This window comes from Nymphalis io, chromosome 11, assembly GCF_905147045.1.
Source record: "Nymphalis io chromosome 11, ilAglIoxx1.1, whole genome shotgun sequence".
NCBI lineage: Eukaryota > Metazoa > Arthropoda > Insecta > Lepidoptera > Nymphalidae > Nymphalis > Nymphalis io.
In genome coordinates, this window is record NC_065898.1 from 12,738,577 (window position 1) to 12,810,665 (window position 72,089).

A 72,089-nucleotide genomic window follows, 5' to 3' on the forward strand; every position below is an offset into this window, starting at 1 on the left:
GTTTCCAGCGGTAATCAGACGATGTCCATAAAGCAGGACATCAGAAGATCCAAGAAATTGAACTGAACAATAAGCTGCAAGAGTTAAAACGATGAGCGTGATGAGTTTTCTGTCATGAAAACATAATCAGATAAGTACTAGATAGTTCTGATAGTGATCGTAAGTGGTCACCACCGCCACATACATATTACGTAAAAATAATATAAACCCTTTCATCACTAAGATGCTATATCCCTTGTGTCTGTAATTACACTGGCTCAATCTTCAAACTGGAACACAGTACTTCAGAATATCACTTATAATAGGCATATATAAATCTCGTAAAACAATAAAGGATGGTTATTTTATATTTATTTCATCAACCAGGGGAAGCCATAAACAATACCGATTTTATTGAAAAAAAGTAAAACTCGACAAAGTAGTCGAGTCAATAAATTCAGAGAGCATTTGTTGTTTCGTCCATTATTCTCTGCGTACATTAAATACAGCAGCAATTATCAGAATGGTTGCTGCAATGATTACTCGAATAACGCGATGAATGCGTTCGTCAGATCGTAGGCTTGTTTAAGCGGATAAGGTACGATTTCGACGTTATTTTATAATGCGTTTGAATATTATTTTATAAGATAAACATATTTTATACATAAAAATATGCTTTTATGTAAAAAAAAATCTTTTCGAATATTTTCATATCTGTTATGACTAAAATAACCAAATTTCATTGTAAAATCAATGACAGAAGTAGTCAATTTTTGCCAATGTTCGCCGAGTTTCCTTCGTCAGAAACGATTCAGACAAAGATTATGACTTTGAACTTATGTAAATTTTGAGTGCTAATTGTATTATCATTATTATTAGGCTTTAGTCTTTATTTATACAGCTACATATATATAATATTCTCGTATTAATTGTCACTAAGTTAACTGACATAGACCTTGCTCACGCGGAGACTTGAGGCGGACTGTCAATTCTTGCGGAATCTTATGAAAGATATCCCGGTGAGATTATAGACAACTTTTAGCACTTTTTATAGTTTTGACATATTTCTAAGACTAATAGTCAAAGATACGTTGTTACAAATATTAACCCTCATCTGTTATTTGATGTTGACAAAGCTTATACCTTAGATAGTATGTACATTGATAAATCGCAAATGGGTTGCCTAGCTAAATCACGGGCCAACACTGTTAACATTAAGTTTAATTAACTTTTGTTGATCAACTTCCCCGATTTGTTATTGATGAAAATCGAACATTAGTCGAGAGAATTTCACACAAGAAATTTGAATAATATATGTTGTCTACTTTCGCTTTAGCACAACTATGAAAATGTAGTCAGTTATTTGTTTTTTCTTTATGAAATGAAAGGTTATTTTATTCCCTATTCAATAGTATTAGGTTGCCTTGTCAAAAGTGTCTTACATCCTACCATTATGGATGTCATGATTTAAAATTTTTAAAATGTTTAAGCTCGAGCAGGGAGAGTGACTGAGCGTGAATACACAATTTATTACAATTTTCAGTTTCACATCTAAAATAGGTTACTACACTTTGCGTAATATATATTAGATATTATACAAATGATTAATATTGAAATGATTTTATTAATGAATTAATACCGCGTCGGTAACGCGTCGGCACCGTGTCGTGACGCTTAAAAAAGCAGCTTAATAGTTTTTAAGAGCAACAGCGAGACTAAGCGCTTCAACGCTGCGGGTTCCGTTTTTAAATACTTTTATTTTTATTGCAAATCTCGTAATTCTAAAGCATTGATGTAGCCATTCGTTTGTTGATGAATAGACACGGAGTTTTAAAAAATGTTGTTATATGGTATTACATAATTTGAAATATGTTCTAAATTATATAATCTAATATATCTAAGGCTAAAATCGTGCTTCAAAAAGATTAAAAATCATATTTTGTTTAAATAGATGATAAAACTATTTTAGATAGTATTCGTTAATGTCCATTTGTGATATATATATATATATATATATATATATATATATATATATATATATATAAACATATATAAACATATATATATATATATATATATATATATATATATATATATATGTTTAATTAAACGTAGTTGATTAATATTAATATATTAAATGAGCAATTGTTGAATATATATTTATTTCTTGTGGTTCGGAAGGATCTTTCCTGAAAAGAATTATATTTTATTTAACAAAACGAGTAACTACTGAGTTCCTTCCAGATACTTGATATTATCTGCGTTCCGAAATTTCAAATTCAGTTAAATCCGTTAAAATAATTTGAAAACAGCAGGATTCTATAAATGTATGTTATTTATTTATCAAAATTAATGACAAGCTTAATCTATCGATAACTGATTAACTGATGTCCTCCCAGCCGATTTCGATCACAGCGGCCATAATGGAAATCAGACCGCCCAATCGGTTACGGAAGATTTTACAGGCTTTCCGAGGCACGGGAGTTTAAGCACTGTTAATTACTACTGCAAGAAGGTCAAGCAGATAGGAGTTTACCTAAAGGAATATGAACCTGCATGCAATAAATTAACATCTGCTACGGCTTGCAGGTTCGTTGCCGGCCTAAGGCCTAAGGAATGGACTGTTTTCTTGAAGGTTTCCAAGTCCTATCGGATCGGAAAATCGCTGACTAAAGCTGGTTCACTAGAATGATTGAGCGAGGCAAAAAATGCCTTAAAATCGCACTGATGCTGGAAATCCTTCCAGACATTGAGATGATGAAATTTAATATACATATGTAAGTGTACTTAGTAATAATGAATAATTAAGTCTTCCAGGCTTTATGATTTAGGTTATTGAAAATTTCTCGACAGAAATACCTGATAACTTTTTCTTTTGGCTCGAGGGTTAACTACATCCCCGGGTTCTGCAGGCTTATTTTTTAGGCAATGCCTGTTTTTAAGGAGTTACTAATATTCATTTTTACCCCTCTAATTAAGCTTGTGTTAGGAGTGGGGACGAAAATACTCCGAGGAGTCAAAATCGAATCTGCGACTTTTATATAATTAGGCTCGTAAGCTTTGCGCTATTTATTATTGCGCTTTTGACGCTTGGAATTTGTTTACAAGCAAGTTCTTATTCAGCGGTAGCTTTGAACTAATTACAAAATTTGTTATTTCGGATTGCATCGTCACCAGCTCCAGGTGTGCAAAATGCAGGTGCAAATGTGTTGCATATCAATTGGATGAAACTGGCTTAAAACTCACGTGCAAGATTTGACCCAAACATAGAAACATAGGTGAAGTTATAGAAAACCTTTTAAATACCAATTACATGACCGGACTGGACGAAGAGATACGTGGACCGCACACAGCGATCATTCTAATTTTGTAATAATTATAAATTTTGTTATAAATAATTCTACCAGAGTAATGTTGTAAATGAAACAACAGATTTACAGACAAGAAAAGAGAAAGACAGAATATATTACTTGTGTTAATATAAAAGTATCAAAATTCACGAAGTTACGTAATTATTAGTAAGTCTTATCAATATAATATGTAATCTTCGAAAGCTAATATTGATAATACTATATCTACAAAATCACGTCACTCTAATTTATGAGCTGATTTCATACATATTAAAAGATATATAATTAAATTATACTTTGTTTAATTTTCAACGACCGACTTCTTATGAGGCACAGGTCACATAGTGGTAAGTGGTCACCAACATAGCGAACTGGACATTACTTATTGTGCCTGTAGTTATACTAGTTCATTCCCCGTTCCGTAACACAAAAAATTTTAATTTCTTGAAAAATATGCTCGCATTCTCTGCCTTTCGAATGAAGAGGAGGGTTGCACTATCCCGGCATTAGTAGTATAACGAATATTAAATTATGTGTATCAGTGGATTACAATAGGCAACTAGGGTTTCTAGAATGCAACTAGAGTAGCGAAGTCTCGTATAAAGATAATCTTTACTTTGTAACACAATATTACCGTGTTAAATATTCCTAAACATATAATAAATAACTACATATATACTTAATGTTATAAATGTGAATGTAACTCTGTCTATCTGTTACACTTTCACGCTTTCACGCTTAAACCATTAAACAGATTTTGACGAAATTCGGTAAGAAGCGAGCTTGAACCCCAAGGAAGGACAAGGTTTACTTTTTTATACCTAACACCTGCACCCCCCTCATCCTCCCACGCGGACAGTACACACAAATCAATAAATATAGATAAATTTTATTTTATGTGTTCGTAATAATTTACACGTGTCTGTTTGTTTCCGGTTCTTACTGTAATAGTCCTTTTTGAAGAATCGCAAGCAGTTGCGAACATATAAATTGCCAACAATGGAAACGTACCATACTTGTATAAATATCTACTTTATTGTTTATATGCGAGTTAAAACTGTTTTCATAATACTTACCAAGCTTGATCTAGGCAATGGAAACAGACAAAATGCACAGGCCGGTTCCGGATTAGCCGCGTGTAACGGAGGTCGTCTTACGGCGGGAGCTGGCCCCGCATTGTGCGGTATTAAAAATAATATATACATTGAAAATAAGTTACTGGACGAGGCATATCAAAACAAAGAAAAATATTTTCAATAATCATTTCTTATATTAAAAACCGCCGAAATGGCCTAGTGGTTAGAACGCGTGAATCTTAATCGATGATCGTGGGGTTCCAACCCGGGCAAGCACCACTGAATTTTCATGTGCTTAATTTGTGTTTATAATTTATCTCGTGCTTGACGGTGAAGGAAAACATCGTGAGGAAACCTGCATGTGTCTAATTTCATTGAAATTATGCCACATGTGTATTCCACCAACCCGCATTGGAGCGGCGTGGTGGAATAAGCTCCAAACCTTCTCCTCAAAAAGGGAGCGGTGGCCTAAGCCCAGCAGTGAGACGTTAACAGGCTACTGTTACTGTACTGTATTATAAAACAACACACTTATGAGTTATATCGATGTCATAAATTTTCGCTCGGATTCCAAAACTGTATACACAATGATATAACGATTTAATCATTGTCGACATACATACAGACTTATCGTTGTGATAGTTGCATGTAGGAACAAGAAAGACTCTTAAATGACATACGAATAAAATGATTTTGTAAAAGTTAGTTAAATATTATACATCTAAATTATACATTTTTAAGTATATTTGATAGTACTTTTTCTTGGAATTCACATTACAATTTTTAAAATAATATGATATATCTAATTATAAACTTAAGAAGTATTCTTTAAAAAATTATATTTGATTTGAGTAACTTAATTATATTTTTTATTCATTTCTTTAATTATCAACTAGTTTATAAAATACTTTATATATTATCAAGGGCCTTAATGATAATAAAATCGTATAGTGATAAATGAACAGGACGCCATTTTGGTTCTAGAACATTAATTTATTTCCTGTCACTAAATTACTTATCATAAAGATGATACTGTTGACACAGATTATAAATTATCGTGGTTATCATTACTGTATCTTATATTCGTTACTGTGATATTCAAAATTTAATTTATAAGCAATATCTTCTAACTAATTTCATTAATTCGAATATCTGTTTTCAAATATTAGGTCCTTACATATGAAATTGGCGTTTTTTACGGGAGGAATATAAAGTCAATTTTTTTTTGTAAAATATATGTAATTAATCAAAGTATGCACCGTTGTCATCTATGCACTTTTGCCATCTCATAGGTAGTTCATTGATGCTTTTAATAAAAAAACCATTGGGGTGAGAATCAATAAGCTCTTTGATGGCGGTTTAGACTGCCACATCGGAGTTGAATTTTTTTCCGTGTAAGAAGTTGTCCACATTCCGGAAAAAATGGTAATCTGTTGGAGCAAGGTCCGGGGAGTACGGTGGATGTCACAGACATTCCAATTGTAGCTCATCTAATTTAGTGGTTGTTTATTGCGCAGTATGTGGTCTTGCGTTGTTGTGAAGCAGCAGTGGCCTAAAGCCATTAACCAATCTCGGTTGCTTAGCAGCTAGTTCTTCCTTCATGGTTTGCAGTTGCTGACAATAGATATCTGCCGTAATCGTTTGACCAAATTTTAGAAAGCTGTAGTGAACGACACAGGCGCTAGACCACCAAACACTCACAAGTAACTTCTTCTGAGTCAATTTTCGTTGCTGGATTTCCACGGTTCAGCCATTGCGACGAGCGCTTCCGATTATCGTACAGTATCCACTTTTCATCACAAGTAATGATTTGATTTAAAATCCCTTCATTATTGTGTCGGTTGAAGTAACACAGCAGTCGACGCGTGTTTGCAAGTTCGATGCACTCAATTCATGAGGTACCTATCGTTCAAGTTTGTTTACTTTCCCGATTTGCTTCAAGTGGATTAATACAGTTTTATCACTTACCCCGATACCTGCAGCTATCTCTGAAGTGCTTTGTGATAGATCCGCTTCTAAAATAGCCTTTAATTCTTCATTTTCCACTTTGGTCTCCGGCCGTCTACGGGGTTGGTTCTGAAGGTCGAAATTTCCAGAACGAAAACGTTGAAACCAAAACCGTACCGTTCTTTCTTTTGCGACACCAGCGCCGTATACATCATTAATCCTTCGAGCTGTTTCTGCAGCACTGGTGCCACTGTCTTCAGTGGCACCAGGCGTTTTGGCGTCGCTTATTACCGAACAATGGAAAACATGAAATATCGGTATATTTACGATTACGAGTTAGAACTCGTAATAGAAAAAATAATGAGGAAAAAACAAATGAATTACTGTTTTCAAAACTCAAATGTACCAGCTAAATGAATTTATAAATTTAAATTTGGAATTCTTAACCGAAGACGAGATATTTCAGATCAAAGTGGTCAGTACGACAAAACGCTAATTTCATATGCAAGGACCTAATATTACATTTTAACTCAATAATAAACTGTGTGGCTGACACAAGGGATTGGCATAAATACGTAGAAAATAAATCGAAGGTCATATTCTTGTGGTAGCGCAGTGTGCTCGAAGAGACTTAAAGATTGAGAGTAACGGAATTGTATGATGAATAGAAAGATAGTAAACCGAATATATACGTTACCATCATGAGAACGTATGCGAGCAAATACAATTATTAATTTCGACAGACAATGGCAATGTAAGAAGTATTTTAGGCCTTCTAAAATGCCATTTCTCTTGTCTGTGATAATACTACTCGTTCATTCTTTAATCCGTAACATAACAGTACGATATTAATGTTGAATAAACCGATAAGAGGGTGTTATCCACACACTAGAGTCTTCATGAAGGACATTCGGTAAAACCTTCAGTGTGTATAAGAAACCTTACGCAAATAAATCTTAGATTTATCCAATTATTAAATATTATATATTTGTTACGTTTGCTGGTAGACCTTAACGTATTAGACGTTTTTATATACGGTTTAAAACACGTCTTATTGCCTCAGGTGATTAATATTGCGTTCAGAGAAACGGAATTGCGATCCAACGTGTGAATGCAGCTAGCGTTCTTGCACTCACACGGTCATGATTTCTACAGCGGTTGTTTTCAATATTGATTCCTATTTAAGCCCTCAATGTCAATGAATAATTGTTATAAGGAAATGTTGTAGATCGCATTTCATGTCGCATCTAGTTTTTAACACATCTGTATCAAGAAATATCAAATGCAAGTTCATTCTGAGGTTTTGTTATATTTACAATATCGAGGTACGATTGTCTCCACTTGTATGGATTTACATGAGTACGATGTGAGGTTTCGTTTAGTTTTTACATTTGGTGCTCGACTCCGCTTTGCAGTTTTGCTATCTCGCCGAGCTCATCTTTGTATTGTATTCGTAACTTCTTCATTTGTAAAGGGGAAGGTATTTTTTATACAAGCTATATTTTATCATTTATATTATATTGTTTAAGGTTATAATCTATCTCACGATGACAGGTTGCGGCCACGACGAGCATTCCAACGGTGAATAGTCAATAGCGCTGAAGATATTATAGCTGATTTATATAGGACAAGCATAGGTGCAGTCTCTATTCCCTCACTCTCACGATCCGGGACGACAATCCGACACGACCGGAAAGAGTTCAGGCGAAGGATCAAAGGCTTTATTTGCATTCTGCACGGGAGTGTTAACATTGTCAACTTCAAAACATCGGGCTGCTAGAGGTCGGGTTTCACTTGACAGTAGAAACAAGGAACCTACACGAGAAAGGTTGACTGATAACCTCCAAGATGGACGTCAAAAAATAAATTTAAACAGCATCATATAAAATCTGAGTATTTTTATTCCCTACACGGTTTTCAAAAATTTGTGTAATATGTAAAGGCGTAATTGTTTTTTGTCCACGTGTAGATAAGACTGATTCATGGCTCGAATTTACGAGATATTATACCATCCTATCATGTGTTCGGGAAATAATTGCAACAAACACGGTGAAGGAATGTTTAAAAAATATTTACTCTTTCAAATATTGTTAGAAAAGGAAAAATTTATTATAGTAAGCAACCTTTTAATGTATATTTATGAAATTCGCTGTTTGTAAGTCAATAAAACTCGGACGGATGCTAATGGTATTTTAGACATAGTTGATTATGCTGTGGAATAGAATTCAATTTTTATTTATTATTAATTACTTTTCACAACTTAGCCCTCGTGTCGGAGAAAGTAGTCTATATCTTGCGTTGAGGTTCGAGCTTATTTCATACAAAATTTCATCAAAATCGGCTCAGTGGCTTAGCCATGAAAGCGCAACAGACAGAACGATAGATAGACAGTTTGCATTTATAATATAATAATAATAATATCCTGGGACATTATTCACATACGGCCATCTGATCCCAAACTAAGCAGAGCTTGTACTAAGGAAACCAGACAACTGGTATACTACATATACTACTTTTCTTTTGTAAATACACTCTTATATATATTAGTATTGACAGAGATAAAAGCGGTAAACACTTAGTTACTACAATCTAACGTAGTTTTATGAATAAGTCTTTATTAAAAGGTTAAATTACAAGAAATGTAAAAGCCATGGTGCCTAATGACGTAATAACATCACGTCATAAGCCACATGTAACGATCACCGGCTTATGGCGAATTTAATGGTGCGTTTTAGTTTAATATACGTAGCGGATGATTTTCCTTATTAATATTTTTATTCCTTGTGGTATTTATTCTTTATATGAAACATCTACGTGAATGTTATTAGAGCTTATGTTTAAGGGAGATATATTTGAAATTATAAAGAAACGAAACCTCATTAGTTATTTTAGTACTCTAGTCTTCAAAGCACTGGTGCTAGGGCTTTGTGCTACTCGCCTGGGTAAGTACCACCCAATCATCAGATACTCTACCGCAAAACAGCAGTACTTGGTACTGTTGTGTTCCGGTCTGAAGGGTAAATGAGCCAGTGTAATTATAGGAACAAGGGTCATAACATCTTAGTTCCCAAGGTTGGTGGCGCATGGCGATGTAAGCGATGGTTAACATTTGTTAGAATGCCAATAAAATATTTGAACAATATTTACATATTAAAGGTCTCCAAGGATGAGTAGTGGATCACGGATTGTGTTTTTTTTCCTAACCCGATTTGATTAGATAAATTTGTTGCAGTAATTTTTTTTAAACTTATTAATGATACTTGTTACCTTCAATTTAATTATTTATTTAAAAGGATTTATTGAACTGCAAAAGGTGGACTTAATGCCGGAAGACATGCTCTACGATTCAACCTTTATACCAATTAGAAATACATAAAAAATATATCGATTGTCTATTTGGTTTCGTTATATATTTTTTGTTATTATCGTTTATTTTCATAAAACTTAATGTTTTTTTATATTTCTGAGAAATATTTACACTTCTAATTAAAGAATCCACGCGAGTTTACTCTTAGCTGTTAAACTTCGATAGCAAGTGTAACTTAATCACAGCCCTAAGTTCGTTTATACTTAACAAAATCAAGCACCAGGGCAACAAAACTAACTATAAGGTTGAGTATCTATAAATATATTTTATTCCTAGATATTTTCGTGATAAGCTTTTAAATAACTTATTTTTTTTATTAAAGTAAAAATTATATTTTTTATAAACGCGCTTTTATCTGCGAAGGTTGATACGTAGTTGCAAGATTACTTGTGATTAAATGTAAGATATTTTTATTTATCTAATTTAAATAATAACTTTTATTATCATAGGGATACTTAAAATAATATACTCAATTGATATTCTCATTATTTTTTCCATTATATTTCGTAGACAAAGATTACAATTGATATTTATTACTTTTTAATGTTCAATATAATGTTATAATACAAAGGGTGGCCACTTTTATTTTGCTTTCAAATCTTAATATATTTTTGAAGTTTTTGTTGTGCTAATAAATGAAATATATATCCTAGGTTATATATTTTATTTATTAGTATCAGTAGTCAAAACAGACACGGACACAGACACGGTATCAGTAGTCAAAATTCGGTTATCGAAGTAATGAGACAGAAGTTTTCTTAATAAAAAAAATATAATAAGCTATTTTGGTAAAGTGTAATTCCAAATATTGAATAGCAAATAAAAATAATATCGAAAATATACATTAAATGTATTAGAATCTTACTTCAAAGACGTCCGAACCCACGCCTTAGTAATACATCAACGCACAGACAGACGAAGGGAAGGAAACAAAAACCGCCTTAGAAGCCCTAAGGCGAGGAATTACGGCGCAGGATACACATGTATTTTTAATTTAAGCTCTTTCTTTTTACACAATGCGTATGTTTGTGGGAACAATTAATCATATGAATACGCAAGTTAGTAGTGTGTTGGTGTTCAGCCTTGTCTGCTGTGTATGCATTATACAGATTACAACGTCCCAAAGCTGGGCAGTTCTTCCTTGTTAAGGAAAAGGACTGCTCAAATGCGGTTTGGTGGTTAAACATTTGACAGAATGTTAGCCGACACTTGCCTGTTATCTTACGTAATGTCATCCTTTACGAGATGAATTATAAACACAAATTAGGTAAATAATTCAGTAGCGCTTGTTCGGATTTAAGTCCGTGGTTTTTGTTTCAGATTGTCATGATATATCACGTTTAGAAATATTTTATAGTCCATAAATTGTAAAAAAATAAAAAAAAATAAGTTTGATTAGTTTTGAAGAAAATAAAACAAAAACTGTGAATAACAGTTGAGATGGTGTAGCGAAAAAAATCACGAAAATCTTAACAAAATATTGCAGGATTAATTACAGTCAAGCGCAACTGATTAAGTCATGTACTTAATTTGTGTTAATAACTCATATCATGGCGATGAAAGATATTGTAATGGAACCTGCACTTGATATGAAATTCTACCACATATTTGTGTATATATATCATTACTCCCTGGAGAAAATTGATGGAATTATCTCCAAAACTATCGTCTTATCTAACCTAACTAGCTTCCACCCGCGTCCCTCCCACACACGCGGGTGGAAGCTAAACTAAACAATTTTAAGAGATTAAAATACTGTAATATGATTTTATTCTACCATTTCAACAAAAAGCAGATGACCTCATTAGTGTGATCAATTAGACGTAATGTTATCTTAATGATAACTGTCTCTAGATAAGTTTGTTTTAACTTTGTTTAGTGTAAAGTTTTGAGGTTAGGTTAAAAAACAGTTTTTATTTTTAAAAAAGGAATGCGAAGAAATTTGTTAATAGTATTAATAAAATATAAATAATAATGAAGTAATATGAAATCTTCCTGAGAGAATTACGATCACGTTAACCATTCCTTACATCGCCAATGCGCCACCAACCTTGGGTATGAAATGTTATGTCTCGCGTGCCTGTAGTTACACTGACTCACTCATTATTCAAACCGGAACGCAACTATACTTAGTATTGCTGTCAAGCGGTAGAGTATCCGATGAGTGGGTGGTACCTATCCAAACGGGCTTATACAAAACCCTAACATCTAGAAGTAAGAGTGTCTGCAAACACATCCCATTCTCTTATAAAGTCTGAAGAGATATTAGACACATGATAAAGGCAATTAAAGGCTAATTAAGAGTTATTTTAGTCATTAATATTAATTACACGGTAAATAAGATGTCAAAATTTTTCGTCAACGCATACGATATTGTGTTAAAATCAATTGTCAAAATTTTAACTTCAAAATATTTTGTCAATCGCCTTTATTGCCAACTCGGAAGTTGCAATTTTATATTTGATCTATATTTAAATTTCATGACAGAGGTTACAATTAATGATAGTTCTCTACACAAAATAAAAGTTGAGCATTCGTGAAAATGGTTGAATAAATTCAAATGTTCTTTGTCTCTATGAGCACAGTTAATGCCATTTTATAACAATAATATGATCTCAAATATTGAACAATACAGACTAAATTAAAACAGAGATAACCGGTGAATTGTTAAATTTAAAATGAAACCGATTATTATGTAAATACCTCACTATTTTAATCGAATTTCGAATCGTGTTTCAATTTCCCTTTTTAATGTTTTTCTAAATGGTAATTATTTAAAATATTTCTTTAAAATTTGTGTATTTGTTCTATTATTCAATTACTCTGTGACTTAATTAATGAGAAAACAAACGCTGCAATGCAGACAGATAGGGAAATGATAAAAGTGATGAACGTCATCTCAGTCCCTCGCAGGCTTATAACTGATAAGAATTATCTCCAACTGCAGTGAGTGTTGCTATAAAAGAGAGTGCGAACTCATCTCATACACGGTGTAAACAATCATATCTCATCCGCTACAAAGATGGTGTCCGACTTCAGAAAGAAGAAGCTTCTTCATGTCTTCAACTCATTCTTTGACAGGAACGCGAGCGGATCCATTGACAAGAAGGACTTCGACTTAGCAATTGAAAATATCACCAAGCTGCGAGGATGGCCCGCTGGTGACGCCAAGTACAAGGAAGTCCAGACTGCCCTATTGAAAATTTGGGAAGGACTTCAGGGTCGTGCTGATGCGGATAACGATGGCCAAGTGTCCACCGACGAATGGATATCAATGTGGGACGAATACGCCAAAAACCCTGCGGCTCCTCTCGAGTGGCAGAATCTTTACTGCAAATTCATCTTCCAACTTGAAGATGCTAGTGGCGATGGAGCTATTGATGGTGAAGAGTTTTCTTCTGTCTACGCCTCTTTTGGATTGAACAAAGATGACGCCCTCGCTGCCTTCAGGAGCATGGCTAAGGGAAAAGCCAATGTTTCTTGGACTGAATTCCAGGATCTGTGGAAGGAATACTTCACCACGGAAGACCCTAATGCTCCAGGAAACTTCATTTTCGGAAAATCGAGCTTCTAGTTAAATTACTGATGTTGCTTGTAGATTGCTATTCTCGATTTTTCTACGATTGGGTGTGATGTGGACGATATGGAAGTGAAATTAAGGCTGTGTGGCTGGCTGTTTTAATTTATAATTCATTCGGCATTAGATCTAAGAAATTAGAAAAATTACATCAATCCAATGAAGTGCATATATTTTCTTGTGTTCCGTTACATTTATTGCAATAAAATGTTAGCATTAACATAAACTTTCGGCTTGTTATTTATTTATTTCGTCAAAATATTTTTATGCATGCTTCTCTTCTATTACATAAATTTCATTTCTTATTATAAAAAGTACTATGTTTGCTTAAACTAAACGAATAATTCTTAGTAGAAACTATTACAGTTAATATATTAGCCCTTAATATATTAATAAATAAATAAAATAGCCCTTTATTTTTATCAATTTAATATTATATATCTGACCGTACCGTAACAGCCTGTGAATGTCCCACTGCTGGGCTAAAGGCCTCCTCTCCTCTTTTTGAGGAGAAGGTTTGGAGCTTATTCCACCACGCTGCTCCAATGCGGGTTGGTAGAATTCACATGTGGCACAATTTCAGTGAAATTAGACACATGCGGGTTTCTTCACGATGTTTTCCTTCACCGTAAAGCACGAGATGAATTATAATCACAAATTAAGCACATGAAAATTCAGTGGTGCTTGCCCGGGTTTGAACCCACGATCATCGGTTAAGATTCACGCGTTCTTACCACAGGGCCATCTCGGCTTTTATCTTTTTATATATTTATTTATTTATATTTATATAAAATTATAAGTAAAATTAATTATATCTGATATAATTAATTTTACTTATAATTTTTTTTTGTTAAAAATCATCTATAGTTTTGGTAAATCTAAGTATCTTTTATATTTAATTATCATTATTATGCTTACAGATACCAGACGAAACACCACAACCACTAAAATCAGAACAATATTATCTTGGGTTTAAGAGCTCTATTGCAACCATTAAATGCAGGCAGGCTTCATGATTTTATAGAGTGGTCGCAAAATGCATTAGGGCCAATGCACAGAGCGATAAAAAATTCTATAATCCCAGACAATTTGGCAAATGAGTGGCGTGCCGTCTCCCCTCTATAGCCATTAGAACACTCTTTTATCGCATTAGTCTTGTGTATAGATGTGAGAAACTTATCCTATTACGAATTTATGCACTGTGTCTAAGATTGATATATATATTGACATACTTGTTTTATTTATATCTTGTTATATACGTTTATATTATTTCGAATCTTATCTATAGCATTATGGCTTACCTAGCAATTAGGTTTATAATATGAAAATTAAAACACAACCTTTTTAAAGACACAATGTTCATAATATTACATATTTATGAATTGTCAAGTTCTTTCTAATTTATCAACATGGTTTTTCTTATATCTATGAATGGAATACTTTTATTATATACCATATCCAAATCAGTTCTTTGCAGTTCAGTGGCGTCGTGGGCGTGGAAGCGACCATGACGGATGCGCTCTATCTGTCAGGATGCTCGGTAGAGACACCGCGTATGGGTGCTTACCGCTTATGGATTCTATTACGCGATACCGATTTAACGCTTTTCAGAAGCCCCTGTATAAAATATTTGTATGAAACTCACCATTTGATGCTTTAGTTGTACTTAATGTAGAATTTGAAAATACGATTTTCGTATCTTAATAGTTTGGCTCTGTGAAATATTGGAAACTGTTTAGCAGCTTTATTATATTTACAAAAATGGTAGCTATATCTTATCTTTATTTCTTACTAGCAGTATATGATTTAATAAATAAATCATAATACAGAAGAGTTTTTTTATGACAACACTTTGGCAATAAAGGAGATAGGCCAACATGAAAATGGAGGTGTAGGTACAGTAACGTAACATGACAATATTATTTTTATTATTTTGTATGTATACTTCTGGTTATTTATAATTGACACACAATTGCATTAAACAACAAATTTATATAATTATTATTTTGCACTGAATATATTTCGTTCGATAAAGTCCATAATATCGTAATGCGCTTGAGTTGATTACAATTATCTTTGATCGCAGGTGTTTAAACGCTATAAATACCACTTTGGAGCAGTGGACTCGTCAGTATAGCCTGCTCGAAAACAAAGAAAATAATCAAAATGGTGTCCGATTTCAGAAAGAAGAAACTTTTGTACCTGTTTAAGATCTTCTTCGATGCTGATGGCAGCGGCTCAGTTACGAAGAAGGACTTTGACCTAACTATCGAGAGGATTGCCAAGGCGAAAGGATGGGCTGCAGGCGATGAGAAATACAAGCAAGCCGAAAAAGCCATGCTTGAAATTTGGCAGGGCATGCAATTGAAGGCTGACACGAACAGAGATGGTGAAATCTCCGCTGACGAGTGGGTGAAACTCTGGGAAGACTACTCCAACGACCCCTCCTCCCCAGTCGATTGGCAGACCTATTACTGCAAAGCGATCTTCCACATCCAGGACTCAACAGGTGACGGTGAAATTGACCGTGACGAATTCGTCTCAGTTCACAGCTCTTTCGGATTACCGAAGGAAGATACAAACGCAGCCTTCGACAAGCTCGCTAATGGTAAGACCAGTCTCACATGGGACGATTTCCAAGAGCGCTGGAAGGAGTTCTTTACCTCCGAGGATCCCAATGCCCCTGGAAACTTTATATTTGGTAATCTTAGTTTCTAATTATCGTTTTATTGTATATATGAGGTTATGAACTGTGTTTATTTATTGTCTTTAAAAGATTTTTATAAATAAATATATTTTTTAAGTATAAGTTGTATTATTTCTTAACCAATAACTAATTTTTGTTATCCGCTTTATCGACAAGCATATCAGTGTGATAATATTTACAGAATGATTATATTGACTTAGACTTATTTTTATTTTTATCAACATACCTAAATAATGATATCATTCCGTTTAGAGAAAGTATAATAAAACTACAACCACTAACAATTTGTGAACGAGAACAGCGGTAAGCTGTGATGCAGTCAGTTAGGATAGCCAGTCCAGCAGTAGATTACGACTGGCTTAAACATAAGCGTGTCAGTATACGGACACATCATATAGAGTATCTCATATAAAAATACTATTTAAATATGATAGAGGTAAACTGATATATAACTAGATGAAGTAAATAAAAAACGTAAAAATTTTTAGCACGCGTCCGTATAATTTATTTCGGCCTTTATAATTACCCTTATTTTACAAATTTCGCAACCATGGAAGGCCGTGACCCAAGACAGATCCCTGTTAAGATTAAAACGGTTGGTTATAAATAAAGAATAATTTTGTGGAAAGCGGTATAAAAGTGGACATTTTTGTTGAATACGACGAGTGCTAATTATGAAGTGAATTATCGTTTTGTATCCGCTACACGAAAACTGTGATCGAGTTAAAGCGACAAGCGATTATAGAGTTAGATTACAATAATATAATTTACTTAGGATTATAAAGGACTAAAGTTTCTTACTTAATTTGTTAGAGATTACACGACACGGTACTTTTTTTTGCTAGATAAACGTGTAAAGTGAGGGATTCGCCGGTGTCCAAGGCGCTGAGTGCGCCCCGTTTATCGGAATACCCACTAAAAACCAGCGGTACCCTTTCCGTCATTTTGAGGAGCTGCACGGGATCGCTTGCGTATTGTACCGGGACGTTTTGACAGTCGGCCCGCCTAAGCTGGCCTCCATTTTTTTTAAGGGTTCCCGGGGTACATAGCCTCCCTTAGCTTGACGCTTATGGCGGCGAGAGAAGGTCCTCCCCGGTCTAACTAGCTTAACTAGCTTATGAAACATGTATCGTGAAAACATGTGCTTAGAACTTAAAGAAACACGTAAAAATAATAATAATTTTCCTTATATAACCTGGGTAAATAGGCGTAAATAGGCATCATGCGGGCCGGTAAGGTGGGGACGCCTAGTGCAGATCGTTCTTTTCGGCTATACTGGCTATCGCCGGGCTTGGAATCTACCACCACTTACCATCAGGTGGAGTCATTTGCCTTCCCGGCGATAAATATTTAAAAAATAAATATATAAAAAAAAATATTTAAAAAAATAATAAATATTTTCCTGAAAAAAAATACATGCTATGATAATTAATATTTTTTAGTTATTATTATTATTATTATTATTATTATTATTATTGACACTTTATTGCACCCAAACTTAAAACTAAAAATAACAATTTTTAAACAAAAAAAAAAGTTGCATGAGGTGCAACAGGCGGCCTTATCGCTAAGCAGCGATCTCTTCCAGGCAACCTTTGGGCAGAGGATCATAATATTTATAAATGGGAAGGGTACAAGCCAGTTTACCTATATACTACAAATAAAATTAAAATATTCATACTTATTAGTTATATTTTTAATAGAAATTACGTAACGCGTTGCTTATGAATAAAATAAGTTCATGGAAATTATATCATTATTTAATGATGCAATATAATAGAGTTCGCAGTAATGACTCGTTTGTCACGTTTGATAACAGTATTATCAACATCCTTAAATATACTGATAAAAACAATTGATCATATAATTATCTTTATCTGTACATCGAATGTATTTTCGATATGAAACATTTGGAACTATGAGTAAATATGGCGGATCGCAATGAGAATGAGTATTCGGTTGATATTATTGTTCTGTTCATATTGTTTCTATTTCACTGAGATTAATTAAACTGAGTCGAGTATATTGATAAAACACCTCTTAGCTGTAATGACTTAAAAAAATATTTACTATACAAGAATGTAGTTTCATATTCGAGAGGTAATAATTTAGTTTTTCAAAGTGAGAAGAGACTTAATAAAAATTAAATACCTGTAATCCCTGTTAAGGTTTTAAGGTTTCCTCACGGCGTTTTCCTTCATTTATTAAACACAAATTAAGCATATAATTGCTTACAAGAGTTGGAGTACTTTGTAGCAATAAACATTTGAACGATAAATAAAGTAAATAAATGAAATTGGCACTTATCGCTTTTAGCTTGTCTCCTGTATCTGCCCCCTGCCCCGTAGGTTCAGGGGCTACCTGGAGTGGCTTCTCGAAATTTATAACCGTGTTATTACGCGTAATCGTTGTTAAATCTCCCTCTTTCATTATGTGATCTTTGGGACAATTTATTTCTAAGGATCCGCGTTAATAAACTCCGTTTATAAGTGGACTGGAATTATTGTAATTAATTCATCTAAATATCATATTTGATATTCGTTCATTTAAATGATTTTTGCATCAATTCGTTGTTTATTAAAAAATATTAGTTTTATGTGCGTGATGAGTTTGTCTAGATAACTACATTATTTGGTGTGCTAAAGAAATGATACTTTGAATGGGTCGTTTGGTTGGACTTGAAGATTAAGAGCCTTGTTTCCATAGACCCTTAAACATCAATATTTTACAAAACTATTTTTTAATGCACTGAAAGAAAGTTCTACTGTATTCATTTTATGAAACATAATTGTTTGACTGTTTGTTGACATACATACTGTGAGGTTTTACCTTTTAAAGAATTATTCTTAGACTTACCCTTCACGAATTCGCACGGGGAAATAGAGATTTTATTTTAAGTAATGTACTTTTTATACTACATTTGTGGTGGTGTATCATAGATTTTATAAATCGCATTTTATAAGTTCTTTCTGTGTCGTGAAAAGTAGTGTTTTAAGCAGTTTGATTACCCTACAAATTATTGCTAAGACTAAAATATAAGTCACTATTTTCTAACTTTTTATATTATTATCTTATGATATATGGTGGCAGTCCTGGCGGGTTGGGCAAAACTAGTCCTAGTGATACTGGGAATCTAAAATAAAAATAGCTACTGAATTTTGCGTTTTCCGCCATCTTGAATTTAAGGGTAAACTTTTTATACAATATCTTTTTTTAATTTTTTTTCTCGTTTTGTTCGAGGACTTATTGTTTTTATTATCGTATTTATTGTATATTGTATGTATGTATATTATATACTTGTAATTTTAGTATGTATTGACAATATAATTTATTGATATGTGTATTTTATATTTATATTGACATTTATTTATTAGTTTGTTTTTGTTATAGTCATATCCCATGAGTTATTACTTACATGTTGGTTTTTTGATTTGGTCAAAGTCGAATTCATCTCGTGACGTACCTACGTCATTACACGTATTTACGACTTACCGAGGAGACCAGGACCTCCATTGATAAGTCAAGATGGCCCAGTGGTAAGAACGCCCGAATATTAACCGATGAACGTGGGTTCAAACCCGGGCAAGCACCTCTGAATTTTCATGCGCTTAATTTCTGTTTATAATTCATCTCGTGCTTTTCGGTGAAAGAAAACATCGTGAGGAAACCTGCATGTGTCTAATTTCATCGAAATTCTGCCTCATATGTATTCCACCAACCCGCATTGGAGCAGCGTGGTGGAATAAGCTCCAAACCTTCTCCTCAAATAGGGAGAGAAGGCCTTAGCCCAGCAGTGGGACATTCACAGGCTGTTACAGTTACAGTTACAGTTTGGTTTTTTGATTGGCCTGGAAGTGATCGCTATGTAGTGATAAGGTCGCTAAACACATATGCCTCTTATGTAGGCTGTATCCATGTTTTGTAATTTTATTTTTCTTTGTTGTTTACGTGAAAGTATAAATAAATAAATAAATATCTCGAGACTTTACAATTTTTCAAAAAAACGGTAAGGACTCAAGTTGTTGTAAGTTAGATTCTATAATTAAAATATCTATTTTAATTTTACACTACCAATGACACTAAATGTTTGAGCAAATCCGATGATTCTCGAATTGATATGCCAAGTACAGAAGTAGCAGAACTACTTATAAATAATTAATATGTGATGCCCTCCTGTTCCTCCAATTTCGGTCACGGCGAGCAATTTCAAGAGAGATTAGCCAACTGTGCAGGACATATATTGCACAAGTGTGTGCGTTAACACAGATGCATTTACTATTCCCTCACCCTTACAAACCGCTGTGACGGCAATCTGACACGACCGAAAAGAGTTCAGGCGCTGGAACGGGCTTACTTGTTTGCGAGTACTTTCCGAGGCACAGGACTGTACACACTTCCAACTTCCAGAGAATTTTAGAAAGAAAAACTCAATAATTTTTAATGAGATTGACCCAGATTTTGTACGCAGGGCTTCGGGATCTGATCTAGTCACTAGACCAAAGAGGTAGTTAAATATATATACAGATATATGTAGTAGATAAGTACAAGATCATATTTATTGTAGTAACTTTAAAAATGGTAAAAAACCGAATCTCTTTTCGATGGTTTGACATATTGTTTAGGTCGTCGCCCACCGGCTCTGTCCCGGCTGTCACACGAGCGATAAATCTTAGCGATATCTGACTCATGTGTCAACGGATGAAGCATAGTGGCGTTACGTTTTTTGAATTTTAGAGATCCCTTAAACGATCCTTCTGCCCATTCTAATATATGTATTTTTGTTCTATACGTTGAAACTTTTACATTTAATTTAAATCAATTTGATGTTTTAAAATATGACATTTTTGAAAGTTAAATTTGAAGATCAAAACAGCGTTCATTATTTCTGTAAGTAACGTTTAGAAGTGTGACGTTTCTAACAGATTATAAGTGTCACTTTTGTATGTCATGAGTGTCATAATACATCGGTCGAGTTTTTGACATTTTCGACTTTATTATTTCATTATTCATATAAAACACATTAAGCTGATATGATTGTTATATAATTATATAATCATTTATTATTTTGAGTGTACATTAAAACAAATATTAAAATGAGATTATCGCAATAGACTAAAAGTTATTCTTTAAAAAGAATCTCTGTCCAATATATATATGTTACATATCTAGTATATATATTAATGATAGAGCTGTTGTTTTTTATGTACATAATAATTGATTAAACTTTTGTTTCCAACGCGCAACTGGGTTGTTGTATATTTATGGCATCAGGGGTTTAAATATTGGAACCAACGTCGAATCAACGTGGACTACGATTCCAGGAAAGATAGAATTTTGTATAAAAAATTGTGTTTTAAATCGAAAATTGTAAATAATCAATAATCAAAGTTACCATCTCTGATTCAGATTCAACCAGATCAGGACTTTTGGTATGAAACGACCTTACGGTGTTTAAATAAGCGTGTAATAAAAAAATTTAGAAAAAAAAAATACTCTTAATACTTTGGAGTTGTTATCGCCGCCTGAGGCGTTTCATTCCAAACCGACAGTAGAATTTCAACATTTATTTATTTCGAAGTTTAATGTATTCAGTGAAAATATGACTTCACTAACTATATATATATATCTTTCCGGATATAGTATCCGGAAATCAATCTTTATATAAATAATCAAGTCATTTCGTTGATCAGTTGGTTGGATTTTTAATATTTTTCTCAACAAAACTCGTTATACCTACATAACTATATTATGTATATTGGTGTAATATATATATGTGGATTTGTCGGCATTCGTGCGATTTGAGACAAAGTGTGAGGTTTTCGTTAACACGAGTTGCATTAAAGTACGGAACCCTCGTCACGGCGCACGCCGCACTCGATTACACCTAACCACTGCATCGTTGCGCGCACCCAGGTGTGAATGGATGTGGCATTTTTTATTTTACTTAAAGTAGGTCTAAGGCGTAGCTTGAGTAAGCCATAATGAGTGATACGTAGGGGGGAAGGTGTTTTAGGTACCTAGTGTTCTTTTACCAGTACTCCTGAAAATGTGTATGCAAAATTTCTTGATGATGACAAACAAATGAAGAATACTCATTTTCACATTTAAAATATGAGGATATTAAGCATAAGCTCCTCTCTCCACAATTTCACTATATTATTTCCTGCGCACTTGACCAATCTACGTTTGTCGCGTATTGTATAGTATATAGTACTATCTGTTGATATACCTCCCGTCTGTCAGATGATTAGAGCTCAACAATATTGTTACACAAGAACGCAAATATTTTATTTATTCCCCGCCTGCGTACGAAGCGCTTTGAATCTGCATTCATCATTCGCACTGTAATGCAATGAAAGATGTGACACTGGTTTATTTATATAAACATTTCGTTGAATAATAATGTTTTGTTGATGTTTGAGTTAATTTTTTGTTAGTTTTTTTTCGCTGGCATTCTGTTCATATTTTTTTTCTTATAAGTTCATTGAGGCCAGTATTCATTAGCAAGAAATTTACAATATTAGCGAGGTTTGATATAATATATTCAGCTTCATATTAATAAGCCTTAGAAAACTTTGTTGGCAAGTTTTAGGCTTTCTTGAAGAATATGTTCGAAGGTTAAGCCACCACATGGCTATACATGTAGTAGGGCTTTAATCGACACATTGGTACATTTTCCCATGGTTGTTTTTCCACTTTACCACGAATTACGAAGTGATTTGAACCTACGATGAAAACTGTGGAATGCTTTGCCAGAGTCTGTATTTCCTGAATGGTACAAGGTTGGTGTCTTCGAATCCAGAGTGAACAGGTTTTTTCTAGGCAAGCGTGTTACATACTAGAACGTGTCGATGCTTAATATAGGACAAGTCAACGGTCAAACGCTGGTCTAATTAAGATAAAAAAAAATATTGATGTAAATTATTTCGCGAACATAGAAGATTATTTATCGAATCATTCGTGATTCTTGATCGTTTCTGATCATATATTCAAACGACAACTAAAATAAGTAATAATTTATTACCTCGTCCGTGTAGTGGCACTCTTCCCTCCTTGACAATGCAGGCAATCTGGTGCTGTCACACGGGCTCGAATGGTTAGAGGTTATACGGTCAAAAAGTATCACAAGATAGATGAACAAAACATAGCGAGTCGGACGCGAGAAGAATTGAAATTTTAAAAGTATAGTGGTCACTCGCTTTGTGTGACGGAAAATATGTGAATGTTATTGTAACAAAGATTTTTTTATGTTGTGCATAAATATAATAATCATATTGCAGTTGTAAATATATTGATACGTGAGATAACTCATAATATTATAACCATGAGGAGAAACCGAGATTGTCCAGTGTTAAGAACACGTAAATCACTAATTTTACCGCTAAACAGCAATATTTACGTATAGTTGTGTTCTGGTTTGAAGAGACAAGGGACATAACATCTTAGTTCCCAAGGTTAGAAAGGTATGTTGAAAATTTCTTAAGGGTCAGTGTCTATGGGCCGTGGTGACTGCTTACCATTAGGTGGTCCATTTACCAGTGCGCCTATATTATAAAAAAACGGGTAGGTAGCCCACTAACTACAATATATAAGATACGTACATATAATACTTTCCAATAAAATCGTGTTAAAACAAAAGTTATAAAGTTAATATGTTCAATCAGATTATATTGTCTTTGTAAGTTTTATTTGTTACAATTCGAACTACTTTCGAAACACCTGAACACACGAGTAAAAGTTTCTAAGCTCTACACTGTTCAATTGTTGCTTTGTATTGGTTTTTAAAAAAAAGCTACTAAGTCTTTATCATTAAGCTTCAATATCTCAATTAATTCAATTTAATTTTACTCCTGATAAACTTATTAAGTATTTGTTGTCCCGGCTCGGGACTTGAATCTAGAACCTCAGGATCTTGAACCAACGAGGCGGCGCAGGCAGAATATAATATCGTATTTATGTACTAAAACAAATCACTATCTTATTATTTCTTTTCTGAATAGAAATATTGTTGTTTATAGCCTTAAATAGCTAATATTTAAATGTTTGTAGCTCTGCTTACTTATTTTGGGGGTTTGTAAGCTGCTAATTTTTTTTTAATAAATTTGTCGGGAAGGCAAATAACTATTCCAATTGATGGTAAGTGGTAGTAGAGTTCAAATGCGACGACGGCCAGTACAGTCGGAAAGAATGTTCTGCACTAGCCACCCCCGCCTTGCCGGCCCGCAAGATGCCTCTTCACGCCTCGTTTGAAGGAACCCGGAACCTCGTTTCAAATAACCTGTGAAGGACAGTGAGTTCCAGTCACCTAATAAAATAAAAGCAAAACCAAAATTATAAGGTAATGCTGCTTATATTGCTATATCTTAGTACATAAGCTTACGAGTTTGCAATTCATGTATCAACTTATGTTTATGTTGGTGTCTAAATAAATAAAATAAACAAAACACTTAATAAAAAATGATTAAAATTTCAATATTAATACAATAACAATGAAACAATATTATAAAACTTTAAGCTATGATTATCCAACCAACGGGGCGAGAGTCCCCAGAGAGGTAGGGGAGTATATAGCACTTGGAACTACTAAAGAAAAATCTAATCTAATTAATAATACCGCAACGACAATGGAAGCCGAGATGGCCCTGTGGTAAGAACGCGTGAATCTTAACCGATGATCGTGGGTTCAAACCCGGGCAAGCACCACTGAATTTTCATGTGCTTAATTTGTGATTATAATTCATCTCGTGCTTTACGGTGAAGGAAAACATCGTGAGGAAACCTGCATGTGTCTAATTTCACTGAAATTCTGCCACATGTGAATTCTACCAACCCGCATTGGAGCAGCGTGGTGGAATAAGCTCCAAACCTTCTCCTCAAAAAGAGGAGAGGAGGCCTTTAGCCCAGCAGTGGGACATTCACAGGCTGTTACGGCAACGACAATCGAAAAATTTAAACATGTTTTGATTTACGCACTTCGAAACAACAATAGTTTTGTTATCATTGTAATATGAGAAAATATTTTTACACTCCGGAGAAGCTTAGAAATCCTTGCTTTAAACTCTAAAATTCAGATAAAGGAATGTATTTTGTTTTGTTTCTCACGAATGTTACAGGCTATGTAATACCCTCGTGGGTAAGAAACGGGCGAGAAGCGAATAAAACTAATAAAAACATTGATATCAACTGGTTGGAAAGGATCTGTGTAATCCAGATTAAGAATATTTTTCCAGGGTTATTATCTTAACTAAATTCTTCGAATTTAAGTGCGTATTAACACTTCTATTGCTTTATTTATTATCTTTTTAAGAAATTATTTTTCAATGGTGGAGTTGTTCAATTGTAGATCTATAACAATAAATAAAATTGAAGTGTCTGTCTGTGATTTCAAAATAACTTTCTCTTTCTTATGTTATTATGGCTATTTGCGAGTTACCAAAATAATAATTTTCTTTATTTTTGTCTGTGTTTTCGTGGAAATTTTTAAATGGCTAAAATATACATGCAATGACAAATAAATGAAAAAAATATTATAAGAAGTATTCCGAGGTACCGTTTAGTCTTTCTTTCATAAATATCAAAAGTCAAAGTAAAAATCAAAGTCTTTTTAAGCTAAGTGCATAACAAATGATAAAATGAATTAAATTAATTAAATACAATTTCTTCAAGTACTTCGAAAATTTGCTCAATCAAATCGGTTGATGGACAAAAAAGGAACCGTAAACGTAATTACCCGATTGTACATAAAAATATAAACATATATTCCATTGTTAAGTACTGGCGTGCCGTACATCGCGACAACAATGAGAAATAGTTTAATTGTGTAGTGTGTCTAACTTAGTTTTAAGGATAAAGTGTTACTAACAATAATATAGTAATAAATTTGTAATTTTTAGCTGTATCTCATTTGTATGGACTTTTGTTCTCTGAGAATAAATTATTATTATATCCTAAATAAACGAAGTGAGGACTTCTTTTTCATGTCGGTTAATAAACACAGAAAATATTTTATTTATCCATATCATGCCCACCGTAAAATCTTATATTTTTTATTGATACAAAGATAGACGAGGAAACAGACCGAGATTACATGGCCAATAGAATCAATCGCTGTCAATCATCAGGTTTATGTTGTCATGACCCCATTGCCCCCGAGTGCAGACTCATCCTTCATGTTGAAGCAGTGGTATTGTTGCTTGGGGAATAGCAGGCTACTCAGTGTCAACGTCTTAGTGGACGCTTATGTTTATACTTCTTGTGGTGACAGTGTCTACGGGTAAAGGTAGATCACTTATAATCAGGTGACCTATTTCCGCGCCTGTCTTTCTACAATCAATAAATGAACAACTTGAGTTTGAAGCTACTGAAAGTAACGGACCCTTGTGTATGCCATTGTTTATTAATGACATCACATTACTGTAAATAATATGTGACTGATTTCCTGTTATTTTATAAGTTTCACTCATGTTTGGTTTTTTTCTCGTTAGTAGTGTATCCATATAATTTCTTAGATATCTTTGATATTGTATTGTATACTATTTCTCCGTTTTCCGCGGTCCCCCAAAATTTATATTGCATATGAATATTATAAGGAGCGAAGTTTCACCGAGATCGCTTCCGCTGTCATGTCAAGTCAATCTCATTAATATACAAACGATGTCTGTCTGTCTATTTGAGTTATAATAATTTGATTTTACTATTTAAATTATGGATTACGGTTAAAACTATTGGCTCCAAAGATTATGGCTTCAAAAAGACTGAATTTAATTCAATCTAAATATAATTATTCGCTCATATAATATATAAATTATATCTAAATTGATTTTTTTTGCAATCTAATGATGAACAAAATTATCTAAATATTATTTGAATACAAACAGGTATTCTAGGATTACCCCTGTTACTCGGCTACACAGTGTCATTAACTCTTTTGTGTGACAATACTGTTTTACAACATAAAGCATATTAAGCAAAGCTGTTGCAAAATTTAAAAAAAATTGTAAAGGAGTGTAAAATACAATTATCGAGTTTATGCATGATAGCACATCTTGGGAATGAAACGATCGCCTTCTGGCTATTTCTTTGTTATACTAATTCGTAAACAAGACATGACAAAAATAAATCCCGTTTTCTTTCACCGGTTCTTCTCAGGTCAGGGTTTTTCTTTTCCGTACCGGCAGTAGATTCTATTTTGAGAATGAATAAGTAATGTTTCTATATTGAATAAAGTATTTTGATTTGATGTGATAATTATCCAAACGCTCTAGAAGTAGATTAAGCAGAGTTTGTACTTTCGTGAAGCCAGACCTTATGTCAATTGTTTGTAATTTATCTTTAAATTTGATCGGATAAATGTATATAGAAAAAAATATAGAGCGGAACGCATACCAGGCTTTAGCTTGTATTTGATATACATCATGTTTCTGGTAACAACGAGGTGTAATAATACATACATATTTCTACAATACCAGAATTTAACATTCGACTAAGAGGATAGTTTACGTTCGTGTGTGACGGACGGATCGACCGGCGGACAAAGATTTATGATCACGCTGCCACTGACAACATTGACCATTACTTTTATGACTACCATTTCATATTCATATGGTGAATTTATGAGACCTATACATCCAATAAAAGGGTCTGGAATACTAAAAAAAAAAGAAATTTCCAATAAAAATATTTTCACGACCTTAAAGCCTTTATTTACCTGTCTGTGTATTTATTTTTTATTTAGCAATATAACACTGGTTCACTCTAAATTCAAACAACAATAATTATTATGGTGGTGGTAGTAGCGGTTCATATTGAGTACATAGCCAGACGAATTTACGAAGTCCCATCAAGTATAAGCTAGCTTTCATATTAATTATTATTAATTATTTTTTTACAGTCCTCTACAAAATAATCAAAATAGATTTTTCTAGGTTTAAAAAACTTTTGTAGAACAAAAGTGTTTGATATCGGTGCAAAACCAAAAAGTGAATTATTATGTTACAATAAGCTATATCTAACATCAAACAACATCAGCGGAATTACCAGGTATGTAAACAAAATAATTTTTACAGTAGTAGTTTTAAAAGAAAAATTATTATTCAAAGATCTTCTTAAGTCAATTATTTCTATTTTCTTTTGAATGCATGAAGTGGTGCTAATCACTTGGGCCCAATCAAAAGTTATATTACCAAGTGAAAATAAGGATACAGAAAAAGTATGCTATTAAAAATATATCTTTATATTTTTTCGCAATTTATGTAAGAATTAAAAGTGAATTTGTTTTAGCTTACCATCTAAATAGTATGTAGAAGAGGAAGCTAGCACATTTTAATTTTATTACTTAAAAGCCTTGGGCAGTCCTCTAGCTCAATCCTTTACGGCTAGGTTTATGTTTGAGAAATAAACATTTCTTTTAAATTATTTTTTTTATGAGCCGTAATAATCCAGTGGGTAGTACTCGTGGATCTTTATCGAATATCGGGGTTTAAATCTGGACAAGATCAAATTTGTGTTTGTAAATCACTTTATCAACGCTGTCGGAAACATCGCAAGAAAACAAATATGTATATCGCATATCAGTATTGAGCTCAAATAAGTTTCAAGCCTTCTCCCTAGCAGATGAGGTTGCCCAGCTATGGGGCTTACGATTTATTTATACGATCTACAAGAAACATGTTGGTCGTACGTCCCATGGAATAATCCAGCTTCAAGGGTTGTAGCTCGCTACATTCAGACTGTAAGTAAGCTCGAATTATAACTGACACAAAGAACGTAACGATACAGAAGAAGGCTGATAATAAGTTTTAGCAATATTAGATCTTCTTAATATAATTTACAAATAATTACCTAATTGCTCATTAGTGAGGGTGAACATAATTGATGTTCGTTTTTTTCTTGTATACCAGTGTATATATATATATATATATATGTATATAAAACATAAAGTATTTTTATTTATAGTCTATTGTCTACGGGAAAGTTGTATTAATTGTAAAGAAGTTGTTGCGTTTTTTAATTTAAATGGTCCTATCAATACATAAAGCGAGTTGAAGTTCGACAGGATGAAAGAAATTCCGTCACATATGTATTTATTCACTCACTCGCATTAGAGCAGCGTGGTGGAATAAGCTTCTTAAAATAAGAGGAGATCTTAGCCCAACAGTGGGACATTTATAGGATGTTATTTTAAATTCAAATCTTATCTTTAATTGCTTAAAATGATAAGTTCAATATAATTTTACTTATTGTCATGAAATGTAAAAAGGAAAGATACTCTTAATATATAAAAAAATATGTAATCTTAGATATTATATTGGCATGCCGATACTAAAAGCTGGTGCACTGAGTTGGTTTAATTTCCTAATTGCCTCACTTTTAGTTCGTTCTCGAAACGTCCCGCACGAGTGAATCAGGCGTATTTATAGTCTAGTCTTAGTCCCAACGATATTACTTTTGATTACCTGAAAGGTATATACCTTTTTTATTATTTTACTAGATATTTCGACGATGTTCCATGTGTAGTATACTTATTAACTAGTGAATACTAGTTAACTTTGCGCAAAGTGCGCTAACCATGAATCAAACAATTAACCAGACGATTAAGTTAAAATATTCCTCGGAAGGGTTTGCTTGATATAGTGCTTTAGTGCTTATTTAAAAAATGGTTCGGCCCTTCCATTACGCTGCTGTAATACAACCTGCACTGGAGTTTGAAACAGTTCTGCTAGAATTTCGTTCGATATTTGCCGATTCCCCCACGATGCTTTCCTTCTCCCTCCAAGCATGACATATATTTTTCTTCCCTTACAATTCATGCGTTATGGCCACTGTGTCATCTCAGCTCTCACACAAAAATAGTAAAAAACCTTTAAATTAAATTTGGCAGTCTATAAATAAGTCGCAAAGAGTGGTACCTCTACGTAGGTGCAGTGTTTACAATACGGATCGCGAATGAAAAAAGCACTTTGCCGAATGGAGTTTAAATGCTCATACTGATAACGGTTCTGTGGATGAAATTTTAATGGAAATTTTCGGGGAATACTCTCAAAAGGAGAATTCATTTTCACGAAGAGAAAATGCATTAAAGGCTTGATTTACTAAATCTTTTAAACTCAAATATAATTATGATTTTATTTTTAACCAAACCTTACATTTGGGAGACTTTAAGCATCGTTCTACAAAACACGGTTGTATATATATATATATACGTATATATATATACATATATATATATATATATATATATATATATATATATATATATATATATATATATATATATATATATATATATATATATATATATATGTTTATATATTATAAGTGTAGTGCTATACTTTATGACATTTATGTCAAATATTTTAAGAACTTTTATATTAAGACAATTAATATATTAGTTATTTATACTAAGTCATGTTGTAATGTTGTGCTATTTATTAAAAAGCACATGTAAAACAGTTAAAGGTAAAAGACTATAAGAGTAGGTATGAAAATATTAGATTCAGAGATATTTTTTTGCAGATATAATAAAAATCGTCATTTTAGTATCTGTGATAGTTTCTATAAAGGTAACTTTAATTAATAAAAAATATCCGAACACAATAGGAAATAGTCCGCATTCCTGTATTCTCGTTGGAGGCAAAATCTCGCCCTAAGCACACGTTTGTAATTGGCGAGTGATTCCTTTGATCGCAACGTAGCGAGATCAAAGTCGGCTGATTACGCGCCGAATAACTATCTGGGTTTGGTGGACTCACATACGAGGGGCTAATGAGGATAAGAATGTGCCTATTAGAGCAGCGACAGTTTTGTACTGATATATTACATATGTACTCTATACTAGAACTCTTCCCGGATTCATAGGATTTTCCATCCTATCCGATTATCCGAAAGAAACAAAAGTGCATTTGTGTCTGTGCACACACTTCTGACACATGTCCCGCCCAGTTGGCTGGTCTCACTTGAAAATGGCCAACGCAGCTGAAATCGGTCAAAAATCAAGCCTTCTTTTCCAGTTTATGTGAGATACACATGATGCAAATTGCTTGCGTCTACTTAGTTGAAGCGCGATGCTAATGTTAGTTAAAGCGTCATAGCTATCGCTCGACGTTCCAATCTTACCATTAATGTCTGTCAAGCAAGTCTGCGTTCGATTTGATTAGGTGTGAACTTTACCAACTTGAAGAACTATGCTTAGTTCGAGTTTCTTAAAGTAGAAGTTTGGTTGATAAGACTTATAATGGTCTTCTTATAGTTTTATATATTTCCTTACTTGCAATTCATGTTCTGTTTAACTCGATTTCTTATTATTGAAACAATTGAATAGGTTGATGTTGGTTCAATGTGCTCTCGGTACAGCCAGTAGCCAACAGTAATCAAAATTGCTTTTATATATTTATATATAAAAGTTATATATTATATGTTCGGTTTGAAGGGTGAGTGAGCCAGTGTAACGAGAGGCACAACGACATAAGAGTTCCTATGTTTTATGGCGTATTGGCGTTGTACGCAACGGTTAATATTTCTTACATTGTTAACGTTTATTACGGGCGATGGTTACCACTTGCCATCACGGCCGCCTACCAATTTTACATAATAAAAATATCTGAATAAAAGGTATTTATAATAAAGTGGGGCACGTAGTAAGCTATACTTATTTATAAGGGCGGATAGATCGCTTGGACCGATATTGCTTATATCATATTATTTGTTTACAAAAATTTAATTATTTAATACACAACATTTCCATACAAAAAAGCGATTCAAGAAAGTAATTAGCTTATTGTACAAGAAGATGAAATTGTCCAAAGACTCGTTCCAATATGAGATAAATATAAACGGTGCAACCCTAATTTTTCTCGTTCGATCCGATAACTGTAGCTAGTATGTATATGAGATAAACTTTTTTTTATTATTTTTTCAAAACTTACATTTTCATATTTTCGTGTCATATATTTTTTTGATATATAACTTAAATTTACTCTTTTTAATATTTATCTATGTTTAATGTCTCACATATCCTTTTCAAAATGGTACGTTGATAAGAGTAGCCATTTCGTTAAAACGTCACAGCTGAGGAAATGGTGCTTGTTTTATGGAGAGCAATTCCTTCGACGATGTTTTGAAGTTTGTCTTTTTATTGTTCTATGTGACACTCACGTGTTTAAGTCTCATACAATTGAGTTTATGTATTTTTTATATCAGTGATATATTTAACAGTAATTAAATATTAAATATATCTATGTATCTAAACACTCTTTGCATATATATCTATTTTAAATAAACAAAAAAAAATCACAATTGCTTTGATAATTCTGAACTTCACAAAAATATACACAGATGAAAAGTTAAATCAAATGCTTTCACTATCAATCATTGCCAACTGATCATAATGTCAACTGTAGTCTCTTCAGAAAATTGCTTTTTTATTGTATTACGTGGACAAACTGACAAGTAGACAATCTGGTGGTAAATGGTCACTACCGTCCACAGATTTTGACATTGAGCATGGGAAATAAGAAAATAATAAATAAGGAAATAAAAATGTCCCTTGTGCTTGCAGTTGCACTGGCTCACTCATCCTTCAAACCGACACACTGAGAATTTCTCTTTGGTAGAAAATATGATAAGTGGGAGGTTATCTGCTCAGGCGGACTTGCAGAAACACGACACTACGACCAAGTAATGATGGTTTTCTTATTTCAAAAGTCAGATAAGCTAATCGGCTCCAAATGGTAGGTTGTCATCTTAACCTATAACACTGCAAGAAGTATATATCATAAATAAGCCGCCAACCTTATGATCTGCTTATATTTAAAATTGGCTCATTCAACCCTTTAAAATTGAATATAAACCGACAAGTAAATAAAAATAGGAAAACATCAATTTATAAAACAAAACTAATAAAATTTAAAAAAACACAAAGGAGACCAGCACCGAGCGTATTATTAAAACAAGCATTATCGGTATAATCTTATGAAAGAGCAGCGTGTTCGGGAGGATATAAAAATAATCGGGTAGACGTCATTTGCACACGGCAGGAGCGTAGTTAGACCCGCCAACGGATATTGAATACGATGGACTTGTTGGATTTTTGTAGGATGATGTCCAAGAGCATAAGAAAATGCGTTTGGATATATAGTAAGGGAACCGGAATGACCTGGTTTAATCCTAGTAGGTTAAATCCTAATATCAACTGAGTTTTCATATGCTTCTTCTTCTTCTTCGAGTGCCACTCCGACTAGCGAAGGTTGGCAGTCAGCTTTAAATACTCCTTCTTGTTCTTCGCGTGGCGAAAGAGTTCGGCAGCACTCGCGATTCCCGTCCATTCACGAATGTTGCCAACAGCCAAGACTTTTTTCTGCGCCCAACAGCTCTTCTTCCGGCAACTTTTCCCATCATAATCAGTTGCAAAAGTTCATATCTTTCATGCCTAAGCACGTGTCCGAGATATGTAACTTTTCTCTTCTTGAAAGTCTCCAAAAGTTGCCGTTTTTGGTTGACGCGTCGCAGAACCTCCACGTTCGAGACCTTTTGAGTCCAACTAATGGCCAACATACGTCTATAAGCCCACATCTCGGTGACTGTCACTTGAGGTCTTCTTTAATTGTCCACGCCTCGCATCCGTGAAGAAGTATAGGCCAGATGTAACAATGTAGGAGTCGTATGTGCACAGGGATCTTAAGTCTGCGATTGTAGAGTACTTTTTTCAACGTGCAGAAGGCACTTCCTTTCCCTTTACCTCCTGTTCGCAGCTCCAGGTGTCATTAAGCCATGTCCCCAGATATACTTGCGCACCCTCTCAATTTTTTGGCCTGCTACAATGATAGCAATGTCATCGAAGCTATGTTTAGATAACACCATGATCTTCGTTTTTGATAGGTTCATCCTCAGACCAGCGTTTTCACTGCACTCATTAACACGGCTCATAATTAATTGCAGCTCTCAGCTTCATATGCTTAATTAGTGTTTATCATTATTCTTCCTGTGATCAGTTATGAAAGAAAAACATCGAGAGGAGATTTCTTTTTTAGCTTATACGATGTGATTTTTCTGGGCATTCTAATAACATGTTGTTGGAAGCTGGACGCACCAAGTTCAAACCGGCTTAAATTTTTTTTTGTGAGATTAAAACATTGCCAATATTTTGAACTTGGACCGCACGATTTCAACTGCCGATTATTTATTGAATTTGCCCAACACCGACGTGGTGAACATTCGCTTTGATGCCACGAAAAAGGATTATCTTATTTTTTCCTTTCGCCTTTCGACCGAGCTTCGGAAATGTTTAATTTTATAAATGTCATGAATACGGTGTCGGAAAAACAATTTTATGATTGGTTTATGTCGGGATACTACCCTTTTTATAAATATTTAAGAGTATATTTTAATAAATATTTAACACATTATGTACTAAATTTGGGAGAGATAGCCGTTTTAACAAAAAAAATTTGCCTTTTTTATATTTAATGTTGCGGTGTTATGATAATTAAAATGTACCAAACGATACAAATTTATGTTGTAATCTTATTGATTCATAATAATCGGTATTTCAGTATTAAAGTTTGAATTTATCTTCAATACTAGTATTAAAAAAACACGGACAAATTATGCTAAAAAGAATATCTATGGAGGAGCACAACTATATAACAATCTACCATAATCCATCCGTAACAGCCTGTGAATGTCCCACTGCTGGGCTAAAAAAAAAAGAGGAGAGGAGCTCTTTTTTTTTGAGGAGAAGGAAGGAAGCTCCAAACCTTCTCCTACCATAATATTTTTTTTTTAAAAAAAATTGAACTCATACAACCTTTTTCAAATCCAGACTCAAAATATATTATTAGTTAGTTTATATTAAACTATATATATTCTCATGTAAGTGACTGTTTTAATGAGAAATAAAGTTCTTTAAACATTAATTACTTAACCATAAAACTGAGGTGACAAAAGCAGTGACAGCAATAACCTACTTTGTGGCTGCTACCTTCCATTGATTGATGGTTCTGAACCTCTTGGAATATACCACAAAACCATAAATACTTTAGACAACATTATTAAATGCGGCTCGGGCCTGTCAGAGTTATGAAATTCTCTTTTCTATATCGCGATTTGCTCTTTATTAAGATAACTAACATATTATAAAAATACGAAGTTTTGAACGTCGTATTTTTATAATATTGATGTTTGACAAAGAGGAGATATATGTGAGGAGGTATGTGTTCATTTACCTATATAAATATATATTTTTTTATTTGGATTATCTAAATTTTATTATAGAAATGAATTTTATTATATATATGAACCTTGGGTTCTAAAATGTTTTCTATATTTTTAGTTGTTATAATAAAATTGCACTGAGACACAAAAGTAATTTTTTTTAATTTATTAAATCGTTTGAAAAACTATAGAAAAACAAATGATTTGGGGTTTTTTTATAAAAAGTAAAAGACGACATATCCATACTTTACGTCCTTATAACACTTATATAAGAATCTTTTGAAACCAATCCATTGAGTTACGTCGAACAAAAATTACAAGGGAGTTTTGTATCGGCGTACTTGTTAAGCCTTATTAATTTCGCTCAATGCGATATACACATGCCACCGTTTCATGATCGTAGCTCTTATGTTAAGCGACATACAGTACAAATTCCTGCGATTTTATTGACTTATAGTTTTCAGTCGGCGCTGGACCGCGAACAAATGAAACCGACCACTAATTGAATAGTGACAATTAAGAGCCCTGATTGTGGACTTATTTGCGGTGTTAGTTATCAATGGAAGTTCGACTTTAAATCATATTAAAACAAAGTTGTTTATTCATTCGTATCGTCATGTATCATGTTTACTTCCGAATGAAATATTGGAATTAGTTTCTATTTGTGATTTAAAGTTTTGACGCTTATGCATTGGCTATAGCTCGTGATATAATTACTGATGTGAATAATGCTTCTATTGTACCATATGTTTAATACATCTGCGTCGCAATGTCACTATTATATTTAATGAAAGCTGAAATTAATCTACATTATTTTCGTCAGAAACGTTTAACTATGAAACGTTACATATTAAGACGTGGGACTAAGGTTCAATGTTTAAACTTTTCTCTCTTTTCCCCCGACGAAGTTTCACTTAGTATTACGTACATTTTACGTCATAACGTTATAAACAAAAACGTTGCATCTAGATTTGACCTTCAAATCTTACTATCATCGATATCTATAACATAGAACAAACGAATAAACCTTAAATAATATTAAATAAGATTTGTGTTAATGTTTTTTTTACCGTTTGATTTAAACTTAACTATTGGCAAAGCTTGGACTATCTGCGGAATTTTGTAATAGAAACGAATACCTTGGTCCATAAAGGATATATTAACTTTGCAGAGTTGGAAACTTTGTTTTATAAGTTTATCTGCACTTCTCGTTTTTATTGAGTGCTTGCCGTTGCTCTATAAACATTTCTATCTAATATAGTATATCATTGTAAATATTTATAATATTGTTGTAATTATTTTGTGATGTGTTAGTATTTTGACTTTGTTAAAAATTCTTTAAGCTCAAATATCTATAGACAGAATGGCTCTCTTTAATGTCACTAAAGTTTAAGACTCCAACACATTGTAATACAAATTATTATTAAATATTATTGAAGACTATCTGACATTTCTTAACTACCTAACAATCTATATTTTTAATCTGTCAATCGATCCTCTTTTAATTTATTTTACGGGCATTGCGTTGTAAAATATATTACAACGATAATTTATGATTGCGAATAATATTTAATCCTTTTATGAAAACCTTGTTATGTTTTTGATTTGAGATCGATTTCTAGTAAACGCAAGCAAATGTCGCTCACTATCCTGTCTATTCTGAAGAATACTTGTATCATTGCGCATAAATAAATATTGTTTTATTTATTCACTACTGTTTTCTATCAATTTTTATTAGTTTAAGCCAACGATCCCCAAAGTAAAGTATTGTATTTCAGTATCAAATGTCACTGTCAACTCAATCTTGCACACATTCAATTAAATATGCCCCTGTAGACGTCGGTGTGCCGCGCGTGACGAATTATGACTGACGTGTGATGCGTCAAGTGTCGGTGCATAAGGGGTAAAAACATCGGGTACTATCACATTATGGACATTTTTTTTGTTTTTAATTTAAATGTTTATTTGAGGGTTTGGTACAACTGTTTGTGTCTACCGTCTGCGTACCGTCATACCAGATAACATGCACTCATCACATATTCTGCCGCCAAGCAGCAATATTTATGATTGTTGTATTTTGTTTTGAAGGGTTAGTAAGCCAGCTTAACTACAAGCACATGGAACAGCATCTACGTTCGCAGATAGTGACGTATTGGCGCTAATAGGATGGATAATATTTCCTACACTGCCAACGTCTATTGGCGGTGATGACCACTTACCATCGGTTGGCCCAGTCTGGATACGTTCCACACCGTCATCACTTTAATTCCGTATACCAGTCTCAACGATGAGAGAGCCATTATAATTACAACACAAAAATTTTAAGTTCTGTGGCTGCGCTTTGACAATGAGGATTGGTTAATACTGCTCACAGTTCTAGTTTCTACGGTCGAAGAATTATTTACCGTAAGATAGTCCATTTGCTTCGCAGCCCTAAAAACATTGAAATTTTCAAATGTTTTTAATGTTATCTCATAATACTTCCCACTATAACTATTTTACTATATACAAACATAAATTAGCCTTCTCTATTTTCTGGTTTCTACCGGTTTATTTCGGTTTTACACTACGCCTATATCATGTATCACGCCAGATGGTCGTCAATTTAAACCAGACTCGCTTTCCCGCGTTAATATTAAAGGATCAAAAGTGTCACACCGCTAAATGGATACACGCACTACACCGCACTTATAAACGGATTAATAGAACATAATCGATTTACCGCTATTCGATTTTAGTCCTAATCGATTTTAGCTTCGATTATGAATTTATGGGCAAGTAATACCTGTGCTTTAGGTCCAAATTTCCAGACAGCGTTTATTCCTACATGATTAAGGTGTATTACGTATTATGAACGAATATCGGCCACGTAAATCTCAAAGACTAGTTCACTATATAGGATACATGAAATTGTACAAGTGTGTAAACAAACAGGTGCACTGTCTATTATCTCAATCTCATAGCCCGATGGGCTACCAACCTGACAAGGGTAGAGAGATCAGGCACAGGATCAATGGCTCTCTCGACACTGTCAATTTCTTAATTCCAGATGCTAGGTACTGAAAGTTTATTTGAAGAAAATCCTCTTTATCTAATTTCAGTATTTATAGGCGTATAATTTAATCTTTTTCGTGACACTGAGACACAATGGAAAACTTGGGTGATTTGTGCCCACTAAAACGTCTTCGTCAGGGTTCGGTGGTACGGCTTTGTGCAGGCTGGTCTGGGTAGATAGCACCCGTTCATCAGATATTCTACCGCAAAACAGCAGTACGCGGTATTGTTGTGTTCCGGTTTGAAGGGTGAGTGAGCCAGTGTAACTACAGGCACAAGGGACATAACATCTTAGTTCCCCAGGTTAGTGGCGCATTGGTGATGTAAGCGATGGTTAACATTTCTTACAATGCCAATGTCTAAGGGCGTTTGGTGACCACTTACCATCAGGTGGCCTATATGCTCGTCCGCCTTCCTATTCTATAAAAAAAGAACCTTTTTTTTTTTTTTTTTCGATGCCGCGCTCAACTAGACAATAATCACTAGACTATCAAGGCCGATTACATTTATTAGACAAATATAGAATATCGTTGAATTTTATGCAATAGATAATAAAGCAATTACGCCTTGTAAACTTCGTTTAGTGGGTGATTAGGTAAGGCTATAGCTGGGTACAGAGAGAGGGTAAGGGGATGAAAGTGGATGAATGTTGGAAATCCAGTGATATTTACTCGGTTTTGACCTGGGAACTTTAGTTAAAACTTACGGTTATCCACTGGGTCATTACGGTTATATAAATGTAAATGAATTCATATTTAATTAAATAAATAAATGGATATGTAATTAAATATGACTTAACAATTCCCTCGGTGACGTTTTTAATTCGTTTGTTATTCAAAGTCCTCACGAAAAATATGGTAAATCTAATAACTGCGTACATCTGGGTTGAATACACTAAGATCCTATGTGTATTTAAATCGAACATGTTACAATAGAAAGTTAAAATTGGACCTTATATCGAAAAATCATAGTATATCCTTTTTTATATTATAAGCAGACAGATGGGCACCTGATGGTACGTGGTCACCACCGTCAATCGATATTGTCGATGTCATAAATATTAACAATATCTTAGATCGGCTATGCACCATCAAGCTTGGGAACTAAGATGGATGCTAAGTATTGCTTTTTAGTAGTAGAATTTCTGATGAATAGGTACCTCCCCAGGCGGGATTGCACAAAACCGTACCAACTAATAAATTTCATCTAAAATATAGTATTTTCAATTTTCATTTTACTATGTCACGTGGAACGATGAAAGGTGGCGGGACCAGACTGATTGTGAAAGGTGGAGAACTGGGTGCTATGGCGTGTCTTTAGAGAGCTGAGCTTGAGTCAAGCAGTTGATAGCCATTAGCCGAAGAAAAATTCTAGCAAGAGAAATATAAGCAAATAAGGTTAATTTTAGCTATTATCCTTCATTACCGCTTGTGCTATATTTGTGGCAGTGATTTCGGATATTTATTTAAGAGGATGCATATATGCATGCGTATCAGAATTTATTGATTGTTTGGATTGGAAGGAATGCGATTAATTATAGAATATAAAAAGGAAATGAGTTTTTTTCTTAATATTTACAGTAGTCGCGCGACGTCGAGTTAGGTCGCTAATGTTCTACAAAAGTTATAATTGTTTTACAAAACTAGTCGCTCCTAGACTAGAAGGCGGCGCGAGGTGGTCTCATGACTAATGTCGCTACAGGGTGCTCCTACGTAATTCGTTTTTAACCGCCGCACGTCAGCGGCCGGCATAGCGTAGCTGAATATTATACAGGTTGTACTTGTAAAATCTTTAATTTATATCATAAAATATTTTTTAACATTTTGTTTTTATAATGACTTTTTTAAAAGGGTAATTAAATTCAAAGGATCATAATAAATATATAATAATATAGGTACTTAGTTAAGTTGCTATTTATCAAAGTGCAATTTTAATTAAACACATTTTAAGGCAGATGATGTTTTTTTTCAGTATATATAAATCATATAATATGATATATACATGGTGCTTCAGTATAATTCGTTTTTAACCATCGCACGTCAGCGGTTGGCTACAGCTTAGCCGTGCTGGGTAATTACAGCTTAATGTGATGCGGTTAGACTTGCTTTATTTAGAGTTATTATTCATACAATGTTTTGTAATTCAAAACATTTTAAGTTAAAATTTTAATATGAGATTTAGAATAATAATGTAATTTAAATTTACATTTTTTTTATTTCTAAACATATATAAAACGTTTTGAGTGGAATTTAGTAGAGTGAATGGAGTATTCCATTACAGGTATTTTCAATACAATGAAATAAAAAAAAGTAATAATACATTCTAAACATAAAATATTAAAATCTTAAACTTTATTTTAAAGTATAGTTTGGCGTACGAGCATATGGGCCACCTGATGGTAAGTGGTCACCAACGCCTGTAGACATTGGTATTGTAAAAATGTTAACCATCGCCAATGCGCCACCAACCTTGGGAACTAAGACGTTATGTCCCTTGTGCCTATTATTATACGGGCTCACTCACCCTTCAAACCGGTACACAACAAAAACAAGTACTGATTGTCAAAGATTTCTGATATTATTTATAAAAGACAAAGATACGAATCATATTTGTATATAATATTTTTATTTATTATCAAAATGATATATTAAAAGGCGTGCTATATACAGAAGCCTCAGGTTGATTATGAGCAACGGTCCGTGGACACGCGATTGCTTCATTTACTTGACCGAGATGCGGGAGAGAGATAGCTGAGCGAACGAGACGGAAGTATTATAAATACATCTTCCTATTTCATAAATTTTTGACGTTTACATCAAAAGTAACAGATTGTAAATGACCAACTGGTCGTTTGAATGAAGAATGCAGAATGTTTAGAAGCTTATTCCATCACACAGCTCAACTGCGGGTTAGTGGATGACAAACTGTGCTCAAGATTGGGTATCTAAAACCCGTCGTATATTTCTAAAACGAAAGTAAATAAACCGATAAAGAGATAGTTTGTGTATCGACATTTACCTACATTTATGCTTGCTTTATGAAATGTTGCATTGATATGTAGAATATTTTTCATTCATCAAAAAATTAGTCAGCTGCTATAGCCCTGATGCCCAGGGGTTAGAACGCGTGAATCTTAACCGATAATGGTGGCTTCAAACCCGGGCAAGCACAACTGAATTTTTATGTGCTTAATTTGTTTTTATAATTCATTTCGTGCTAGACGGTGAAGGATAGAATCGCGAGGAAACCTGCATGTGTCACCACATGTGTATTCCACCAAACTGCTTTGGAGCAGCGTGGTTGAATGAGCTCTAAACCTTCTTCATTAAAAAAAGAGAGGAGGCCTTAGCCCAGTAGTAGGACAGTCACAGGTTGTTACTATAGCCCTGACGAATACCCAGAGAAATTTCTAGAGGAAACTCAAAGTAATTAATATTGAATTCATCGAATTGATGACATTTAGGCGTTTAGGTTGCGTTTTAATATCATAATCCGTGTAAAACGTCTGAAACAACTCTAATAAATGATCTAAGCTAAAAAAAATATATTTAGTTTATGATAAGATGTGCAGTTCTGCACGCTAATTGTCGAACAATCCGCAATCAAGATGATATTTATTCCATTGAAACTACTAAAATGAAGGAAGTCAAAGCTAACTCTTGTAATCAGGATAGCATTCAGCTTTAAAATATATAAGAAAAATCCAGACCAGCAAGTAGATTTACATTGACTTTAAAAGCTGATCCAATCTTCAATCAATATTAAAATCAAAATATAACTGACTGACTGACTAATAGATACTATGAGACTTCAACCATGTTCACGAAATTTTTTTTTGGGTAAGCGGTTTGGGGGCTGATAAAACTTTTTGCTCCCTTAGAAGAGCAGTACTGAATCACGAGCGCAGCACAGCACAGAAAAGGCCACAGATTCCTTGTAGTGGAAATGGAACAATCCCATAACCTTTTAAATCTGAGCCGAAGACGGCCAATGTAAGAGTTTTTGTGGGCTAAGATTCCATATAGCCCGGGAACCGTTCTAAAGGTTTACCCTGCGTGAAAAAACGGTACATACGCCTATCATCGATAAATTGGTATGATCGCTTTTATTATTATTTTTAATACGATAACAGCAAATAGATAACTTTGTAATAAGATTTTTATTAGTAACTGGAACCCAGCATTCCTAGCCAAGCTAGCTGTAATATGGATAATGTATTATGAAATAATATAATATTTATTTGTAATAAATAATAAAGAATGTCAAAATATAACATTTGCAGATATTATTTCATATAACTTCCCAAGCTAACAAGTGTGTCTGACTTTATGTTACATACGGGACACACTCACACGCTCGTGTGGCACGCATTAAGTGTTTGCACTTAGTTTGTGGTCACCCTTAGTCGGTGCGCGTTTGAGAATTCAAAGCATAAGATTTCTCAGCTTAGCCGAAGTTTCGACGGCAGCTGTCTAAACGCGGTATAAAGTAACTCTTCTTATTTGAAAACAAAACAAAGATTATTTGTCTGGCGTCGCGGGGAAAATTCTTTGTTTAGAAACTTTTTAAAACCCTGTCTTTGCTTTTGACTTGTTATCATTTTTATTTCGAAAGAACTCGCCGAAGGGTTTGTCTGAAGGGACGCTGTTATTAATACAATTGTCTTGGCTTTTGGCGAGTTAAATACGAGCAACGTTTTCAGATTCTTCATCTACAACTTGTTTGAATATTCATTGGAAAATTATTGTGATTGATAAATATTATTTATAAGCAAAAAATAAGTTTTAAGGACTACTTTGAGTTGCTTGTATATTTTCGAAGCATATTCCGAACGTATTGTAGCATCGTGCAAAAATGTCAGATGTACAAAATGATGACTCAATTATTTTTATTAAAACCAAAAGTCATCCATCCAATATCGGTCTAGCACAAATTGCAATAATAGATAAAGCAGGCCAAAAATATATAAATAAGAAAATCTTTCCGCCTGCTGAGCAAAGGGCTTTCTTTCTTAAGGAGAAGGTTTCGGAGCTTATACCATCACGCTACTTCAATGGGTTGATGGATGATTTTCATCTGAATAAGGTTACACATTTTCCTTTAATTTCTGAGGATGAATTGTATGATGATTTATAAACAAAATTTAAAAACTTGAAATCGTCGGGGTTAAAAGCTCAGGCAAGTTGGTACTCGTAAAAGAATAATTATATATAATAGTTTTACGTGTGTATATGTGTTTATGTGGCGTCATAGCTCCCAAATAAATGGACCGATTTTGATGCGGTTTTTCAATATTTTTTGGGTTGGGGTTATTTATATTTTTAACTTTTTCTATGCACTAACTTTGACTAAGCTGGATGTGTTCTAAACACTGCTTTATGTCAGCTCTATGCTATAAATAAAACTGCTTAATTAATAATATAGACCTATTGTTGAATACAAACGAAGTTGTTATAGTACTTATTTAGACAGAAGCCCAAAGTTGGCTTAATAATTTATTAATTTTGAATCTAAAATAGACTCGTCCAAGCGCTATTTGAATCGTATTTTAACACGATTAAATTAAAAGTAATACAGCCACCGATTCCAAATGAAGATTTTATACAAGCCAACAATGTTATGTTGTTTCATTTTTATTAATAAAATGAATATTATATACAATTAAATTTTAAAACCTTTTTATCATTTACTAGCTGGTTACCGCGACTCTGACTGCGTTATTTTTTTTCAGTAAATCCCAAAATTGATATATCAACACGAGCCGTGATGGCCTAGTGGTCAGAACGTGTGAATCTTATCCGATTGATCGTGGGTTCAAGCCTAGGCAAGCACCACTAAAGATTCATGAGCTTAGTTTGTTTTTATAATTTAAGTGAAGAAACTTGCTTGTGTCTAATTTCAGTGATATTCGGCCACATGTGTATTCTACATCGGAGCAGTATGATGGAACAAGCTCCAAACCTTCTCATCAAACGGAGAGCCCTTAGTCCAGCAGTGGAACGTTCACAGTCTGATACTTTTACCTTATTGTTCTTCGCGGTTTTCCCCTCGTTAAACGTTACCACTCCCAGTGGGTCGTAGTCGAATTTAAGTGTAACGTTTTACAATAAATTGTATATCTAAATGCAAATATTTTTTTCAAAGCCGAGCTTAATGCGATGAAAAAAAACAACTCATCAACATTTTTATATAAGAATATATATCTATTTTGATATTAAATTTTATAATCGGTTCATTGGTTTAGTAGTGTTGAGTGAATAAACAGACGGGAAAAAAAACTATATATATAGATAGAGAGATATAAAATAAAAATAAAGTCTTATTTATTAGAGTTTTCATAGTGTGTTTCAGTTTGCAGGTCATTTGATAATTATCTGAATTATAAGCGAGAATGTGTATTTATTTGCGAGGCTTTTGGCTGTACCCGCATAGCGTTATCGCAAACAGAAGCTTTGTCGGAACGACAATCTGTGTTTATGAAAATAATTAAAATTAACCAGAAAATAAAATATTATAATGGCTTATATTTTTATTAAAATCAGTAATCGTATGGAGTTTTTCATTACTCGGCTAAGGAATCCTCTTCTCTTAATGAGAAGGATTAGAGATTAATTCACCACGCCGCCTTATTGCGGCTTAGATACGTATATTGCAAATTTTCACCCGACACAGTCACAGCATCAGGTATTTCACGATGTTTTCCTTCACCGCCGAGCACTAGATGAATTATAAGCTCATAAAAACTCGGGTTTGATGCTGCTATCTTTGCTTAAGATTTACATATTGTGTTTGCTGGGCTGTCTCTGGCAATTTATTTTTAATTACTTTTATTAAAACTATATGTACTGTAACTTTTAAGCACTGCTCGTTGCTTTTCTTATATACATATCTTTCGTATGTTGTTATATTAAAAATGTTTAATAAAACTCGAATACCAAAATAACAACAATTATATAATTGGTATTTGTTTGTTTATTTATGTAGCTAAAGTTAAAAAAAAAGTATATTTATTTTTGACTGCGGATCCCTCACCTTCCCACACCAATCACGACCACACCTTATTACCAGCACCAATGCGCCGTGAAACTGAAAATAAATCCCTTGAAAACACCCCACGGGTCGGCTCAAGTATAATAGTTCGTAATAGGGTCACTGGATTGCTGTAGGGACGGAACGCTTCGGCGATCAAAGGTTCATCTTATCCTTTAAAATCCTCAATCTATACTTGATTGGTGGCTGTTACGACTTTTTTCATCAAACGAAGTTGTCTTAATTTTTTCTTAGACTGCGATTTTATCGGAGTTGAGTTTAAACGTAGAAGCTCTGAATCCAATTGTTAATTTGTTTGAAAGTATTTGAAATTTATTACTGAGCGTAAAAAAATTTAAAATTTTAAACTTTTTTTGTAATTGTATTTTTAGTTATTTGTTTCAAAGAGATATTATAATATTTGTAGTGTCATAATATTGCCAAAGTGAACTGTGGGAAAAGTTGTCAACTCGTCTATTTTTGGTTACGATAACTGATTGATGTTTATTCAAATAAAAATTTACACATTAAGGCTACTATGTATTTAATGATATTTATATTGCTTATAAAAATGTTTAAGTTCTATAAATAAAACCATGCTAATATTATAATATATATAATATCAAAGTTTCAATTTGTCCTGAAGATTTATAAATCTCTTATATTATCTTCATTCATTTTTTTTTATTTGCAGATTTGTCTATGAAAAAGAAAAGCTCATCACACTATGGCAATGACCGTAGCATTGCAATTGACCGCATCGCGCCGTGCCACGTGGGAGACGTAACTACAACTTCCTATACCCCTCCTTCTTCCACCTATACATTTTCACGTTCACCCACACCAACCTTCTCTGTCTAACGTGGAAAACTAAGGGCTGCTTCCGATCCTTCCTCAGTTTTCGTCGCGATCTCGTGGCGGGTAGATGTGAGATCTGTGACAGCTCTCTCGTCGTATTTAAACGGTACATATACGTATTCAAGTTTGCAAAACTTCGCTACCGTGTATTCATGCATAGTAAAAAAAGGGTGATTTTATTTTGTTTTTAAATATTGTGAACGCGAATTTTGTTGATACTTGTGTTTGATAGTTAATAGTTGGTGCTAGTGACGTATTTATTGAGTTTTTTAGCGTTGTTTGGTGAGTAAATATATATTTCAATACCAAAAATGCCCACAAAATTTTATTTAGTATAAACTGTTTTATTTAAATTATTTCATTACAGTATTTAAATATTCATTGAACGACATAACTGTGTACAGTCGTTTGATTGAATTTTATGTTTGTTGTTTCAAGTGAATTTGGATAAACTTTGTTTTATGTTCATTGATTATATTTAAATTAACTAAGAATGTTAGACGCTAAAACATTCATTGTTTTAATACTCCTGTTATGAAATAATAATTACTTATTTATCAATATGTAGTTTGCTAAGAACACTTAATTATTTTTGGCTTTAGTAAGGTATACGATATTATGTTTTGAATTTGGAATTGTGGTTTTGTAGACGCATTTTCCGTTCTTGTTGACTTTGGACTTTGTTATTTTGTTTGAGTAATTTGATCTCGTTTAAATAAACGAACAATATAAAGCATAGACAATAAGTTAAAACATATTGTGGTGTTTTTATAAATATATTTTTAAGGATATATTAAAAATGTGAGTGAACTTCCTTTTAGCCCACACCTCCGATCGATGTGATTTTTACTGGTATACATATGGATTTCAATACGCTGATACCATATATGATATTCAAAATACCCGCAATTTTATTTTCAAAGTCAAATTGAAGAAATTGGTTTCAATGGTTTTCTCGTGTATTGCAATAAATATTGCTGTTAGAGAAAAAAGGTTTCCCACAGAAGTTGTAGTTTTTCGTGTAGAAGTCGGAAGTTTATCCAAAAATGTTTAAAAACATAATATAACAACTAGTAATTCAAGATAATTAAATGTTATTGGCTGTTAGATTACAACGTATGATTCATGATAAACAAAGTTAACAAAAAAATAATAGAAATAAATGAAATACATCATTTTTATGACGTGTTATTTTCAAAAAGAAAATATCCTGAGGAAACCTGCATGTGTCTAATTTCATTGAATTTCTGCCACATGTGTATTCTACCAATCCGCATTGGAGCAGCGTACAGAATAAGCTCCAGAACCTTCTCTTCAAACCCTTTTGTGAGGAGGCCTTAGCCCAGCAGTGGGACATTAACAGGCTGTTACTGTATGTATATATTTTCTACGGATGTTCCGATATTCATAGATAATAATGATGCGCAAAATTATAGTAGTACTATAGTATCATATCATTCATCAGTGATACTATGAAGTGAATTTATAATACCAATAAACTGTTTCTGCCCCTTTGTAGGTATTTGTGAGATTAAATTTGTTATATTTTCCTAGTGATAATGTTTATGGTTATATATTTTAGTTGTATTTATTTCTTAAGTTAACTTTAGTTGTATTATATCACAATATATATCACAATGATATTAGTTGAAATGCTCAAGTAATGAAGCTATGTAAATATATTAAAAATAATGTAAAATCATCTTAAGTCTATTAAAAAAATCGATGTTTATAATTATAATAAAAAGTCAGTTCGCACAAAACATACGCAATTAAACCTGATTTCGTTTTCTTGAAAGAATAATTTATGTTTATATAAAATTAAGGATCAATGGTAACAATATTTATCAGAGATTTTTTATAGTATTGGTTATAAGAATAAATATTTATTTAACACATTTGAACAGATCACATGATCTCGAACACTGTATCATGAATTATACCAAAGTTTCTCATGTCAAAGTTATCAAGTTAGCAATTAGGTGCTTAGCCGGAATCGATCCGCGACAGCAAATGCCTTTGCAATCTGATATCGAAGCCGTATACCGCCGTCTGTGTGTTACGTAAATCATATGAAATGTAATGTTTGTAGTGTAATTGATCTATTTCTGCGGATAAGACATGATTTTATGTAAATAGGGCTTACGTTTTATGTATAAATAAGGATTTCTTGGATCTCGGATCATTTCACTTCTCGATAAAATATATAACCAAAGACCTTAGACCTTATGATATAATTTTAGTAAATTTTTATGCGCGAAATTCTTTACGAGTTTAATAAGTATTTATTTTCAAAACATACAAAATACAAAATAATATACTTAGTAAATAGTACATAAGCTATAAATCGACTATTTACTACATCCGTGACTTAACTGGTATGTTCACACAAAGATAAAAAACAGTAAAGGTACAGCCCGTGAAGTGCTGGGCTAAGGCCTTTGAGGAGAAGTTTTGGAGTTTATTCCACTGCGCTGTTCCAATGTGTATTGGTGTATAATCATGTAACAGAATTTCAGTGAAATTAGACACATGCATGTTTCCTGTTTCCTTACCGCCGAACGCTAGAGGACTAATAAACAAAATGAAAATGCAGGCACCTAAAAATTCTACGGTGCTTGCTTGAGTTTGATACCGCGATAACCGGTTAAGATTCACGCGTTCTAAACACTGGGCCACCTCGGCATACACAGATTATATATGTAAATTTCTCTAATACAAAAATCATTTCGTTGAACTTTCACATTTATAATTAGGATATTAATTTATTTATTGAATCATACTTTTTTGCAAAATGTACTCTGTCGTTTACAATTGTATAAAAAACCCACTAGCTGCAGTTAGGTTTCAGAGATTTCCAATTTGGTCCGTTAATACTTTTTTTATTTGGACACAAGTCACTTTAATTTCGTTCGACTCGGTCTTTTTACTCCAAAGCTTTTAGAGATTTGGATTAAATTAATTACTATTAAAATGTCGTAATTTCATCCCTTGAAATATCGATCGGTATTCGAAATTCAAATTATGAATAAACATTTTAAGACACTTTCATGTATCTTTGTGTGCATGTATGTTGTTGTATTCGTAATTTTTTTATGTCTCGCGAATCATTGAAATCTATTACAATGTAATAATTACCAACATTTATTTTCATAGAGAACATGCGATTCAGTTCAATGATTTTTTTTTTTTTTTATTAAAACCGATTGACCTATGGTTCAATATATAGTGTTCAAAAGGCTACTACATGGTTTAGTGTCATCGGGTCTATCGTGAAATGTCGACGGTGGCTTTACGACGGCGATAATTTCTCGATAAACAACGTAGGTAACCGGTTTATATACCACTAATAATTTTATTTTCTTTTCATATTATTATCTATAAAACAAGTGTTCTTAAAATATTAATATATGATATGATCTTATGAATTATAATTTTACTAGTTGGTAGAGCTTCGTGTAAGCCCATCTGGGTAGGTACGACCCACTTATCAGATATTCTACCGCCAAACAACAATATTTATTATTGTTGTGTTTTACAGCGGCAATGTCTATGGGATTGGTGACCATTTACCATCAGGTGGCCCATTTGCTCGTCCGCCAACCTATAATATAAGAAAACACAATATTTATTATATTTTGTTTGTATTGTAATATAACTTTGGTTTACCTAAAATCACAAAATACAACAAACATAACATACAGACACACCCATTATAGTTGTATTATTCGTATAGAATCGATTCCCTTGCTATAAGGGGTAAGTAACACGCATGTTGCATCTTAGAATCGATTATCAGCACGCATTCAATTCACAGAATATTGATTTTATATAAAACTTTGTTTTAGTCGAACGTTTCGAATTAAGCTTACCCTATTTTATGCTACCGGTAGTAATTCTACATTCTTTATCATCTGAAAAATATAAACAAAACAATAAACTAATTAGAATTATTCTCTCTAATTCCTGCTTCCCCCTTTCTTCTTTAGTCTACGCGAGCTGGTTCTCGATGTCACCGCCTAACTGTGACATCAATTCCATCGCGAACAAAGAAATTTGGCAACTTTTTTCTTTGTCGCACTTCCAAAAAATGGAATTCCTTACCAGCTCACGTGTTCCCCTCCTTTTACAAACCGGGCTTCCTTCAAACGAGGCGTGAAGAGGCATCTTGCGGGCCGGCAAGGCGAAGGCGGCTAGTGCAGAACGTTTTTTCCGTCTGTACTGGCCGTCATCGCGTTTAGACTCTACTACCACTTACCATCAGGTGGAGTAGAGTCATTTGCCCTCCCGGCGAATATAAAAAATAATAATAATAAAATAAAAATAAACGGATGACAAATGTTCTGTATATATTTCTTTATAACTTTATTAATTTCTACAAAGAAAAATAGATACAAATTTGACAATTGAGGATTTGACAATTGAACTTAGGATTAAAGGCCTCGAAGGAATTAATAAGAGATAATAACCAAACGGGACTCACGGGTTAAATAAAATGTTTACATTGAACAATAACAGTACCAGCCTGTTAATGTCCTACTGTTGGGCTAAGGCCTCCACTCCCTTTTGAGGAGAAGGTTTGGAGTTTATTCCAACACGCTTCACCAATGCGGGTTGGTAGAATACACATGTGGCATAATTTTAATGAAATTAGACACATGCAGGTTTCGTCACGATGTTTTTCTTCACCGTCAAGCACAAGATGAATTATAAACACAAATTTAGAACATGAAAATTCAGTGGTGCTTGCCCGGGTTTGATCCCACGATCATCGGTTAAGATTCACGCGTTCTAACCACTAGGCCATCTCAGTGTTACTAGGCCATCTTGGTGTTACTAGGCCATCTCGGTGTTGAACGACTCACCAAATTAACAGATATTAGTGATAGCGGGTTCGACTCTGATCATGTCATGACTTTTTGACATTACTTGAAACAAGACGTTGCTTGTACTTTTTTTTAATTAACTTGCCCTTGCCAAACCTGCCTTACCTTAGACTAGAACTGTCAAAATGAATACTAAAACGTTTCCAGTTAATTTAAGTAATCGTAATAATTAGTCAACGAACTGTAGAGCTATTGTTTGTTTCACAATTGTGTATAAATGTTATTATATACTTATAAAAAAAACACGCTTCCTGACGCGCTGCGTGTAATAAGATGTAACAAAGGAACTCCTTGTAGATTTGGGTGAGCACTGAGAAGGATTTTTCAAAATTCTTCTCCTCATGAAGTTAAAAGGGGGATGACAGTCTGTATGTCAATTCGATATATATGTAAAAATAAAAATGTATGTTGGTATATCGATTTGAGATAAATAGACATAGATTACTTAAATTTAACACATACGCATGTACTTTTTCAAAGAAAAGGTTTTATGGTCCTCTTCTTTGTAACTCGCCGTTAGATGGCGCTGCTATTAACTTCTATACCGTTTAACCATTCGCTTTGACAATCGCCTGTATACAAAGCGTACGTACAACCTTTGTTTGTTATATTTAATATACAAACAATACGCTTATAGCATTGTTTACCTGAGCCCAAATCAATCACAAGCTGGATTCAACGTTGGAATCATGCTGGAACTTTACAGGCCCGTCTGGGAGGGTACCACCCACCAATCATTTATTCTAACGTCAAAGACGCTATGTGAACCAGTTATGTGTTATGAGAGGTATTGTATTTCTTGCAGTAAAAATAAAGAAAATAGATCGACTTTAAAAATAACATAGAATGCGCTAAAAGGTGAAATATAATTCAAAGCGCATTTTACGTATAAAACTTTTTAAAGACATTGCCAGAGTCGTTTTTGAACAATAATCGTTGAACAAAAATAAACCAAACTAGCTTCCGCAAAACAATATTTATAGTAAGGTATTAAGATTTTTATTTTTATAAAATTATTAATATAATTTCATGCCTGATGGAAAGTGACTACCGCCCCACGACACCTGTAACACAGGAGGGCTTGCAAGTGCGTTGCCAGCCTTTAAGGAATGGGTAGGCACTGATATTGAAGGTTTCTATGTCATATCGGTCAGGAAAAGTCGCTGCTGAAAGCTGGTTCCACAGATTTGTTTTTTATTGTATTATAAAATATACTGGGCTTAAATAATTATAATTATTAGTTCAATAAACAATTTTGTCATTTTAAAATATCACAGAAAGCATATTTGGATTATTAAATAATATATTATTTATTAAATAATAACATTCGATTCGTTTCGTATCCTTAAATAATAAATACGCCAACTTTGGATCCAATATTAGTCAACGTACGACATAGAAGGGTGATATTATTTCTGGTTACGAGTTACGCTTTCGCCTAGTGATATAAAAAAAAAAGTTATAATTTCATATTGCATAATAAAATGGTAGATCCAAAGTATTCGGATCAGATACAGAGGAATATATTATTCGTGAATTGAATTTTCTTTCTTTCATATCTTTCTCAATTCTCTTATATATATAAGAAAATATACTTTATGAGTAAAGCTATTTCGAATTCTATTGAAGACATAAAATCTACTAATAAATTAGGAGTCTTTTTTTTGCGTAACTGAAAAATACTACTAAACCAATATACAAAAAACTGAAGATAAGGAGTTACGGAGGGTAAATAACATTCACGGCAGCATACACAAGCGATCCCGTAGCCGAGGCCGAGGAGCGCTTTGGGATAAGACGGAAACGGTATCTCTGGTTTTTTAAGTGGGCATTCCGATGTTCGGGGCGAACTCGGCGCCTTGGAAACCAGCGAGCCCCACATATTCCCCCCCCCCCCGCTGTTCCAATGGGGAAAACGCGTAATGTTTTTTTCCAGCTTTAAAAATTTGGGTAAATAGCATTACTATATAAGTAAGTTGAGCCTTGTAGTTTCACCGTATGCCGTTTAAAAAATACTTTATCTATTAAAACTATAAATCATATATTATAAATAAACATTCAAAGAGTACTCAAAACTAAAAAGTACATGCAGGTATAAAATACACAGAACAAACAAAGAGATAACTCTGTCGAACAAGCAGAGTAGCTACTCGTGCCGCTAATGTCCACACGATAATTTTCGCTCTAAATGTTCTTTTTGTAAGGTTAGTCGCTTCGTTAGAGCGACCGATTTATGCGGGTCTAATTAAACCCCCTTTGTACTGTGGTTTCATGTGACAGTTCTGAAATATAATTTCAAATAACTACCTCGTTGGTGTAGTGGCTAATTTATAAGGCACAGATCTCGAAGCCCTGGGTTTAAACTCTTGCTCGGAACAATGAAAGGTAACTAGTTTTTACTGTCAAGATATTCTCCTTAGTAGCATGGAGCTTTTATTAAAAAAAGTTGAACGTGAATATTGGTTATCCGATGTTTAATGGTAACCACCACCCATAGGCAGTGAAAGACATATTAACCAATCATTACATCGCCCATACTCCACCAACCTTGGGAATTAAGTGGTACGTCCGTTGTGCCTATAGTTAAATACTAATTTGTTTTTATATACTCAATTTATGTTTATAATTCGTATTCGGCGGTAAAGAAAAACATCGTGACGTAACCTGCATCCCACGAGGAAGTAATGTGGTTAAATAAACTTTATACTCTCTCCTTAATCCATATATATCCAGCATCTTAAAGAACCGTTTTTTTATATATTTCACATAAGTTTTTTTAGTGGGGAGAAAATGAACTTATAAAAAGAAAAGGATTAAAAAAAATGTTTTTGACCATATTTGGAAATAGATTAAACGTATATCAATTGAACATTATTCTCAGTACCTTAGCCCAAACTAATGGATTGTGAAGGATTAATTAGGGACGTTTCAATTAAGTGTCATGTAATAGGTTATTGTGGGGTGGGCAGTGGTTTGGAAGAAATCGTAATAACTCTGCTCGTCGGACCGGAACTATTGCTACATGTGACGTCATCTTTATCCCACACCGTATAAATTATACGTGATAAGATTTATAATAATACCCTGAAGCGAGTTACAATAAATGTCCAATACAAAATAGAAACTGGCCGGTTGGCGTCGTTGGTAGATACTTGCCTTTTACGCCGAAGGTTGTGGGTTCGATTTCCATCCAAGACATACATTTGTGTGCATGAATATGTCTGTTTGTCCTGAGTCTGGGTGTAATTATCTGTATTAGTATGTATTTACAAAAGAAAAAGTAGTATATGTATCAGTGGTCTGGTTTCCATATTACAAGCTCTGCTTAGTTTGGGATCAGATGGTTGTGTGTGAATAATGTCCTAGGATATTAATATTATTATTAAACTTGAATATCCTTCGCTAGATGATCAGAAATATAATACTTTAACTAAAAATCGTAGTACTGCCGACATATCTGGATGGTTACAATACATTACATTGCTGTGTGAATGGTGAGTGTGACAGTGAATTCCAGAAACGAAGGACTGAGATTCCACGACTCTCAGCAAATTCACGGCTTATAATAATTAAGTATAAATAAAAAAGAAAACTATACTATGTATAAAGTCACGCTTTAAAATAGTAGTAACAAGAAAAAAACAATTGTCATTTAATAATTAGCTGGTAATAAAAACGTAACGATACCACGAAACCAAATGTATTTCATATGAAAAAAAAGAAAAACAACGTATAACGATTTACACATTGTTTTGTCAGCTTGTGTTTATTATTTTAAATCTGAACAGTTGGGTGACGCAACAAAAGCGAGTATATTAACAAAAAAAAAAAAAGATACGTCCAGTGGCCGAACGCACCTGCGATGTTTTAGTTAACTAAAACTAACAAGGATCGCAAAACGTGGAACTAAAAAGAACGAGCGAACGATGGGATAGGGTTGTATGTGCGATACTACCAATATTGTAAATTTATGAATAAACTAATCTACCACCTGGCTTTGTCTATGATTGAGAGAGAGGGGGACGTGTGTGGTGGGTACCCTATGTACTTTACTGTAATCCTGGCAATGTGCATGTGAAATTTTGTGATGATCGGTTAAGTAGTTAAGAGTTGAAAGTGTAACAAAGAAACAAATAAACTTATGTCACATAAATGTTATTAGTTAGGTTTAAAAATTATAATGTTATTTTTAAGAGATATAATCGAGATGTGTGGTTAGAACGCATGAATCTTAACCGATGATCGTGGGTTCAAACTCGGGCAAGCAGCACTGAATTTTCAAGTGCTTAATTTGTGTTTATAATTCATCCCGTGCTTGATGGTGAAGGAAAACATCGCGAGGAAACCTGCAAGTGTCTAGTTTCATTAAAATTCTGACATTTATGTATTCTACCAACACGTAGTGGAGCAGCGTGGTGAAATAAGCTCCAAACCTTCTCCTCAAAAGGGAGATGAGACCTTAGCCCAGCAGTGGGACATTACCAGGCTGTTACTATACTGTAAAAGCTACAGTTAAATTGCCTTTGGACGCAATGTACGTAGAGGCAGACGTTCGTGCGTATCGTCTTGAGGCGTTTTCTTTCATTATTCATTAATCGATGGAGTTATTTACTTGGTAGCAATTATCACAGTTATAGTATTTCTTTAATTGTTTCGTTTTTTTTTATAATTACAATAATAAAACGTTCGGGTTCAAATGACAGCCCTACAAAACCTCAGTAAAAGTCGATACGTGGTCAGGAGTTTTATAGTTCTTTTTGCAATTCATACGTTAACTCGTTAAATCATTCATTTCTTAATTGGTAATTTTATGCCTATTTAACTAACTGACTCATTGGCATAGTTGTTAGCTTATAATAGATTAATTATATCGCAAGCCTGGAGGTCGAGAGTTCAAACCGTGGGGCGGGCCAATCAAGGAGTTATCGCCTTTTTTCCGGTATCTTATACCTTTTTTTTTTTTTTTTATAGTAAAGGAAGGCGGACGAGCATATGGGCCACCTGATGGTAAGTGGTCACCAACGCTCTTAGACATTGGCATTGTAAGAAATGTCAACCATCGCTTACATATCCAATGCGCCACCAACCTTGGGAACTAAGATTTTATGTCCCTTGTGCCTGTAATTACACTGGCTCACTCACCCTTCAAACCGGAACACAACAATATCAAGTATTGCTGTTTTGCGGTAGAATATCTGATGAGTGGGTGGTACCTACCCAGACGAGCTTGCACAAAGCCCTACCACCAGTAAAACCTCACGCTAATATAATCTTTGATTATATTGGTTGATTTTTTTCAATTAAAACTCAAAATATCAGACTTGTATATAACGTTGTTAAAAGCCAAGACGGCCCAGTAGTTAGAACGCAAGAATCTTAACCGATGATCGTAGGTTCAAACTCGGGCAAGCACCACTGAATTTTCACGTGCTTGATTTGTGTTTATAATTCATCTCATGCTTGACGGTGAAGAAAAACATCATGAGGAAACCTGCATGTGTCAAATTTCACTGAAATTATGCAACATGTGTATTCCACCAACCCACCTTCGAGCAGCGTGGTGGAATAAGCTCCAAACCTTCTCCTCAATAAAAAAGGAGAGGAGGTTTTAGCCCAGCAGTGGGACATTCACAGGCTGTTACTGCTATATAACGTTCGTATTTTTCAAAAACTTTCAAATCGATTAAAAGAAAATCAAAAGATAGCTTCGGGTTCAATTTCAATATTCACGAATGGTAATGAGACCGCAGTCCCAACCATGAATAGGAATATTTGTTGGCCTTAAATTGTTATCCCCAATGCTTGCTTAATACAAAGAGCAAACAGCCCGAACGGACAAACAAGCGAACTATTAATTATATCAAGCCGTATTGATGACACTTTACGGTCGTATGCAAATACACTTGCAAATACACATGCTAAATGATATTTTGCTGATTTATGAAGTCAATAAACTAATGCTTTACTTGTTTAAAGTTTTGGGAATTGTAATTATTGCTCTCAATAACAAAGTGACATCACTATCATATTAATATTATTATCAAACATTTAATCTGTTTATAATTTATGTATATTTTATTTTTACTTTATATATATAAGGGCCTATGGGCCACCTGATGGTAAGTAACCAACGCCCATAGACATTGGTATTGTAAGAAGTGTTAAATATCGCTTACATCTCCAATGCGCCACCAACCTTGGGAACTAATATGTTATGCTCCTTGTGCCTGTAATAACAATCTGTGTTATGTGTTTGTATTACGTTGTTCATATTTGTTTGTCAGTAATAATAAACGTTACAATATGTTGAAATAACCTTATTTAATTTTAATCTAATAATTTATTTAATAGAAAGCCAACATGTTTATAATTGTTTATAATTATTGACGAGCCGGTTGGCGTGGTTGGTAGATACTTGCCTTTTCACGCCGAAGGTTGTGGGTTCGATTCCCCCCAGGACAGACATTTGTGTGCATGAACATGTCTGTTTGTCCTGAGTCTGGGTGTAATTATCTATATAAGTATTTATTTACAAAAGAAAAGTAGTATATGTAGTATATCAGTTGTCTGGTTTCCATAGCACAAGCTTAATTTGGGATCAGATGGCCGTGTGTGAAAAATGTCCCAGGATATTCTTATTATTATTATTATAATTGAAAAATTTAAAATGAGTAACATTTTCGTGAGTTGCCTGGAAGATATATAACTAATTAGACATAAGACCGCTCCTTGTACTACACAACTTATTATGAGCATTTGTTTGTACGTATTATTTTCAAATGATGTACGATAAAGTAAATTTACTGTTATTCCTATTATTTATAATTTATAATACTAGAATGTTCTATAATTCAAGGCTGAGGTTTTACTAAATTTACACCAAAACACACTTTGGTTATATCTTATTTAAATATAGAAATTAGATATTTAAATACGAATTCAAGGAAGTAAAATAGTAGGCAGTAATCAAGGTAGCACCAGTTTAAGCCATAATGCTCAGTTTACACACGAGTCACTTCATATCTAACGGAGAGGTTTCGATTGGTTTCGACAAAGTACATTAGTTGGTATCCCAAATAATGGTGTAGGTAATGAGCTTACAGTGTAGGAATAGAGCGTACTTGGCTTACTGTTGAATAAGTGCCGTAAATAGTAAAATGCAATGCCAAAATTACTGGGATAGAACATGAGATAGAACATCTGTAACGTTACTGAATACTGCGGGTTCAAACCAGCCAAGTATTATTGAGTTTTATATGCTTTATTATTTGTTTCTAATTAAAAGTAATAGTATCTTGTTTAGTATTAAAATATACCATTGAAATCATATTAAATAATTATACTCATAGCGGTAACTCACATTTATAATATATACATATACATATTGTATTTCAACAATCATGAGGGTCTAGCATTGTTAGTATTTACATTAAACCTAGTGTAGCTGTTAATAAAGTTTACCTGCTCATTACCTTCTCGTCAGACAGGACCACTTTGTTAGCAAGACAATTGAACCCCTTGGTTTTGAGAAATTCCACCTGGATACCTCCACTTACCACTCACCATACAACTGCCATACATCAAAACTTTGTAATGGTGTACTAAATTCGATTGCAACAGTAAGCAAGCTTAATTAAAGTAGAAAAGGCAGCATCTAAGAACTAATAATTGGCTACATATAACGTTCTAAGACATTCATATTAATAAGTGGAAAAATAACCACAATCAACTTCTTACTAATTACAAAAAAGAATAACGAGCATGCGTATAATTAAGTACGATTCTACTAATTTTATCAACAACGTTGGTGAGAGATGGATGGATATTTGTTACTCTTTCACGCAAACAATACTGAATGGATTTGTATGAAATTTGGAAAAGAGATAGCTTGTATCCTGATTTAACACTCTGGATATCAAACACCCCCTCCTCACAAACGCGGACGTAGCCGTTGGCGGAAGCTAGTTATCTTATAAAATAGTTTGTCCTAACTCTTTATAAACGCAAAGCTAAAACTGTTGTCTAGACAAGGGTGAAATTTGAATCATAGTTTTATTATATAATGTAAGCATAGCTTATTTTATTATATGGAAAAAAAAATTTGATAAATATAACCTTAAGGGAACGAAATGGGAGTGATAACTTTGTATGCATTTAAACCGTTCGAAGTCGGGACCAGTAGCTAGTTATGAAATAACATTAAATGATGTATGAATATTACTAAACATATAATGGAAATTTCTGTTAACGCTTTAAGTAGAAATGAACAACATTAGAAGATAACTCGGAGTAAGATATTTAACAATATTAATCTCAGACTTGTTAACAAAAGGGACGTCTTGAAGTTGACTTGTTGCTTACTTTAAGACACGAGTAATTAGGTAACAAACATGTGTACAAATAGTTTGGTTTAATGGATAAACAACTTACTCGAAAATATGTCGCTGTACTAAGTCGACTAAATGTTATATCGTTGCATTTTAGGAATACCTTACCCGTGCTAGGACTTTGAATTGGTACCACCATCTACGTAGCTGTTATTTTACATAATGCATTCTATTATATATATTACGACATATTATTAGATGTAAAATTAGTTAATTACAAACATGGAAATTATATCTTAGATCATTCGACAATCATAGTTTAAAATTATAAATATTAAGCGTACAGTGATATCAATGATTTGATAGTTGTTTTTTTTTATTATGGACAAGAAAATATTTGCTATTGAAATATTATTATTTAAGCAAAAAGAATACTGAATGTCTTCGAGGAATAACAGTTTATAAATTTGAAGTTAAAATAAATAGTTGTTCATATTAAGAATAATATATAAAAATAGTAATAATATATTGAATTTTGGCGGATTCAGTTTATGAAGAATACCTCTTAAAAAACCAGTAGCCGGCCCAAATTTAATCAAAATCGGTTCAGAGATTTACCCACGAAAGCGTTACGCACAGACAGACATACAGGCTGAGTTAATTTCGCATTTATGATGTTTGTATACATTAACACTTAACAATATTTTCATAAAACTTAAATTGGTAAGCTTACCAATGTTTATTTTTTAATTGAATAATCGGATTAGAATAATAAAAACGGTGGCCGACAAATATGAAACATCGAAATTGATTTTTTTGAATTTACAATTAAAGAAAACTAATAAATTAAAACATAGACTTTATTATTTATTTATTAAGTTATATAGTTATAATTTATTACATAATAAAGTATAGCAACTGAGTTAATATTAAGTTGAAGAGAGCGGCGGCGTAAAGAAGGAATGACAGAATAAGTGAGCGTCATGTCGTTTGCCGTCACGACATACGATTCCGCCTTATGTATCCTGTATATGTTCTATATACATATTGAAATAATTGTAATTATTATACTATAATTAAAATATTAAAAACAAAAATATCTCAATTACGTTGTCAACTCAATTAAATTGAAAACGAGCAATGAGTCCAATGACGTATTTATTGCGTGAGATGCATCTCGCAAATAAAACATTGAATCACTACTAAATTGAATTCCGTTCTGCGTAATAGAATATCGATCTGTTACTAAACGGTCAGGGTACTTTGACATGGGCATCATGTAACATTCACGGTTTGGAACAGCCGGCTAAGCCGGCTAGCCTCTCGTTAACACGCCGGATTATATCGGGCTATATGTATGCGAAATAGAGACTAGGATTTAGGGACTTTATTTACATCCAGCTATTGGTTCATGTAAAGTGGAATTGATTGTAGTTACCGCACGCGGAGACCTGGTGCAGCTGTACTGTTCACTTTAAAAGTTCCGCGTTTCAATATTTTTCAGACAAATCAACATGGAGTCGTTTTTGCGTTTATAGTAGTGCATCGTTATCAGATATATAAATAAACAAATACTTTATACATATATTTTTTGAATTTTTTTATCGTACTTAATATTATAAACATATTTATAATTTTTTTCAACTCTAGACATTGCGTAAGGGTATCTCAGACCCGCTTTCATCCCATAAATAACGTACCTTAATTGTAATTCGATCTGATATTGTATCTAAGCCTCGTCTCTACTCTGATATTACTTTTCCTCTTCAATTGAATAAATATAATAAACGAATATTTTTAAATTTACACACAGTTAAAGAATTAATTTTTTGTATATTTTATTTGGAACTGCAGGAAAATATTAACAGACAATGGGTAAAATTATTTATGCTTGAATTGCGAGGCGCGTGCTAGCTGGCACAAACTGGTTTATTTCGGTTTTAGCCACTGTGTTATATTACACTTCGGAAAAACGTTTCCGAGCTGATTTATCTTTATTATTTTTTAAATAGAAACCATCAATATCATTGTTTTATATCTATCTATCTATATACAGTAATTTTTTTATTATATTTCCTTATAATATTTATTTTAAATTCTATATTCTATTCTAGCTAGCTATGATAATACCGATATATATATATATATATATATATATATATTTACTGTGCTAAGGCTACTATCCCTTAGAGCAGACGCGTAGAGCGGATTGGAGCTTATTCCACCACGCTATTCCAATGTGATATGTAGCAGAATATCAGTGAACTAAGACACATGGATTCTTTATGATATTTTTCTTCATCGCCGAGCACGGGATGAATTATAATCATAAATTAAGCACTTGAAAATTCAGTGGTGCTTGCCCGAGTTTGAACTCAAAATCATCGGTTAGTGACTGGGCCCTCTCGGCTCTTTTAAGTATAAATACTGTGTTTTTTTCATTTCATTATTAAATGTTAAATGTTTAGTTTTCGGCTAAGCTGATATGATTCACACTTTAGGTAGGCGTAGATTAATCGTAAAAAATATAGTTATTGTAACTATATTATAATGTTTAAATAAAGTTATTGCGACTTAATCAAAATAATTAAGAACGCGGGATCTACGGCCTTATATATCAGCCACAAGACTAACGAGTTGGTTTAATTATAAATCGTATATTAAAGCCTATTAAAGCTTTTCTCAACCTCTAATTTTATTCGAATCTATACAAATGTTATCTCAATACCCATTAAGATTTTAACCTACACGGTATACTTAGCTAGTTTAACATGAAGTTAGAACCGGGTTAAGTTAAGCAAGAAAGTTAATTTTAAACTCTCGTGCAGTCGTGCGGCGCTAAACTCAACAGTTAAAGAAATGTGCTTTGAATTGAACATGAACATTTAACTTTAAGCTCAGAAATAATTTAGTTATACGATTCCCAAGATTATAGTGATACACTGTTTAAATTTGAATCAAGTTATTTCATACGAGACAAGACAAGAACTCTTGCAAATGTAGAAATATAATATGAAACGAAATTAATAAGTTTAAGAAGGTTTTTGTATGTCTTCAAAAGTTAAATACAGCTTGCTTAACATTTACTTAGTGTATAAATTGATTGTCTAGTTATTATGCTTCGAAGAGAGATGCTATTGTCAGTCAAGGTGACATAGCGTAGAACATTTACAGATGTAATATATGGTGTGAATGACGTATTACGACGCCAGTTAGTACATATGCTTACTGTCTGTGGCGCCTTGCACATTAATTTTGCACGTACTGACTGAAGCCGGGTTTATAATATGAGTGATGTACATCTTGACTTTGGTATGTTTGTATAATTTATTGTGACAATGTATGAAATAATAGTTAATAATGATTAATTTATTTGTACTAATATAACGATTAAGTCTTTGAAGCAATCCTTTTGTATGACATATATTAAAAGTTATTGAATTTCCTGTCAAATATTCTTAGTAGCAACCCAAAGTCTGGAAGTTGAAAGTGTGTAAGTGATCTTGCGCCTGAAATCTTTCTGGTCATGTGGGATTGCCATCCCATCGGATTATGAGAGTTAGGAGTGTATCTGTGTTTGCACACACTTTTGTGCACTTTAATATGATATCCGCAGTTGGCAAAGTCGTTCAACAATGGGACATTTAAAGGATGGTATATTACACATTATATTAATGTCACAATGCTTTTATTGTATAAGTGAGGACATATTATTGTCTAGATATTATATGATTAAGATATAGTCTTTTTAATTTAGACGTATAATATCATTACTAAACCTCTTAATAAGTGTGATTACAAAATAAAGAGGTAAATAAATCAAGCCACCACTAGTAACCACGGTCAAAATGCCTCAAATGCGGAACAAAATTGGCGTAAACAGGGATAATAGGTACAGAGTGAGGAGCAAGTCGGCCGTGTTCATCCTAAACCAATACGATTGTAGCCGGCTCATTTCATTGCACGGCTACCTTGCTTCGATCGGTTTCGTGAAATGTTGGATGACTATCTTCGTTCATTCATTCATTTTATTTATTTATGTTTTGCTCATTCTTTGTATTGTGTGTTTGAATAAAAATAACAGTTAGTAAATGTTGTTGCTGACCAATGGCCTTCATACTCTTAGGAGATAGTTTGGAGATTAATGTTTGGTTGGATACATATATTGCAAAATATGTCTGTATGAATGGCCATAAAGGTTCATTTATCTAATTTGTTTTATTATGATTTCAATTTAATGTTTCTGGGTGAGACCAGCCACTCATCAGCTACTCTACCACCAATCACTTATCAAGTTTTGGTATATATTTACATTGTATACGTAGCTGTGAATATATGTATGGCTACTTGTATCTTAAAATATGGCGAAAAAATTGCAATGCAATTCTGATGGAAACGCACCAATAAAGAACTATTATTATACTATTTGATGTACGATACTACTTCTCGCAACTCTTCGAAGTCTGTCGTATCTTTTGATTTCTGTCGGAAGAAGGCAATTCTCACTAATTCTTGTAGACAATTGAACTCAACTACTCCTACCCATAACTCGTGCCTTAACTAAAATCTCGCCACGTTGGTAACGAGCTGAGAGGACGATTTATTACATCTTATCTTTTCAATTATCTCTTTGCTAGATTCTAATGTGTTTCTTCGTTTCTGAACTTTGGGAAATCTGGTGACCTAAATACAAATCTAATGTAAGTTTTCCATTTAGATTTTTTATTTGAAGGATTACCGAAAATAATGATGATTGAATCTGTGGTAGCGCTTGACGATTCATAAGTACTCGTAAAGGTCTATTTGAATAAAAAAATATTTACATCTAGATTTTGCTTTTTTTGTAAACATCTTATTTATCTAAAATTTATGAAGGAACTCGAAGTTTTATTGGAAATTCTTATTAAAAAAATCCTTAGTTTTGTCATAAATATATCACTCATTATATTGTTTCAAAAACTTATTTACAATTAATATTAATTTTCCTATCTAACAATCAAGTTTACCATTTATAATAGTTGTACTTAAAACAGTTCAACAAGTATCATTATAAGTTTGTCCTGCGGTTCGCATCGCGACGACTACAAAGCCTGCTAGGCAAAGACCTACAGTCTGGTCGACTGTAGCCGACTAACCGGCAACTTTCATCGGCTTAAGTGTGCGATCGACCGATGCCTTTATCGGTACTTCATGTGATGTAACTTGGTAACATGTGAATAAAGTATGATGTTCATTAAAATAATACTTTAAATATATATTACAAAAAATGTTCAAACCTGTTTATTTTATTAATAATTAGTTAATTAATAAATATTAAAAAAATATATATCCATAGCACAATTACAGGCATATTTAATAATTATACGTACAGCACAATTAATAATTACAGGCACAAGGGACATAACATCTTATTTTCCAAGGTTGGTGGCGCATTGGTGACGTAAGCGATCTGCCTTCCTATTCTATAAAAAAACATTGACGTTACTAAATTAAAAAACTTAACGCAATTGGAAATAAAAATTGTACAAAAAATTTCTCAATCGAATGAATAGTACAAAACACGCGCGGGATGAAAAAACCAACATAACATTTTTATTTATACAGCATAGATTTTCAGGAGCTTCTGATCCGAGAGGTATTTCCCCATTTTAACAAATTGATTTCGCGGATTGATCATTAAGTCCACTGCTGATCAAACAAACGAAATGTGACGAACACGAAATCCGAACAATTTGTACTTTATATTTTAAACTGCATGCAGTGTAATCCGATAGCGTGTTAATTCTGTATTTGTTTTCGAATTTATAACGCGATGCAATAAATAGTTTTGATTGAGTTTGTGAATTACGTAGATTTGGTAAAATGAGTTTCGTTTCGTTTTATATTTAGCTGCTGTATTAATTAAAATGTTCACATGGCGCAGTGGATAGAACAGCTACGCTCTACGCTCGCGAGATCAAATCCAGGAAAATGTTACCTGGTTGGGGTGAAAAAAAACATCGTGAAGGTGAAACAATGAAAAACCTTTCCTTTCTTAAAAGGAAGATAGACATTTTCCGAGAAGCGGGATATTTACATACATATTTGTTACTTTAATCTAAAAAATATAAACACACGAGGCTTTTGTATATCCATTTAATAAAGATTAATGAATTAAAAATAATTAAAGCACGCTTTTGTTAGTGTATTTAAGACCCATTCGTCATAAAAGATCCAGTCTGGTCTGAACGAATTAAATAAGCTCGAAGTTGTATATTGAAGTGTATGAGCTTGGAGGGTGAGTGAGCCAGTGTAACTACAGGCACAAGATATAACATCTTATATCGCAGGGTTGGTGGCCCATTAGAGATATAAGTGTTGGTTAATATTTTTTACAGTACCAATGTCTATGAGCGAAGGTACTTACCATACTTACCATACTTACAATATTTTACTAAATATAATATTGTATTGTCATGCGAATCGAATACACGTTGCCGCTGCTGAAACACTTTGCCAGTTTTTAGCAGCTTTTAGTTGTTAGCAACATAAGTAATAAACTTGAGAGGCTTCTCTTCGTACGCTAGATATGACGGATTTGTAAAAAAAGGTATCGAATCATTGTCGGTACGCTTAAAATAATTGACTCCAACATGTTATTATTGCTTCCAATTTCAATTTTATTGGAAGCAATAATTGACCCGCGTGGCATTTTATTAAATAAATTAACTTTTGCATACCTAAATTTACTTGAAAAGATTTAAATAACGGTACGACAATCAGAAGTATGTCGACTTATTTGCATTCTGACCTTATTGGTATTATTATATTATTATTTATTATATATTAGTTGATATTGCTGAATTGATATTATAAGTCTGTAACCACGACAGTATCGGCATTCTCCATGGCAAGTAACATTTGTGAAACAATCGGTGCCATGATGGTAAAATTATGGGCCACTTTTACTCGGTGGCAGGGCTTCGTGCAAGCCCGCCTACGTACGACCCACTCATCACAAATTTTATCACCAAACGGTAATACTTAGTATTTTTGCGTACCAATGCCTGTTTTTGTATGTTATGGGTGGCGGTGACCATTTACCATCACTTACCATCTGCCCGGCTACCAAACTATATTATTATTTTTAGTATAAAATACCATTAAATACATTTAAATTATAAAAACGTATAGTAAGAGGAAAGTAGTGTTTACAAAATGCTTTAAATAATTTTGTTAGCAACAAGTATCTTAATAATAAGTATGTTTTGATATTTAATTAAATTATAGATACCACAGACTGTTTGTGGTTGTTAAATATTAGTTCGGCTTTTTCTTACTCAGATTTATTCCATTATACGGTAGTGCAATAAATAGATATGACTGAGTTTTTATCTTACAGACTTGTTCAAAATGAGTTGTATTCCACTTTGTTTTATAATAAGCTAATCTATAAGCTGCTCTAAAATGAACGGACGATGTTAGCATGTAATTCGAACTTGAAGTTTATAATCGGATGCAAAATAGTTAAGATTGAGTTTTTTAACCATTGAAGTTTATTAATTCGTTCATTTTGTTTTGTAAAAAGAAAGATGAAAATATTATATATTTATTTTGTTTCCATGAATAATTTTTAGTGTAGATATTTTTAATTTATCAAATAAGTAAATAAGCCCTCACTAGGCTGACTGTACAAGAAAACAATTCACACATTAGTTCGTATTGAATATCCCAATTCAATAATATCGTTTATCGCGTTCCTCGGTTTCGTTACGATAATAATTGTCGAACAGGCGGACGGACTTACAAACTGTAACAGAATGGTAGGGCCTGTTATGACATACATTATTCATGATTTCAGTAAAGGCTCGCTCATTTAGATACGCGTTGGCTTCGTTACTTGGTTATAGAAGATGACGTAAGAGAATTAAGAAGTAAAATGTACCGGGAGATATAGGAGAGAAGTAAAACGGATTGAAAAAGTAAACATTGGTTAATATCAGTAATTATCAGTGAATATAAAAGTACCTTATTTACTGGTAACTCAAGATCGTTATGCCAATAAATCTTAATGTAAAGCTATCACTGGTTTGAAATATAGATTCTATAAAGGAATTAGAGAAAATGAAGAGTAGAATTAAGTATGGTAGTAAACAAGTGTATTTGTGTAAACTTTTTTATTATGTATTTATAATTGTGATAATGTATGATTTTGTGTAAACTATGTATGTGTGCGAGTTTGTAATCGATTGCGATTTATTTATATGATATATTTTCAAGTGATCTTTACATATATATATTATAAGTAGGAGGTCAAGCATATGGGGCACCTGATGGTACGCGGTCATCAAAGCCCATAGACATTGGCATTGTAAGAAATTTTAACCATTGCTTACATCTCCAATGCGCCACCAACCTTGGGAACTAAGATGTTACGTCCCTTGTGCCTGTAATACAAAGTACTGCTGTTTTGTATATATGTAGTGTGGTTATACAAATGTCTTATTCAAATCGAATAAATAAAGTTTGCTTTATGTTATAGTATACACAAATGTTAGAATTTCCGTGGAATTATACTATAAAACAAGTATGGAACTTTGTGACGTCAATACATACATATTACAATATAACAATGCCTAAATTACAATGTACAATTTGTAAAAAACGTTTTTGCGTCAGGAATTTTGCACTCAAATTCTTATTTCAAACTTTACTTCTCAGTCCCAAGGTAGCAAATAATTTTCAGTTATATAAACAAGTCCAGGCAATTACAATGATATGACCAAGCCTTAACAAGATGCAGTATTTATTCATGAGCTCGTTTGGGACCATTAGCGTGACAGTAATCACCGTGATTATCGTTGTTTGTAATGGCGTTTGAGCGTTCATTAATTTTCCTACGACTTTTCCTTTGTTATTTTCTGGAATTGTAGAGATTATTAATACATCGGATATATGTTTATTTTCAGAAGTTCGATGACACTTCTAGGTTTATTTTTCGTAAGCAAAAGACTTCTCACGTTGAGGGGATGTTTTTGTAGCTTATTTCACCATGCTGCTGTAATGCGTGTTAATAAATGAGAACATATGAGGCAGAATTTCAATGAGTTTAATAGTGTTTTTGGTAGATTTGAAATCCACAGGTCATTTTCTGCTATTATTTACAAGCCGGGCTGATATTATTAACGAATCGTTATTGAACATTAGTAACCGAGCTTTTATGATTTATTAATCACGAGCTATTAAATTCGCATTTTTATTTACATAATATAAATTTTATATTGAAACTAGACAATTCTAACATTTACAGGCTATTACTTTACTTTATTTTACCCCCACAAGTTTACTTAGAAAGATACATCCGATATAAAAATAGTTTGGGCCTCCCGTGGGAGAAACTGCGTAATGCGTTTTTCCAGCGTAAAAAAGGTGCTTAGTATGTGCTAAACGTAATTATAACTCTAAGAAATACATCGCCAACGTTGTAATCGAATAATAATAATAATTCTCCATGAAGCGCCCGTTTATCATTTCTAAGTTCATTAATGTACAATATTCCCAACCGAAATTACTTTTCTTCCAACAATTCAAACATTAAACGCGTTCCCGTAACAAATGGTCTATCTATGACCCGAAATATAACAGTAGAAGCCTTTTCCGAATCTAAAGCGGTCAATTACCAAGCCCTTTCTGTAGGGTCGTTGAATAAAGACCATCCTAAACGAATATACTGTCTTCTTGCGTCTTTAATTGCTGTTAAAAAGGCCATTTATATTTAATCAAGTCCTTCTCTGCGCCATTTTGTATAATCAATATTAATAATCTTTAAAGTGATTATAGTATTATTTTTTATATACTTTAACGCGACTAAATGGTATTTTTTGCTTAAATATCAATTAGCTTTGTGTTCTGTTGTTACTTAAGTTTCTTTTGACATTGGTTTTGGGTTCATTGTAATAATATTAAGTAATTTCTTGATTTATCACACCTATTAGCTATTTTTTGTTAATATTCATTAAGTTTCATACATTAAGTTTCCAAACTGTAAATATATCTTTTCTAAAAACACTCCTCTAAAAACCAAGTCTACATCCATAGTTTCTTTTCAGATGACGACGGGACTATTGACGAACAGGGCCCACGGGGCTGATCGCGTGACCGACTAATGGTTTGACGCACGCGATCATAATGGAGAGACGAGACGAAGTTCACCATCATGGCTGCAGTATCGCTAAGCAGACCATCCTTACCACCCATCCAAGTGGTCTCCAAACCAGAGTATCAGTAGAACTTGCAAACTTCGACGCGCTCTGTCTCCATTCAGAATGCAAGACAAAAAAACCGATGTGGGAAAGTCCGTTTATGGGTCGACGCGGCCTTTTAGGTGGTGTCTCTGCAAATGTCACTCCTGTCCTTGGGAGGAGAAGTGACGTGGTCAATGAAGGGAGATTGTCTCAGCAATGTACTCCGGTTATGAGACGGAGGGAACTAGACAGTCCCGGTGGGTCACCGTTGCCAATCAGACGGGAGATGGATGAAGAAGAAGGTTATGACGTTGATAACAGTGTCATCAGCGGCTGGCTTAAGTTTCGAGACAACAAGCGGGTGAGTACAGATTGTATTTATTCTCATATTCAATTTCTCTCTTGCTCTTCTGTCATTATAAATTTTTAAACACATTAATGGTGGTTAGAGTATTTATACAGATATTCTGAAATATTTAATCAAGCATGAAATATGTATTTTGAATAAATTCTACAATGTTGCAAACATCGTGAAATGATTCACACATACGATTCCGTTCATTTAGTCTGATTGTGTAGACAGCTAACATTTTCATTTACCACACTCGGCGCCCAGCGTAAAGCGTTTTGTACCGAATTTAGCAAAACATTTCTTCACGTGAAACACTATTTAATTAAAAAACGTGGTGTTCGTTATAACCGACGAAGTAAAAAATGGCAAAACTGCTTTTTAAACGCATTTATTTATACTAAAAGAAATGATTAAGAAATTCGTAATAAGACAGATGTTTGAAATGTTAAAAGCGCATGGTGCTTGATCAGATATCGAACCCTTAATCTTCGGTAAAGATTAATATGTTCTAACGTTTTCTCTACGTTTTTTTGTTAAAATATTAATAAACTAGATTATACATATAATTAGAGCTATTCACAACATTAGATAATGACTTTATTTAATTATTGTATTACTAAGTTTGAGTATTAAATGATAATAAATTAAACAGAGAATAAAAAAAATACATATAAAAACTAGACATGATATTATTATATGACCGAAGGAATTTATTGCCTACAAAATAATTGATAAAAAATATCATATATATATTCATATGTGTCATGAAATCTATCAGGCGGTTGATCCAATATTATAATATTTATAAAAAAAAGTAGATAATATTCAGACCGCCTAATTCAAAGCCGTTTTGCTTTGTAAGGAATTAAAGTCCTTAATGAGAGGCTAGAACATAACGCCGCGACTGCAAACCTAAGTGTCAGCTCTTTCTTTGGCTGGCTTTTGTTGATGTCGGTCGAAGTACCAGGATACCATGAGCCCTTGGGAGTATAGCACAGGTATGAAAGTATCAGGAGGTGAGAGCGTGACGAGAGGGCGCTACACCGCAACTAGGCTAAGGGCTTTCTACCTTGCATACTTAGTGAAGAGTACGTGTCGATGCACTTATCGATCATAGATTGATTAACTTTTAATGGGTTGTAATATTTGAAAACCATATGTAGTCAGGACCTTTGTTTCTCTGACTTTATAAAAAATAAGTTTAGTTAAGTTTTAAAACATGTGTTGTATTTATTAATGTGATAGATAACTCACATATTGAATAATTTTTTTCTTAAATTGCGCCTCATCGTTATTTTTTTAAATAAGATTTCACTATAATACGTTTTGTTTGCGCAAAACATTCGCGATAACTCTCTTATAACATCTGGGTCTATATTATAAAAGTAATAAATTTTAAATATTTTTGACTGTCTGAAAGACACAAATTAGGTGATTTTGGTTTGATTTAGTTTTTCCTTTAAGTTTACAAAACCCGAACAATTAGAACGTAACAATAGTCGTTAATCAGTAAATTTAAAAACAAATATAAATATTTTTAAACAAGGACAGAGTAAATACACATTACATATAAATACACAATAAAAATATACATATATACACCGGGAACGATGAGCATTCTAAATAAATTATTATCAAGGCATATTGGTGTTACAATAAATAAATAATTAATTCTATTCGTTAAACTAACAAATTATTGATAACCGTGTGTGTTAAACTAGTTTGGGAACTTCTATTTTTAAACAACTTCAAAATTGAGGTTCAATATGTATATGTATTTATTGGAATGTTCTCGAATAACGTTTTTTGTTTATGAATCGTTGTTTTAGATATAGCTTCTATGTGGTTACATCTAAATTGAATTGCTATTGGTCGCTGTTATTTAATTTGAAAATTACGTTTTTATTGAAACATACATTTGGACATGTTGGAGTAAATTTTTATTCTTTCGAATTAATCACAACTCAGTTACTAAAAAGATTTAAAGTATTTATAATAGTGTACAGCGCTCATTACCAATTGATAAAGTATAACAAATTATAATACTTATAAAGTCATAAAATATTATAGCAGAAAACCCGAATCTAAATGAATGTTATACAAATGAGAATGTAATTAATATAATGTATGCAGTGTTTCTTTGCTTGT

General features: G+C 33.3%; 2 protein-coding genes across 2 annotated transcripts; both read left to right on the forward strand.

Moving 5' to 3' along the window:
- Positions 1-12,638: 12,638 nt before the first annotated feature.
- Positions 12,639-13,522, forward strand: LOC126771796 (calexcitin-2-like). Its single transcript, XM_050491902.1, has one exon. The coding sequence runs from the start codon at positions 12,742-12,744 to the stop codon at positions 13,291-13,293; it is 552 nt and encodes a 183-aa protein (XP_050347859.1). The 5' UTR covers positions 12,639-12,741; the 3' UTR covers positions 13,294-13,522.
- A 1,887-nt stretch (positions 13,523-15,409) lies between these two features.
- On the forward strand, positions 15,410-16,105 carry LOC126771797 (calexcitin-2-like). Its single transcript, XM_050491903.1, has one exon. The coding sequence runs from the start codon at positions 15,463-15,465 to the stop codon at positions 16,012-16,014; it is 552 nt and encodes a 183-aa protein (XP_050347860.1). The 5' UTR covers positions 15,410-15,462; the 3' UTR covers positions 16,015-16,105.
- The last annotated feature ends 55,984 nt before the right edge of the window (positions 16,106-72,089 follow it).

Coding starts and splice junctions, on each gene's coding strand:
- LOC126771796 (XM_050491902.1), top strand. CDS start 12,742: ATGGTGTCCGACTTCAGAAAGAAGAAGCTTCTTCATGTCTTCAACTCA.
- LOC126771797 (XM_050491903.1), top strand. CDS start 15,463: ATGGTGTCCGATTTCAGAAAGAAGAAACTTTTGTACCTGTTTAAGATC.